At 45.4% G+C, this 72,089-nt stretch overlaps 1 protein-coding gene across 2 annotated transcripts; it reads left to right on the top strand.

The window, feature by feature from the left end:
• The first annotated feature begins 20,164 nt into the window (after positions 1-20,164).
• Positions 20,165-28,579, top strand: LOC132592812 (uncharacterized). 2 transcript variants are annotated; one of them, XM_060280381.1, is made up of 2 exons: positions 20,165-20,429; positions 22,403-28,579. In XM_060280381.1, the coding sequence occupies exon 2, from the start codon at positions 22,459-22,461 to the stop codon at positions 23,773-23,775; it is 1,317 nt and encodes a 438-aa protein (XP_060136364.1). In that variant the 5' UTR covers positions 20,165-20,429; positions 22,403-22,458; the 3' UTR covers positions 23,776-28,579. The 2 variants fall into 2 exon arrangements, with proteins under 2 accessions (XP_060136364.1, XP_060136363.1); XM_060280380.1 differs by having other exon boundaries at positions 20,165-22,903; positions 26,303-28,579.
• The last annotated feature ends 43,510 nt before the right edge of the window (positions 28,580-72,089 follow it).

Raw genomic sequence — 72,089 nt, 5'->3', positions numbered from 1 at the left:
TTTTTGACAGAATTACAAGCCTGGTAGATGAAGGGAACGCTGTGGATGTAGCCTATCTTGATTTCAGCAAGGCCTTTGACAAGGTGCCCCATGATATTCTTGTAAAGAAGCTGGTAAAATGTGGGCTAGACAATGCTACCATTCAGTGGATTTGTAGCTGGCTTACTGACCGAACCCAAAGGGTGCTCATCAATGGCTCCTCCTCATCCTGGAGAGTAGTGACTAGTGGGGTGCCACAGGGTTCTGTCTTGGGCCCAGTCTTGTTCAACATCTTTATCAATGACTTGGATGATGGGCTTGAGGGAATCCTGAGCAAGTTTGCAGATGACACCAAATTGGGAGGGGTGGCTAACACCCCAGAGGACAGGATCACACTTCAGAATGACCTTAACAGATTAGACAACTGGGCCAAAGCAAACAAGATGAATTTTAACCAGGAGAAATGTAAAGTACTACACTTGGGCAAAAAAAATGAAAGGCACAAATACAGGATGGGAGACACCTGGCTTGAGAGCAGTACATGTGAAAAGGATCTAGGAGTTTTGGTTGACCACAAACTTGACATGAGTCAGCAGTGTGATGCAGCAGCTAAAAAAGCCAATGCAATTCTGGGCTGCATCAATAGGAGTATAGCATCTAGATCAAGGGAAGTAATAGTACCACTGTATTCTGCTCTGGTCAGACCTCACCTGGAGTATTGTGTCCAGTTCTGGGCACCACAGTTCAAGAAGGATACTGATAAGCTGGAACGTGTCCAGAAGAGGGCAACCAAAATGGTCAAAGGCCTGGAAACGATGCCTTATGAGGAACGGCTTAGGGAGCTGGGTATGTTTAGCCTGGAGAAGAGAAGGTTAAGGGGTGATATGATAACCATGTTCAAATATATAAAAGGATGTCATATAGAGGAGGGAGAAAGGTTGTTTTCTGCTGCTCCAGAGAAGCGGACACGGAGCAACGGATTCAAACTACAAGAAAGAAAATTCCACCTAAACATTAGGAAGAACTTCCTGACAGTAAGAGCTGTTCGGCAGTGGAATTTGCTGCCAAGGAGTGTGGTGGAGTCTCCTTCTTTGGAGGTCTTTAAGCAGAGGCTTGACAGCCATCTGTCAGGAATGCTTTGATGGTGTTTCCTGCTTGGCAGGGGGTTGGACTGGATGGCCCTTGTGGTCTCTTCCAACTCTATGATTCTATGATTCTATGAACTCTGTAGTTTAAAAACGAGAGCGGAGGTCACGTTTAGCTACCATACCACAGGATACGAGCCCAAGAGCACTCTCTTCTGCTGTGGTTTCCAGCAACTGTCATTCAGAAGCATTACTGCCCCCAGCTGTGAAGGCAGAACACAGACCCTTCAAGTGCCCCTATTGTTCAGGGACAGCCCCCAATTTACAGAAGCCGCCCCAGTTTCTGATTTGATCCTGGAATGTCCCGCTTTTCCTTAGGATGTCCCTAGATTCATCGGAGAAATTTTGGATGGTATGGAATTATGCGACCCCCCCGAGCCAAGGTGATAAGTAACTATGCAACACTTAGAAGACATCTGAAGGCAGCCCTGGATAGAGTTTATTTTTATTTTTATTTTAAAGTTCAACCACCATCCCTCTCCCCTCCCTATTCCTCCAACTACATAATGCATATGATAACAATGAAAACAAACTGTGAAATGGACTATAGATTGAAAGTGGAGACAATATATGTACTTTTCTTTCTTTGTTTGTTTGTTAGTCTGTTACGCAAGAAAATCTTTAATAAAAACTATTTTTTAAAAAAAAATCCATGAATTTGTCCAATACTCTTTTAAAGCCATCCAAGTTTGCGGCCATCACTGCCTACTTGGGGAAAGAGTTCCATAGTTTAACTCTGTTTCGTGTGAATAATTATTTTATTTCATCTGTCCCGAATCTCCCAATGTTCAGCTTTATGGGAAGTCCACGAGTCCTAGTGGTATGGAGAGGGGAAGAAAAATGTTTCTCCATCCAGTTTCTCTCTGCCAGGCACGATTTTATAAACTTCTATCATGTCACATCTTACGTTTTCTCTAAACTTAAAAATCCCAAACATTGCAATTTTTCTCCAAGACATATTGCTGCATGGGCATTTGAGGGTAAGGGTAAGAAATAACCAACTTTGAGGAATGTTAAGGGTTGTTGTGGGTTTCCCCCCACAACCCTTGAAATGTGTGTCCCTCCATCCCTGGAATGTGAGATGGGAGGTCAACCCCCCCCCTTATTTCACTCTCAAACCCTTTCTCACCCCCAATGTTACTTTACTTTTCTATCTAGTGGATGTTTCATTTTTTGTATCTCTGTATGGTAGTTACCTAGTAGCAGGAATCGCTATAGTGGTTTATACACCTGATGAATATAGCTGTTCAAAACCTGCCCCCAAGGAAGAATTGTTCTGAAATGTGTTGGGTCTGAAATAAATCTTCCTTCAAGCACTTAGATTGTTCCTCCTCTCCCTCCTTGCCTCCCTCCACCACCATTGGTGTTTCTGTAGTTAGTTTTCCGACCGCTGGCTATAAGCAGTAAAATGTGTATAAGAAACTCAGGCCAAAAGTTCCCAGTTGAGAACTATTGACCCAGTGCTATGCCATTTTGCCTTCGGGGGAATTGCAAATTGGCCAACCCACAGATATGGCTACCTGATGGGTCTCTGAAGCCACTCTGATACCACTGAGGTTGAAAAATGCTGCCTCACAATCAGATTCTTAATGACAAAATAATTCCTGCAATGAAATGTATTCATCTTTTAAGGTGTTCCACAATTGCACCATGTTTCCTCTGTCTTCTGTGCCTGTAAGGTAAAGGTAATGGGACCCCTGACCGTTAAGTCCATTCGCGGACAACTCTGGGGTTGTGGCGCTCATCTCACTTAACTAGCCGAGGGAGCCGGTGTTTCTCCGCAGACAGCTTCCAGGTCATGTGGCCAGCATGACTAATCTGCTTCTGGCGAACCAGAGCAGTGCATGGAAATGCTGTTTACCTTCCCGCCGGAGCAGTACCTATTCATCTACTTGCATTTTGACGTGCTTTCGAACTGCTAGGTTGGCAGGAGCTGGGACCGAGCAACGGGAACTCACCCCGTCTTAGGGATTTGAACAGCTGACTTTCTGATTGGCAAGCCCTAGGCTCTGTGGTTTAGACCACAGCACCACCTGCGTCCCTCTGTGCCTGTAGTTGTGTCCAAAGTTGGTTCCAAAGTCTAGACAATTGCGAGGGGTTAACTAGGCCCACAACAACTTTAAACCTGAGTATTCTTATAGACTCATAGAACTGCAGAGTTGGAAGTGATCTCAAGGTTCATCTACTCCAACCCTCTGCAATGCAGAGATTTCAACTGAAGCATCTATGATAGATGGCCATCCAACCTCTGCTTAAAAACCTCTGATGAAGGAGAGTCCACCACCTTCTGAAGGAGTCCATTTCACTGTCAAACAGATTTTACAAGCAGAAATTTCCTCCTAATGTTTAGTCGGAATCTCCTTGCTTATAACTTGAAGCCATTGGTTCAAGTCCTCTACTCCAGAGCATGGGCGTACCCAGGATCAAAACTAGGGGGGGGCAAGGGGAGGGGCCAAGGCACGGAAGGGGAGGGGCCACAAAGTGGGTGGGAACGGCGAACTCGCGCTCCGCCGGGCTGTGCCCCTCCCTAGCAGCAGGGCTGGTGGGCGGAGGCGGAGCCCAGCCCAGCGGAGCGCGCGTTCGGCATTCCCGCCCACCGCGCCGCGCTCCCTGGTTCCCCGCCGCGCTTGGCCTTGCCTGAGGGCGCGCCGGGGAGCTGGAGGGAGGGTGCGGCGCGGTGCGGCGGGAATGGCGAACTCGCGCTCCGCCGGGCTGTGCTCCGCCTCTGCCCACCAGCCCTGCTTCTAGAGTAGGGCAGCTGCCCTAACTTGCCGCATGGTGGGTACGCCCTTGCTCCAGAGCAAACCAGCGTAACTCCAATCCCATGTGCTTCCTGATTTGTATACAAAATAAAGTCATACTGTTTGGCAAAGGGTTTATCCTTTGTAGTTTGTCCTCGAGAAACTTTTAATTCACAGGAGATTGTTTTCTGGGAGGGACCCAGGTGGCGCTGTGGGTTAAACTACTGAGCCTAGGGCTTGCCGATCAGAAGGTCGGCGGTTCGAATCCCCGCAACGGGGTGAGCTCCCGTTGCTTAGTCCCAACTCCTGCCAACCTAGCAGTTCGAAAGCACATCAAAATGCAAGTAGATAAATAGGAACCGCTACAGCGGGAAGGTAAACGGCGTTTCCATGTGCTGCTCTGGTTTGCCAGAAGTGGCTTTGTCATGCTGGCCACATGACCTGGAAGCTATACGCCGGCTCCCTCGGCCAATAATGCGAGATGAGTGTGCAACCCCAGAGTCGGTCACGACTGGACCTAATGGTCAGGGGTCCCTTTACCTTTACCTTTATTCTACACTGACCTAGTCAATCGTCTTCTGAATTTTTGGCTACAGATACCCCAGTCACTGTTAGAAAATGTGCAATACATTTCTAGAGCTGCATCTTCCTCTGTTTATAGATTCAACAAAGCCAAATAAGGAGAAGAGGCAACAGTTGGATTTATTATTAAAGAAATCTCATTGAAGCATCTTACGGCAGTGTTTCTCAGAGGGTGTGGCAGGAGGGAATGGCAAGTGTGGTGTGAAGATTCAAGGACAATCAAATAAACCTTTAAACAATTCAATGTAATATAGTATAGTACAGTTTTTCTTTTAAAAAGCTCAACAACTTCCCAGGTGTCCTGGTTTTTCCTTTTTGAAATATGGCAGCCTTAATATAGTATTTTATTTATTTATTTTGCAGAATATGGATAAAGATTAAAGAAAATTGGCGATTCCGCTACAGTTATAAAAGGCATATTGTTGTGAACAGGGATTTTCAACTCTGACTGATTATATGCAAAATTATATGTACACTTTCTTTCTTTTTTTACTTTTTATCGATGGATAGATAGATAAGTCCTGTGGTGCACTCCATTTTTGCAAGGTAATTTGATAAGTATATTAAATCATAACTGTATGGTTTTATATATATATATATATATATATATATATATATATATATATATATATATATACCGTTAGGTGCACTGTTGAATGTGTTTCTTTATGTGCTGGTTCCTTTAGGAAACCTGGAATGTATTTTCTGTGCACAGCCCATCCATAATAATAATAATAATAATAATAATAATAATAATAATAATAATACCGGTAATAATAACAATTTATTATTTATTATTTATACCCCACCCATCTGGCTGGGTCTCCCCCGTCACTCTGGGCGGCTTCCAACACACATCAAATACATCCAATCTATGGTCTGAAACGGATTCACACGTGCAGGGCTACACTCGATACTGCCCCCCCCCACTGCCTGAACACATCTAGTTCAGGTGGTTAACACCCATAAAGCACCACTCACTTCATCCTGTTCCCGCCACACACACATGGGGCTTGTTCCCAAACAAAGTGCTCTGAGAAGCCCCTTCTATGGGGCTGCTGCGAGAACTTCTTTTTTTCCTCCTGCTACTTGCATTAGCCATAAATGTTGCCCTTTCTTGATGTAGCCATGAGTTCAAAAGCTTGAGAATTTGATGTGGGTTGTTAAACAAGGTAGTGTCGAAGATGGCAGAGCACGCCACGAGCGCATTGAGTATTTCTTTGGCGGCAGACTGATAACAAAATGACTCTATAAATCTCTCATCCGAAACAGCAGTTTTGGAACCTCCCAGGAACCACAATGCCATAGACGGAATGTTTAATCTCTCCCTCTCGTCGCCTGCAGCAAACTCTCCACTATAGGTGGTGCTGTGGGAAGTGTCTCTTGGCAGCAGGGTATCCAGAGGGGGAAACGAGTGACAGAAAATTGCTGTGATTTCTTCAAAGTATCTCCTGGAGTTTCTGAACTGTACCAAATAAAAATTGTATTTCTGCCCCAGAGAAAGAGATCTATAATGGGCCAGTTTGGTTCCCAGCATACATTTTGAATCTGTATTTTTTGGGGAGATAAGTGGAGAGAGAAAAAGAAGTCAGGGGAACTTTCAGCAAAGGAGAAAGAGAAATTGTATGGGGGCCTCCCCCAAAGAGGAGAAGCTATCAAAACACAAGGGTTGGAGAGGTCTTTCAGAAGTCCTCAGGTGGTCCACATGTGGTTTATAGCACTGTGGTCTACATAAGGATGCAGGTGGCACCCGGCACAGTTTGGGGGTGCACGTCACGCGTCAAGGGTGGCGGCTGTGGTGGTGCCCCCCTCCCTGATGGTACCGGTGGCGGTGCGCTCCCCCTGCCCCCCAATTCCTCCGCCAGTGGCTGCCACCCCTGATACCCATCAGTATGCGGATGACACCCAACTCTATCTCTCTTTTAAATCAGAACCAGTGAAGGCAGTGAATGTCCTGTGTGAGTGTCTGGAGGCAGTTGGAGGATGGATGGTGGCTAACAGATTGAGGTTGAATCCTGACAAGGCAGAAGTACTGTTTTTTGGGGACTCCCTAGTCCTGAATGGGATAACTGTGCCCCTGAAGGACCAGGTGTGCAGCCTGGGAGTCATTTTGGACTCGCAGCTGTCCATGGAGGCACAGGTTGATTCTGTGTCCAGGGCGGCTGTCTACCAGCTCCATCTGGTACACAGGCTGAGATCCTATCTGCCTGCAAACTGTCTCACCAGAGTGGTGCATGCTCTAGTTATCTCCCGCTTGGACTACTGCAATGCGCTCTACATGGGGCTACCTTTGAAGGTGACCCGGAAACTGCAATTAATCCAGAATGTGGCAGCAAGACTGGTGACTGGGAGCGGCCGCTGAGACCACATAACACCGGTCCTAAGAGACCTACATTGGCTCCCAGTATACGTTTCCGAGCACAATTCAAAGTGTTGGTGCTGACCTTTAAAGCCCTAAACGGCCTCGGTCCTATATACCTGAAGGAGTATCTCCACCCCCCATTGTTCAGCCCGGACACTGAGGTCCAGCGCCGAGGGCCTTCTGGCGTTTCCCTCACTGTGAGAAGCAAAGCTGCAGGGAACCAGGCAGAGGGCCTTCTCGATAGTGGCGCCCGCCCTGTGGAACGCCCTCCCATCGGAGGTCAAGGAGAAAAACAACTACCTGACATTTAGAAAACACCTAAAGGCAGCCCTGTTTAGGGAAGTTTTTAATCTGTGATATTTTAATGTATTTTGGTATTTGTTGGAAGCCGCCCAGAGTGGCGGGGGAAACCCAGCCAGATGGGTGGGGTATAATAATAATAATAATAATAATAATAATAATAATAATAATAATAATAATAATGGCTGTGTTCTTTCTGCACTGTTGGAAGCAATGTACCTCTGAATTCCAGTTGCCTGGAGCTTGAGTAGGAAGAACACTCAGGTTCTGTAGTGGACTGTTCCAAGACATCTGTTTAGCTGCTGTCAGAACAGAATGCTGAACAGGCCTAATTTGGCACAGCTCTTCTTACATTCCTAACACCAGATTTCAGAAGAGTCCCGAATAACCGTGCACCCTGTTCGGAAACAGAGAATTTGTTTTGCTCTTCTGACGAACCCATGGAAAGTGCCTCCGTCACATACGACCCGCTCAAAAGTGGCATCTTTCTTCTTTCAAACCTACTATAACACTCGGTGAGTGGTTTTAAAGGGCCTCTTGATGGATCTCTGGGGTTCAGCTTCTTTACGCAATGAATCCCCTGGTATTTGTGTTAATTAATCTACTCAGTGAAGGACCAGAGGTCAGAGGGAATCAGCAGCAGGATTGCGGTTTCCATCTCCCTGTGCAGAGTGAGCAAAAACACTGACCTTCCAAGGCTCAGAAGTTCCTCTGCCAATCCCAGGTCTGTTGTAAACACTTAAATGAAGTGGAAGGCCACAGTTGTGCTTTGGATACTGTCCTAGTTTTAAGGTAATAATTTTTAATGTTGATGGGACAACAGAGATTAGGAGAGAGGGAGAGGGGAAAATGAGAGCACATATTAGGCCCTTGGAGTGATTTCATTGAGTGGAACATATTTGCGTGTTTGGAATCAAGATGGCTCACTGAAGGGCTCACATAACTATTTGATCTTGGACTTACCTCTTTGGTTAAGGGGGGAATCCTGAACTACTTCTCCACCCGGCTCTCAAAACTCTCCCCAGCCTCCATTTCCTCCCCAGACACCCCATCTCTTCTCAGACCTCACCCCACATTGACCCGTCTTCACAAACTACTTGAGGGTTTGGGGGTTGGCAGGAAGCTGTCTCTGAACTCTTACAAAGCCTCTCGCTCATCTGGGCGGCACATAGAGAGGGTGTGCACAGTGTGGAACTGGCACTGCTATAGGTGCCACAAAATACCCGTTCCACATCTTTTGGTGTAGCAGCACTGTGGAACTCCCTGCCTCATGATATCAGGCAGGTGCCTTCACAGTACTTTTTTGGCCTACTAACATCATTTTTGTTTAGACAAGCCTACCCAGATACCTAGAATGCTGGTGTGTTTTTAGTTTATTTTTCCATTTTTAAAAAATAAATAATAATAATTGCTTTAGTAATAATTTTATTGTTTTATTCTGCTTGCAAACAACTCTCTGTCGATATATCAAGTGGTATATACATTTTACAAAATAAAAAAGTAGAAGTGCGAATTAGTGGGATAGGGCAGCTGAAAAAATTCATACCTCGATTCTGACCAAACTAAGCATCCTAATGAATACAGTATTGAGTTCTCAGGGGCTTAGTTGGTCAGAATCGATTATACACTTCCAAAGTTAACACTAAATATATTACTTCTGGTAAAGGAGCCAGCATAGCTGCTAGAGGGCCTTGAAAATTGCCCCAGGCTTTTTTAGACTCGTCTACCCATGTACTATCTCTGGAACCAAAGGGGTGCATTGGTTGTCAGATGTGAAATATATTGGCAATATTTTCAGCTCTCCTACCCCACTAAATTGCAGATAGTTGCTCCATCTGCTTCTGCCTCTGTCCCCTCCCACCACTATCATGTGACACACGGACTGTGTCCCAGAAAAAAAGGGTCCCTTGACCTGAAATATGTTATCCACCACTGGTTTAATGTTTGCATGAGGAAGGCCTAGAAAAGCATTTCACTCCATACATAAATGGGTTAAATTGGCACAGTTGTCTTTTTTTGACAGTGTTACAGATTTGTTCTTCTGATCCCCGGCGCCTTTGCTGAACTACCATTCCCAATTAAACCCATCTCTGTTTGCATTAATGGTGCACAAAATGCGAGCACTGTTTCGTATTCAAATCCCTCTTTTGCAGAGGTCAGTTTTGAGGGCAAACATTCTGCGTTCTTTTGTCGAAAATCAGCTTCCATGTCAAAAACCGTTGCTCTGCTTGATTTAAATTGCTGATGTTCTTTTCGTCTCGGCAGACCTCTACCGGATTGGACCTTCTCCTCTTCCCCGTTGAGTCTGGAATGTGGTTGGAAGAGAGTAACTAACAAACTAAGCAGAAACCAATTCATTAACTTTTCATTAACTTGCTCCTTGCCAGTTGCTTGACCTAACACATCCCACCCAACCCAACCCTAGGCTCCTAGGCTTCGAGATAAGTGAAGTTGCCGTCCAAATGAATGCAGCAGGGGTGTTTTTGTTTTTGTTTTTGGGTTTTTTCCACGATGCAAATTCTGTTTTCTGTGCAAACTAATGACTCCGAGGTGGTGATACAGAGCACAGCAAGCTACCCCCAAACTAGAAAATAGAACTGCAATAAAAATGCCAAGGAATGATAAGGTAGCGATTATGTGTGTGAGATTTTATGTTTTGCTTGGAGGTGTGTGTGTGTGTGTGTGTGTGTGTGTGTGTGTGTGCGCGTGTGCATTTGGGGGGGGGGCAAGCAGCCCAGCACCCCATTCTCACTGCAAGCGAAAGGGTTGTTTTACCAGTACAGGATTCCTATTCCTGTTTTGTTTTTTGTTTTTTAATTCCTTGCTGCCTTTTGTGTTTTCTCGCTTGACTGCTGAACTGAAACATGTCTGCAAAAAATGATGGATTAATTAGTAGGAATCTGAAGCAATTTCTTCTTCTTCTTCTTCTTCTTCTTCTTCTTCTTCTTCTTCTTCCTCTTCCTCTTCCTCTTCCTCTTCCTCTTCCTCTTCCTCTTCCTCTTCCTCTTTTTCTCCTCCTCCTCCTCCTCCCCCCCCCGCTTTAAAGGTGGAGGAGGGAAACGAAAGAGTTTCATCTCCACAAGATCCTTTCCAAAGTCTTCATTATTACCCCATGGTGGGTTTTGAAAGTAATTTACATAATAGCTAACAAAAATGTACTCAGCGAAACTCCGGGCCCACTAAACATGGGAGATAATTATGCCAGGAGAATGATATCCCTCTGCCAGCTCCATTTTCGAGATACATTTATTTGCCCTGTACCCAGCTCCCAACAAGTAAACAGGAATTAACATATTGCGTAGGTGTGCATATTACAATCTCAACAGTGGGGGGAAGGGGGAGATATGGCATCCTATTCTCGGCATATACGTACCACCTGAATGGTATTTTTCATTATCTCCTGCCCTGGGAACATTGTATTATTCCACTGGGGAAACCGAGGAGAGGATATAATTATCAGCAAAGTAATGGGGAACCTCCCGTTAATGGCCAGCTATTCAAATATCTCCATATAATCGTCGATCCCAATCTCTCCCCGTTGCATACTCTTCTGGAAAAACTCATCACTTTTTTTCCACTTACTCTAGCATAATGAATTCATTTTGCATTTTCTTTTGTGAGAAATTAAGAGGGAGAGCAAGGTAATGTGTTGACATTTGAAATGCGGCAGAGAAAAGTTTAGAGAGGCAATTTGACTTAATCGCCCACCAGCAAAGCAGCCCTGCTTATTAAATTAGCTCGCAGCGCACGGGACACATGTTACTACTTTTGCAAGAAACTTTCTCTGCTAATTTGGAAGGAGTGGAATTCACAGGGAGGAGAAAACGGATTCTGGGTGCAATCATCTTGCTCATGTGTCCTGTGAAGAGGTCAATGGGAGATGGTACATGGGTGTTTGTGTGTGTCATATTCTACTATGTAGACTAGGCTATGCATGAGGGGAACAGAACTTGCCCTGCCCATAAGAACATAAAAAGAGGCCTTCAAGCGGATCACTCCACAATCAGTGATTCCCAGTGATTCTCAGAAGCATCCTTCCTCCAACTGTGGAAGCAGAACCGAGACATCACGGTTAGTCACCACAGATAGCCTTATCCTCCATGAATATATCTAATCCTTTATTAGAGCTGTTAGGTTGGTGGCCATAACCATCTCATTCAAGTGAATTCTTCTGTTTAATGAAGTAATGCCTCATTTTGTATTTTGTGCATCTCCCACCTTTCATCTTCATTGGATGACCTTGGATTCTCATATTATGGGGGACTCTTTCCACTTTCTCCATGCCATGCATCTTTTTTTTTTTTAAATGAGAACATAAGAAGAGCCTGCTAGATCAGGGCAATGGCCCATCTGGCCCAGCCAGATGCCCCAAAGGGAAACCCGCAAGAAAGACCCAAGCACAAGGGAAACCTAAGACTGCAAAGAGGACCATAGAATTCTAGAATCATAGAGTTGGAAGAGACTGCAAGGGCCATCCAGTCCAACCCATTGCCAAGCAGGAAACACCATCAAAGCATTCCTGACAGATGGCTGTCAAGCCTCTGCTTAAAGACCTCCAAAGAAGGAGACTCCACCACACTCCTTGGCAGCAAATTCCACTGCCGAACAGCTCTTACTGTCAGGAAGTTCTTCCTAATCTTTAGGTGGAATCTCCTTTCTTGTAGTTTGAATCCATTGCTCCGTGTCCGCTTCTCTGGAGCAGCAGAAAACAACCTTTCTCCCTCCTCTATATGACATCCTTTTATATATTTGAACATGGCTATCATAACACCCCTTAACATTCTCTTCTCCAAGCTAAACATACCCAGCTCCCTAAGCCGTTCCTCATAAGGCATCGTTTCCAGGCCTTTGAGCATTTTGGTTGCCCTCCTCTGGACACGTTCCAGCTCGTCAGTATCCTTCTTGAACTGTGGTGCCCAGAACTGGACACAGTACTCCAGGTGAGGTCTGGCCAGAGCAGAATACAGTGGTACTATTACTTCCCTTGATCTAGATGCTATACTCCTATTGATGCAGCCCAGAATTGCATTGGCTTTTTTAGCTGCTGCATCACACTGTTGACTCATGTCAAGTTTGTGATCTACCAAGACTCCTAGATCCTTTTCACATGTACTGCTCTCAAGCCAGGTGTCAGCCATCCTGTATTTGTGCCTTTCATTCTTTTTTGCCTGAGCATCCCACATGCTATCTCCCTGGGCTCCAACACTACTCACTCTTTTCTTCAGTATTTGGCCTGAAGAAAGTTGTCATGGGAAAAATATGCTAGGGAGACAGAATGCAGGAAAACAAGAGTGGTTGAAGCTGAAGAACATACGAAGAGCCTTGGATGATCAAGCCAAAGGCCTATCTAGTCCAGCACGCTGTTCTCACAGGGTCAACCAGATGTTCACAGACAGGACCCGAGAGCAACAGCTCTCTCCTTATTGTGATTGCCATCAACTGTGGGGGTAGAACATAGCCCCATGATCGCCCGGGCGGTTCACCGGTGATTTCCAACAACTGCATATCAGATGAATATTGTCCCTGCTGCTGGAGGGAGGTCACAGCCACCACAGGTAGGAGCCATTGATCTCTTTGACTACCATGAATTTAGCTCAGTTATTGTCTACGCTGTCTAGCTTCAGACAGTGGCCATTCCCAGCCTTACCTGGAGACGGAGGAGAGGGTTATCAATGGCTACTGACCAGGATGGCTATGCTCTGCCTCCACAGTTGCTTGGAGGAAGCAATTCTTCTGAAACCACAGGTGGCAAGAACGCTCTTGTGCTCAAATCCTGCTTTCTAGTTTCCTATCATCATCTGGCTGGCCAATGTAAGAACAGGATGCTGGACTAGGTGGACCATTGGCCTGATCCAGCAGGCTCTTCTTGTGTCCTTATGGTAGGGATTGAACCCAGTGGTCAGGTGGCACCTGGTGCGGGAAATTTCTTGTCACCCCCATTGACTTTTTTTTTGCCTGCAAAATGGTTTTCCTTTATTTCATACCAGAGTTTTTGAGATTTTTCGGGGGGGGGGGAGGAGCTCATTGAGGTTTTTTTTTTTTTTTGCGGAGATTGTGTGCCTTGCGACGAGTGCCTACAGCTGAGGGGGAGCCGGCGGGTGGACAGTTTCTGCAGCAGAAAGCCTGCATGTGCCAAAGCCGCAGCTTCTCTCACTGATGTTGAGTGCCACAAAGCATTTTGTCACACTCCCCCCCCCCTTGGAGGCATAGCTGCCAAGTCTCCCATTTTCCCCAGGAAATCCCCATTTTTCCAGCTGTTCCTAGCTGAAAAAACGGATTTTTTTGTTTTTCCCCAGTTTATTCTGGTGTGGCGGCCATTTTGGAACTGGGCGGGGCATGCTCAGAAGCGACTTTTGATGCTGCTCTGCCCAGTTCCAAAATGGCTGCAGTGCGACTCCTGGCGTGGTGGCCATTTTGGAACTGGGCAAAGCAGCATCAAAAGTCGCTTCTGAGCATGCTCCGCCCAGTTCCAAAATGGCGGCAGTGCTACTTCCGGTCTGCTATTTCCGGCCCGGTCCCTTATTTCTCTGACAGCAACTTGGCAGGTATGCTCGGAGGTGGCACCTGGGGTGTACCACACCCACCGCAACCCACCTTGCGACACGCCTGATTGAACCTGATACATTCTGCATGGAAAGCAGATACTGTACCATGAACCTATGGATCTTCTCTTTACTTTCCACACTAAGTGTGACCAGTGGCATCTCAGTTTGAGAGCCCGCTGTCCCCAGCAACTAGTATGGCACCTGCTTGAAGCGTGTAACTCAGATGAGATATCAGCAGAGAGCTGATAGCAGCAATGCTAATTTAATTCCTTTCCTTTCTCCTGCTCTGAATCTCTGAATGATCTTCAGAGTCATGATCTTCCACTCTGTTCTGTTCCAGCCTACGGTATTTAGCCTGTGTTAGGGTGAAACACTAATTTTCTCTTCAGAGGCTGACAGTTTGTAAACTTGTTCTATGCCATTAATTCCGGGAGCCTTCCTGTGTCTTTCAATAGGAAATTAGCAGTCAAATGTGTTTAGCTTATGGGATCGGCAGCCACGACAAGTCACAGAACCGTAAACTAGTTAAGAGTAGACTTCCTTGGGTTGGTAATGCACACACAGAAATAGCTGAGGGGAGGGGAGCTGGTATGCAGTATAGAATACTGCAGTGAGCATCTGCAGAGGGCTTTCAGCAATAAAGTAGAATTTTCCAGTGTTCAGTGCATGCTGAATCGCAAAATAGCAATTTTAAATGCTGTTAGGAATGGAAAGTATAGAACCAGGGGCTGAAATCCATCTTAGATTTCTTAATGGTACATGGATCTTACACATGTGGTATATGAAGAACTTGTTGTTTGTGGAATTTGGGGAAAACTAATCCTGACCCATTTAAGGTCTCACTGGCAAATAATACTAAGGCTGTGCCTTATTGCATGGTGTTCCGTCCAGCTACGTCTTGCTGAATAATAATAATAATAATAATAATAATAATAATAATAATAATAATAATAAATATTTTTTATACCCCGCCCTTCCCAGTTCAGAAACCCAGGCTCAGGCTGGCTAACAACAAATCTTAATTGTAATACAACATAAAAGCAGCATAAAATACAGTATAAAACCATGAATAACAATAAAATTCAAAGTTCAAAAATCAATTTTGGGGGAAATCCATCCAATAAACATTAGATAGTCACCAAGGCTAGCTGACTAAATTAGTCCTACTTGGGCCAGCAAGGAGGCCAGGGGATAATTAGTTGTGAGGTCCCAGAGCGGGTAATCTTCATAAAAAGGGGAGGGGGAGAGAAGGGAAATAAAAGATCAGGCTGAGTTCAAATTAAAGGCCATGTGGAATAGCTCTGTCTTACAGGCCCAGCGGAAGGAGGTAAAGTCCTATAGGGCCCTAGTCTCATGGGACAGAGCATTCCACCAGGTCGGAGCCATCACTGAAAAGGCCCTGGCGCTGGTGGAGGATAGTCTGACTTCTTTAGGGCCCAGGACCTTTAAGCTATTATTATTCATGGACCTTAGGGTCCTCTGCGGGGCATACTAGGAGAGGCAGTCCTGTAAATCCGAGGGCCCTAAGCCACAAAGGGCTTTAAAGGTCAAAACCAGCATCTTGAACCTGACTCTATACTCCACCGGGAGCCAGTGCAACTGGTAAAGCACTGGGTGAATATGCTCCCATAGCAAAGACCCCATGAGGAGCCCCACTGCAGTATTCTGCACCCGCTGGAGTTTCTGGGGCAGTTTCAAGGGCAGCCCCGCATAGATCGAATTACAGTAGTCAAGCCTGGAGGTGGCCGTCACATTGATCACTGTGGCCAGATCGGGGCGGGAGAGGTAAGGGACCAACTGCTTAATGCGGCAAAGATGGAGAAATGTCACCTTAGCTGTTGCTGTAACCTGTGCCTCAATGGAAAGGGAGGCGTCAAGGATTACACCCAAACTCTTAACGGAAGGCAATGGTACTAATTGGGGCCCCGCAAGAGAAGGGAGTTGGTCCCTCATCCCCATGCCATCCCGACCCAGCCAGAAGACCTCTGTCTTTGAAGGATTTAGTTTCAATCCGCTCCCACGAAACCATCCAGCCACAGCCTCCAAGCACCTGGTCACTGTGTCCGGGGCCGTGTTGGTGTGGCCATCCATCAACAGATAGAGCTGAGTGACAACCCAGCCCAAAGCTCCAGACAATCTGGGCAAGGGGGGCACATAAACATGTTAAAAAGCATCAGGGAGAGGATTGTGCCCTGCGGTACTCCACACACCAAGGAATAGTGTGGCGACATCTCCCTCCCTAGCGCCACCCTCTGTCCCCGACCAGAGATAAAACAGCACAGCCATTGTCGAGCCGTGCCCTGTATCCCCACGTCGGCGAGGTGGTGGTCCAGAAGATCATGATCTACCATATCAAAGGCTACTGACAAATCTAATGGATGCATTTTGTAAACGTATGGGACAAATTTTTGCTGTTTTCAGCAAATATTTCAATGTCAGGAATGCTTTGATGGTGTTTCCTGCTTGGCAGGGGTGTGGACTGAATGGCCCTTGTGGTCTCTTCCAACTCTATAATTCTATGATTTTTTTCCCCCTTCCAATTTATTCATCAATAAAGCTAATGGATATTCCATATGCATCTTTTATGTAAGGTATAAAAGGTAAAGGTAAAGGGACCCCTGACCATTAGGTCCAGTCGTGACCGACTCTGGGGTTGCGGCGCTCATCTCGCGTTATTGTCCGAGGGAGCCGGTGTACAGCTTTCAGGTCATGTGGCCAGCATGACAAAGCTGCTTCTGGCAAACCAGGGCAGCACACAGAAATGCCGTTTACCTTCCCGCTGTTTATCTACTTGCACTTTGATGTGCTTTCGAACTGCTAGGTTGGCAGGAGCTGGGACCGAGCAACGGGAGCTCACCCCGTCGCGGGGATTTGAACCACCGATCTTCTGATCGGCAAGCCCTAGGCTCTGTGGTTTAAACCACAGCACCACCCGCATCCCTAAAAAGTATGTATACTTGTGTACAATTTTTAGGTACCAAGAATGCACTGTGAAATCTAGGGAAGTACATAATATTACAAGGAGTTGTATTCTGATCTGTAAGCAAGGTTGGGAGTGCCTGGTAGTCTGCTGTGGAAATAAATTCCCCCCTCATCACAAGTTGGGGACCAGGGCAACTTGATTCACCCTTCTCTCTGATGCTATTGAGGCAAATAATCTGATTCCTTAGAGAAGCATATATGAATGGTCCTCCTAAATCATCCTAAAGGTCCATCATTCTGTCACAAAAACTAAATAAATGGGCATTAGTGGAGTTGGTCATCACCTGTTGTCTGTCTTTCATACCCTAGTAATCAGATGTTTCATTTAGTTTCCAGACCCTGGTACAGAATGATGAGATAATCATCTCTCCATGCCCAAAACCTTGGAGCTCCCCCTCTTCCCAAGAAAGTTATCCAATCTAGAGAAGCCCAGATTGCTATTGCAAAGGGCACCTAGAAATTAACCTCTTTATTCTAGAAAGATTCTGCATCAGATTAGATCTGCCCACTCCTCATCTGTAAAATATATGCCTCTGAAAAACAAAAAATGAAAATTCAAAGCGGCCTCAAGAGGGAACCGAGTGGAATTGAATATATGCCTCTCTCTTTTTTAAGAGTTGCCAAAATCTCGCCTCCATTTCCAAGTGACTATTTTTAAAATACAGTGAACTCTATTGTTCTTCTGGCAGAAGAGAGGGAGGGGAAAAAAAGGAAATGAGACCTGAACTTTTAAAAGGCTATTTTTAAAGAAATGTATTTCATGTTTTGGCATAGCTGGGAACCTAATTATTATATGCCATTTCCCTAAATGGAATCAGGAAAGTAGTTAAAGTGGAAGGAGGAAGAAGCCTGACATTTTACAAGTTTTGACGAAACTGCTGCATTCTGTGGCCATGATCTTTCCTCGGAGGGTGCAGATTCCATGCACATGGGACCAACCACTAACCCGTGGAGTCAAAACAGGAGGAAAAAGAGAAACCCAAGCTGGAGTGAAAAGACACCATTCTGGAGTGGTCAGACCTCACCTGGAATACTGTGTCCAGTTCTGGGCACCACAGTTCAAGAAGGAGACTGACAAGCTGGAACGTGTCCAGAAGAGGGCAACCAAAATGGTCAAAGGCCTGGAAACGATGCCTTATGAGGAACGGCTTAGGGAGCTGGGTATGTTTAGCCTGGAGAAGAGAAGGTTAAGGGGTGATATGATAGCCATGTTTAAATATATAAAAGGATGTCATCTAGAGGAGGGAGAAAGGTTGTTTTCTGCTGCTCCAGAGAAGCGGACACAGAGCAATGGATTCAAGCTACAAGAAAGAAGATTCCACCTAAACATTAGGAAGAACTTCCTGACAATAAGAGCTGTTCGACAGGTCTTTAAGCGGAGGCTTGACAGCCATCTGTCAGGAATGCTTTGATGGTGTTTCCTGCTTGGCAAGGAGTTGGACTGGATGGCCCTTGTGGTCTCTTCCAACTCTATGATTCTATGACAAATCCCATATTGTTTCAATTTTGCTGGCACTCAATCACAGTTCCATTCCATCCATCCTATTTGGTGTAGATCCTTAGAAATAACACATATTTGAATTAAAATAAAATAAAAATCCTTCCAGTGTCACCTTAGAGACCAACTAAGTTTGTCATTGGTATGAGCTTTCGTGTGCATGCACACTTCTTCAGATACACTGAAACAGAAGTCACCAGACCCTTATATATAGTGAGAGGGTAGGGAGGGATTTACTCAGAAGGGGGGTGGGAATGTCACATGGGATGGAGCATTCAACCAGGTCAGAGTGATCACTGAAAAGGCCTTGGCTGACCTGATGAAACTATGGCTGCACTGAGCTGCCAGACCTCCACACTGGAGGGCAGAATCATTACTCAGATTATTTAATTTATTTTCATCTCTAAGTATCTCCCTATGTTTACACTGTGTCTGCGACCATGCCAGAGAGCAGTTTGAAGTTTTTTTTAAAAATGTTCTTTTTTTCCCCTTTAAAAGGAAAATATTTTCCTTTTAACTTTTTTTGCATGTCCAGGAGGCATTTTCTCTTGGAAGAAGGAGGAGGAGGAGGAGGAGGAGGAGGAGGAGGAGGAGGAGGAGGAGGAGAGGAGGAGGAGGAGGAGAAGAAGAAGAAGAAGAAGAAGAAGAAGAAGAAGAAGAAGAAGAAGAAGAAGAAGAAGAAGAAGAAGAAGAAGAAGAAGAAATGTCAATAAGGCTGCAAAACCACAGAGCTCTGTAAGACTATTTTTAAATGAAAAAAAAAAACTCCTCATCTTGCTAGTTGGTTAATTTATTTTGCAGGTGCTTTGCATAAAGGTTGCTAATTACACATAGCAAACTAATTGGGAGATGGTTTGCTGGTTCAACCCTATTCCAATTCACCTTGCTCAGATTCCTGGATTTTTAGGCGTCTCCTCTTCTACCTCACTCTGCAAACAGTGGCCTGTCCACTCTTCCAAGCTGGCCAATGACTTGACCTCCCACCTTTCAGTGGGAGATGTGCAGCAGACAAATATTAAGAGGCTCAGCCACACACTTTTTGCTAGTAGCCTTTCCTTAAACATAGCAACTCTTTTATTAAGGCATGAACACCTCACTAAGGCATCAGGTTCAAGAATGTGTACAACTTGTGTGTGTTTGTGTTTTAATGAAACTTTGCATAAGTTCAGAAGTACAGAATCCAGTAAGACATTCAAGAGAGACTTTGGAAGTGCATCTCATTTTAAATTGGATTGTAATTGTTGTCAATGGCCTTGAGATAGATAGATAGATGATAGATAGATAGACAGATAGATTGATAGAGATAGATATAGATGAGAGAGAGAGAGAGAGAGATACATTAGATAGATGATAGATAGAATAGTGATGCAGGTGGCACTGTGATCTAAGCCACTGAGCCTCTTGGGCTTGCCGATCAGAAGGTTGGAGGTTCGAATCTGCACAACAGGGTGAGCTCCTGTTGCTCTGTCCCAGCTCCTGTCAACCTAGCAATTCAAAAGCATACCAGTGCAAGTAGATAAATAGATACTGCTGTGGCGGGAAGGTAAATGGTGTTTCCGTGCACTCTGGCTTCCATCACGGTGTTCCATTGCACCAGAAGCAGTTTAGTCATGCTGGCCACATGACCCAGAAAGTTGTTTGTGCGCAAACGCTGGCTCCCTCAGCCTGAAAGCAAAATGAGTGCCGCAACCCCATAGTCGCCTTTGCCTGGACTTAACCATCCAGATAGATAGATGGGTGGATAGATAGATAGATAGATAGATGATAGATAGATAGATAGATGATAGATAGATTAGATAGATTAGTTAGATGATAGAGATAGATAGATAGATAGATAGATAGATAGATAGATAGATAGATAGATGATAGATAGATGGGTAGAGAAGCAGTGGTAGGAATAAAAAGGAAGAGGAGGAGAATCAGGAGCACCCAGTGTGCATGGTGTTAGACTGACTGTGGAAAATCATCAATGGCTTTTCAATACCCAGAGCTGGTGCTGCGCTTACCTGCTAATTTCTATAATGCATAAAGCGCTTTATATCATCTAATATAAAGCGGATTGTGGTAGGGCTGTTAAGAAATTTAGCTTAGGGTTTGGTTTGTGTAAGGCCACAGCTCATGCTGAGTAATGGGGGGCGTGTGTATGCAAATTCCTTGGATCTGATTGGTTGTTGGGGCCCCTCTTAAAGCTGCGTCCACCATTTTCTGGTCACATTTTTGCCTGGCGTTTGAACTGTGTGTTTCTATCGGTTCCTGTCTGGCAAGAGAGCGTTCCTGGATTCCTGGAGTCTGGTTGTATCTGGCTTATTTAATTTGCTGATTTATTCAGCTTATTGCTTGCTTTTGATTTTTAGCTTTCATTTACTGCCTTATTTAGCTCCGTTTTGATTCTCCCCCTCCCCTCCCTCCCCACTCCCTTCCCCTACGGCTCGGCCTCGGCTGGGGGCGTTGGGAGTCCCCCCCCCCCCCCGCACAGGCATCCCACTTTATTTAAAGGGCGCACCCCCCTTTAGATTCCTTTAAATTCTTTAAATTCCCCCCCCCCCGCTTGCCTTGGCTAGCCTGCTGTGGCTCTTGGTGGGCAAGGGGGCCTTGGTACCCTGAGGGAGCCTTGGCTCCTGGCTCCTTGCCTGGCCGTTTTCCTGCTGGGGCTGGGCTGGGCTGGGCTGGAGCCACGTGGGTGGTTAATAGGGCTGTTGCCGGCTGAGGAGCATTGAGGCTGCTTGCGCTCTGCTGGGGGCCTCTAATTTGGCTTATTGGGGGCTGTGGCGTTTGCCGCCCCCCCTGGGGTGCCTGCGGGGTGGGGGTGCATCATTGGGAGGGCGCCAGGCCGTTATTGTGCCTGGTTTGCACGTTGCGTCCGCCATTTTAATGCTTGCAACCCCCTTTGCTATTAAGCAGAGAGCTGCTGCTTGTGCATTGGGGGGAGCGGTTTGAGGGGGGTTGCTGGGTCTTTAGGACCTTGGGAGGGGGTCCCCTCACTTGATTCACCTGGGGGGCCTCTAGTTTTGGTGTCCTGTATAGCGTTTGTTTTCTGTTTGCATCTGTTTTAGCTGAGGAAAAAATTTTTCCTGGCTGCAGTTTATTTCGAGGCTTGAGTGCTTGCAGCCAGTTTCTGGGCGTTTGGCGCCATCTACTGGCCACGAGTTGTTACTACACCTACAAATTTAATTGCCTTTTCCCTCAGCCTATATTGAAGTCCCTTGAACAGGCTTTGACTTTATTGTGTTGCCTGACTAGCTTATTGGGTCATTTTAACTTATTGGTTTCCTTTAATTACTTGATTTAATTTATATCCTTTTATTTAGGAATCTTAATTGATTCAATTGGATTATAATTGGCTTTGACCTGCGTGGGCTTGCTTTGGTTAAGTGAAAGGAAAAAACTTTTACTCCTTGCCTTTAATTGGAGGCCTGAGTACTGCAGCCTACTTTAGGTTCTCTATGCCATCGGCTGGCCTCAAGGGGGTTATCGCACCTTGTTAGTTTTGATACTGTTCCTTCCCAATAGATAGGGAATACATTGCTTGGCCTGCGTTTTGGGTTTCTTGCATTGTTTAATTGGCTTAATTGATGTCCATTGTTTAATTCAATTTAATTTTAATTCACGTTAATTTAGTTTTCACGTATTCTGGTTAAGGATTCTATTTGGTTGCGTGGGTGGGAGTTTGGCTTTGGCCTGCGCATTTCCCTCTCCCTCCCTTTTAGGGGGGGGGGGCCGGGGCGTGTGCCGGGGTCCGGCCTACACCAGCCTGCAATACAAGTCTAACTGATTTCCCTGGGGCCTTTCAGAGGCCTGGGTGTCCCCAAATATTTTGCAGTTAGTTTTGCAGATTGGTTGGGAAGGCTCCAATATTTGAGGGGTGGGGTGACGCCGCCTAGTGGTTAAAGTGGTAATACGCACCCCTGTGTGATTCCACGTGTGTTTGCTTGTTATTCCAAGTAGTTAATAGTTCAGGATGGCGGCCCACCCATCCACTTCAGGGAAATCTAAGAGGGTCATTAAGGGCGCTTCGCAGAAGCTGCGTTCGCCAGCCTCGCAGGCAGCGGGTCGCGTGGAAGCATTCATCGCTAGCATTGCTGGTGACCCACAGGCCCTGGCCCAGCTTGGATCTGGGCTTGATGCCTTATTACAGAACCCGGCCTCTCATCCTGCCGCCTCGACCTCTGCTGGTTTACCTCTGGAAGCAGGGCGGGAGGCGGCGACTACGGCCATGCCTCCAGACCGGCAAGGCCCAGACCCTCTTTCTGCCCCCTCTACCTCTGCAGGTGTATCCCTGGACCCTGGGCAAGCTACGGTGGCGGCGTCGCAGCCTCTGTCCCCCATGGCGACCATTCTGGAACTGCCTGAGACCACCACGTCTGGGCCAGCTGACTCGTCGGATGACGACTTCGTGGGGCCTTCTGGTGTTCTGATGCCGAATGCCTCTTCCACTCCTATGGTGGTGCCGGCGCCCCCTCCCGTCAAACGACGAAGTGAGGGGAAGCAGCCTCGGCGCACCAGGAGGGCGAGGCAGGCTAAGGGCAGAGTAAGTGGGCAAGGGCAGGGGGGGCGGACGGGGGCCTCCTCTAATGTTGTTGTTTCGCCCGTTGCTCCATCCCAGACTCTTGCCGTCGCCTCGCGGCGCGAGGGGCTTTCGTCGGCATCCGGCGAGGAAGCCCTCCCAGTGCCGGCTAGAGCGTCGAGTGGCGGAAAACGTCGTCACAAAAGTCGTTCCAGGAGGCGGGCAAAGAGGCGCAAGGACGATACCTCGGCTTCGACCACCTCAGGTTCGTCCTCTAGCTCCGAGGGTTCTGATCACTCTATGGGGTTGTACTGGGCTTACGGGGAAGTGGATTCTGGCCTTCCTCGTTGGGCCTGGGCTCGTCGAGCGAATTCGCATCGTGCTCGTTATGGAGCTGTTCAAGAATGTCTCGACGGAGAGTTGGTCCCGGAAACCACGGTTTCCACCAACAGTACTAGGGATATTATTCCGGGCAGTCACTTGTCCTCTAAATTGAGGTCTAGGATATTGGATGGTAAATATGTAGACATTTTTGATTTAGCTCCACCAGAGGAGGTGGTCCCTGAGCAAGGAAACGCCCTCGTTGGTACTAAGAAGAAAGGCAGGGGGAGAAAGGTGGAGCGGACTTTCGAGCGTTGGCTCGATTGTTATCAAGTTTTTTCCGGGGTAGTAGTAGCGGCATATCCCCGCAGGGCTCTACACCTTATCGTGTACCAGTCCATCGTAAGGTCAGCATATAACATGGCAGGGGAAGCGGCCGCAATTGCTTATGATGAAAGATTTCGCAGGCGGGCGTCAAAAATTGACACCGCCCGCTTTGACAGGAAAGACTTGGACCTTTGGACCACGTATGTGGCTCCGTCGGTTTCACGGAAACCCGCCGAGCAGCAAAGGGCTAAGACCCAGCCTTTTAAGGCGGCACCTAAATTGCGCTGCTGGGATTTCAATAAAGGACTGTGTCAGCGCCCGCGGTGTATTTATGCGCACACTTGTGACCGGTGTGGCGGTAGCCACCCGGCTGTTAACTGCTATGCGGGCCGGCGGCCCTTTCGTGGGGGTCGGGGAGGATTCAGGCAGGCGCCAAGGGGTTCCGCCCCTGCCCTCCCCGCTCCCCCCGCAGCTTCCACATCAAAGTGAATTGCTTCAGTTAGCTTTTTCTCCCATTAAGTTACCGGCCCTTAAACATTGGTTAGCCTCCTATCCCAATATTGAGGCGGCTGCATATCTTCGGGATGGTTTCTCCTTCGGGTTCCGGATTCCGATAGCTTCGGTTCCCCTGGCTAGGAATCCTAGGAGCCAGAAGTCGGTGAGAGAGATGCACGAGGTCGCAAGGCGGAAGGTTAATAAAGAAATAGCCCTCCAGCGCATGGCTGGTCCTTTTGCGTCTCCGCCTTTTCCCAATCTGCACCTCTCTCCCTTGGGAATCGTCCCCAAGAAGGCTCCGGGTGAGTTTCGGCTCATTCATAATTTGTCTCACCCTAGGGACACGTCCGTGAACGACGTGATCCCTCCGGAGCTTTGTACGGTCAAATACGCTTCTCTCGACCAGGCAATTAAAATGATCAGAAAGTTTGGGCCGGGGGCCTTGTTGGCAAAATGTGATATCGAATCGGCTTTCCGATTATTACCAATTCATCCGCATGATTTTTGGTTGCTGGGCTTTCAGTTTGAAGGCGCCTATTATTTTGATAAGGCCATGCCAATGGGCTGCTCCGTAGCCTGTGCGGCCTTCGAGTGCTTTAGTACGTTTTTGGAATGGGCCCTTCGCACGAAGACCGGATTAACGGGGGTCACTCATTATTTGGATGATTTTTTAATGGTTTCTGCGGCCGATACGGGTGACTGCGTCACCCTGCTACAGGCCTTTAACGACCTTACCAATGAGCTGGGCGTGCCCCTCGCAGCGGATAAGACTGAAGGCCCAGCTACCAGGCTCACGTACCTGGGTATCCTTCTGGATACCGTTAATCAGACTTCCAGCTTACCTATGGAGAAGATCACCACGCTTCGACGGGTGATAGAGGAAATGCTGGTGCCGGAAAAAGTGACGCTTCGCCAGCTGCAATCGTTGCTGGGTCACTTTAATTTTGCCTGTAAAGTTGTGTCACCCGGTCGCCCCTTTTGTGCGCGTTTGAACAAACGCACCGTTGGCCTGCGTCAGCCTCATCACCGGGTGCGCTTATCGCAGGGTGAGAAGGCTGACATGAGGATGTGGCTGGTATTCCTGGAGGAATACAATGGGGTATCCTTGTGGCAGGATGTTTTAAACCTGCACAACGATTTCCAAGTGCACTCCGATGCGGCGGGTTCCCTGGGATTTGGTTTGTTTTGGAATGGCAGGTGGTGCGCACAAAGATGGCCCCCTGCTTGGCGGGACACTGAAATCACGCGGGATTTAACTTTTCTTGAGTTCTTTCCTATAGCAGTTGCAGTCCATATTTGGGTTGACGACTTCAAGGACCGCCGCGTATGCTTTTGGTCAGATAACCAGGCTGTGGTGACTGTCCTTGCGAAACAATCTTCTAAGTCAACTCGGGTATCGGCTCTGCTGCGGGCATTCGTGCTGCAGTGCCTGCGTTTTAACATTATTTTCTCTGCGCGTTTTGTCCCGGGCGTGGCCAACGATATAGCTGACGCTTTGTCACGATTTCAGATGGAGCGCTTCAGGTCCCTGGTTCCAGACGCACAACATCAGCCGGAGATTTTCCCGGATCGTCTTTGGAACCTTGGCAGCTGCTAGTCTTGCAGGGAGTAGCTGCTTCTGTTTCCCCCTCTACCCTGCGGGCTTATCAAAAAGCTTGGACTGACTTTTTAACTTTTCGCAGTCAGTCGCTCGCGGTGGAGGGAGCGGCCCGCCCCTCTTCTTCCCAGGTGCTTCAATATTTGGCACACCTGTTTCACCTGGGAAGGGCTGCCAGGACCATAAAGCTCCAGTCTGCGGCCATTTCATTTTTCTCGAAATTGTTTTTTAATAGGGACCCTTGCGCCAAATTTGTGGTGCGTAAGGCCATGGAGGGATGGGGTAGGCTTTGTCCTCCCCGTTCCCCTACCAGGAACCCGATTTCTTTTGATCTTCTCACTAAAATGAGATTGAAGCTTAGGGTGGTGTGTTGGTCTAAATATGAGGCCCGTTTGTTTTCGGCCGCCTTCTCAGTGGCCTTTTTTGGCGCTTTGAGAATTGGTGAAATTGTAGGGGGTCAGATGCGTCAGGGGGTGCCAGGGGGTTTGCTACTCCAGGACATACGTCTGTCACCAACGGAATTGTTAATCACGATTCGGAGTTCCAAGACCGACCAGGCTGGTAAAGGAGCAGTAATGCGACTGCCTGCTACGGGGCAGACGGGCCCCTGCCCGGTTAAGGACGTAGCCAAATTCTTGGCGGAAAGGCCAGCTGGGGAGGGCCCCTTGTTTGTGCATCAGGATGGTAACCCGATGACTAGGCTGCAATTTACTAGAGTTATGAGGAAGGTGATAGCGGCATGCGGTTGCGTGGCCGCTAATTACGCTCCTCATTCCTTTCGCATTGGGGCCGCCACTACGGCGGCCCACTGGGGTCTTTCGGTTGATGCTATTAAGGATTTGGGCAGGTGGAAATCTGCAGCGTATAGATCTTATGTTCGGAAGCGCTCCTAACTTTGTCGTTTGTTTTCCAATGTTTTCCCAGGGCTCGCGGACGTGCACATATGGATGGTGGGACATTCCATAGTCCATTGGGCAGGCCTTCGCGCTGGCCAAACGCCATTGGGTCCTCGACTTGGCCTTCCATCCAACATCCAAGTGACCTGGATGGGCAAGAGGGGCATGCGCTGGGGGGAGCTTCTCCCTTTGCTGCGGCGCAAAGCCCTCTTGCTCGGGTGCCCGTCCGCCCTGGTGATCCAGCTGGGAGAAAATGACATCCCCGCTGTGGACCCGTTATCTCTTCGCCTGGCTATCCTACGAGATTTGTTGGAGATAAGGACTTGGTTCCCTGATACCGTCGTTTTTTGGTCCCAAATGTTGCAGAGGATGCAATGGCGGGGTGATATTCCTCCTCTGGCTGGGGAAAGAGCTAGGAAGAGGGTTAACAGCGCAGCATCCAAACGGGTGTACGAAATCGGGGGGAGTTTGATTCGTCATCCCGAAATTAATGTTAGAGCCCCGCTTTTATATCGGGATGATGGGGTTCACTTATCCCCTGATGGGTATGATATTTGGCTGCGTGATGTGTCTGAGGGTTTAAAAAGTTGGTTAGGTCTCTGAGTGTTGGCGGCAAGCCAGGGCTGGCTTGATTGGCGGTTAGGCTTTTGGTTGGTTAATCGGTTGGTAGAGGGGGTGGCACACGGATGCCTACCCTCACCTCCGTTTGCTCCATATAGAAGTATTCCGTTAAAGGAATCTCAGGGCTTACACTCTTGTCCTTACCATCCCGCCATTGGCGGGAATGGTGGGCCCAATTTTAAGAGCAAGAGCCTTGAGGAACATTCTTGGTGAAGGTGAGGAGGGAATGACTGGGCGCAGCCACCTCCTCACTCCCAGGTATGTTTACTTGACTTCCATGCGGAAGTCGGAGCAGGAACTGTCCAAGCGGACAGTGGTGAGTCCTGTCCTATGGTGACAGCTGATGTGAGTCCTGCCACGTGGGCAGATGAGGTGAGTCCTGTCCAATGGTGACAGCTGATGTGAGTCCTGCCACGTGGGGCAGATGAGGTGAGTCCTGTCCTAAGGGGACAGCTGATTGAGTCCTGTCCTGGATGGACAGATGGGGATAGTCCTTCTTTAGGAAGGACGAGTGAATAACCAAAAGCCTAAGCCAACACTCGGATTAAAATTGTGTATTTAATAAAGTTGTGGCCCTAAATTATTTGCCAAAAACCAAACCATAATTCTGTTGTCAGTTGTGAGTTATTTAAGGTAATTTTCTGGGAAGCCTCGACACACAAAGCGCTTTATATCATCTAATATAAAGCGGATTGTGGTAGGGCTGTTAAGAAATTTAGCTTAGGGTTTGGTTTGTGTAAGGCCACAGCTCATGCTGAGTAATGGGGGGCGTGTGTATGCAAATTCCTTGGATCTGATTGGTTGTTGGGGCCCCTCTTAAAGCTGCGTCCACCATTTTCTGGTCACATTTTTGCCTGGCGTTTGAACCCCTCCCACCCGCCCTTTCTTTCTTGCAGGTTAGCACGACATTGCTATTGCCTTCGGGGCCGCCTGTATTCAGGGGTCAGTAGGAATTTTTCCAATTGGCTGATTGGCTGTGCCTCTTGGTTTTCGCCTACTGCGCTAGCAAATTGTCACAACTTGTTAGGTTGGCGGTTAGGCTTTTGGTTGGTTAATCGGTTGGTAGAGGGGGTGGCACACGGATGCCTACCCTCACCTCCGTTTGCTCCATATAGAAGTATTCCGTTAAAGGAATCTCAGGGCTTACACTCTTGTCCTTACCATCCCGCCATTGGCGGGAATGGTGGGCCCAATTTTAAGAGCAAGAGCCTTGAGGAACATTCTTGGTGAAGGTGAGGAGGGAATGACTGGGCGCAGCCACCTCCTCACTCCCAGGTATGTTTACTTGACTTCCATGCGGAAGTCGGAGCAGGAACTGTCCAAGCGGACAGTGGTGAGTCCTGTCCTATGGTGACAGCTGATGTGAGTCCTGCCACGTGGGCAGATGAGGTGAGTCCTGTCCAATGGTGACAGCTGATGTGAGTCCTGCCACGTGGGGCAGATGAGGTGAGTCCTGTCCTAAGGGGACAGCTGATTGAGTCCTGTCCTGGATGGACAGATGGGGATAGTCCTTCTTTAGGAAGGACGAGTGAATAACCAAAAGCCTAAGCCAACACTCGGATTAAAATTGTGTATTTAATAAAGTTGTGGCCCTAAATTATTTGCCAAAAACCAAACCATAATTCTGTTGTCAGTTGTGAGTTATTTAAGGTAATTTTCTGGGAAGCCTCGACACACAATCACATGTGGAGATGAGTCCTTTATGAAGGTTTCAAGTGTCCTAATGCCCTCACACAGTAATGATTTTCCCAACTCTTCCTTTTTGACAATAAAGGATGCCTCCCCTCCTCTCTGACTTAATAGCTGCAGCTGCATTCCATTCTCACAAGGACAAATACCACTTAGATCCCAGGCTAACTGCAGCAAGGGACAAAGCAGAGAAAATATAAAACAAATGGCCGAGGACACATCCACAGGCACCAGGAAAAGAAGAGGGAAGACCGAAGAGACGGGATCAGGGGAGGAAGCCAAATGCATTTGCGAACAATGACCTCCTGTTTCTGAAGTCTAACACTTGAGAAGGTCAAGGAGCTCTCGCCAAGCCTCCAGAGATAAGACACATGGGAGATAGTGACCTAAAAGCTTGTCAAGATTCATGAAGACATTGCCAAAATCCGGAAAGAAAGACTAAAAATGGAACTAAAGAGTGTTTTTATTCCCTTCTTTTGCCCCATGTGATGCAATCTTTTCTCTGAGTGTGTTATCCTTGTGATCTATGGAGGATACCAGATGGGGATGAAGTTTTAAAATAGAATCAGCAGGTTAAGTACGGGGGATATAGAGCAGGGGCTGGTGGTGGTGGTAAAAGCTACTCAGAGCTTAAAGGGGTTCAAAGCTCTCAGCTATGATGGGTGGAAGAATAAGTTACATGAGTGCCAAAGGATGCATTTTGATGATCTGATGTAGAGAAGAGTTGAAACTTCTGAAGGATTTTCAAGTGTCCTGCTTGCCAATTTAATGGGGAAAGCTGCATTTGAAATTGCGGGGTACTCTCTAGTGGACCAGACATGAATCAGATGCAATCTGGGTTTCAGTTTATTGTCTGCAAAATGAAGCAAATGACTTATTCATCTCTGTTAGGTTTTCTTTGCTTTTGTCAATTATTACTATTTATTTCATTTATGAACCACTTCCCATGTGGCATTTTAAAGTGAATTACAATATAATAACATATACAAGCAGTTTAAAACAATGCCATATAAAAACAACTTAAAAACAACAACTATAAATAAAAGAAGAGGGGGAAACAACAACACATGCAAAAAATCAATATAAGTCCAGGAATAATAAAAACAGTTACCTTTTTAAACACTCGATTTCAAAATGTGAAGCCATGTTCACCAAAAAATGTCCCAATAAATGTACAGTACATGAGAAAATAAGAGCATAAGATGAGTCTGCTGGATCAGGCCAATGGCGCATCTAGTCCAGCAGCCTGATCTTACATTGGCCAGCCAGATGAGAACTCAAGCCCTCTCCCCTCCTGTGGTTTCCAGCAACTGGTATTCAGAAGCATTACTCCCTCCAACTGTGGAGGCAGAGCCTAGCCATCCTGGTTAGTAGCCATCAATAGCCGTGTCAATGAATATGTCCAATAGCCATTTAAAGTCATCTAAGTTGGTGGCCATCACTGCCTCCTGTGGGAGCAGTTTCCACAGTTTAACCATGAACTGTATGAGGAAGTGCTTTCTTTTATCTCTTCACATGAACCAGCAAGAAGAACCTGTGTGGAACAGCGCATTGCACACTGGTGTTCAGAGTCATGCTGCCTTTGATAATTGAAGCAGACCAAAGTCATCATGGTAAGTAGCCATGAATAGTAGGAGTCGTCATGGATTTGTCTACTCCTCCTTTAAAGCCATCAACATTTCTGGCTGCCACTACCTCTTGTGATAGCAAATTCCATAGCTTGAATTTTCCAGCATTCAACTTCGTTGAATTTTCTGGTGCTATAAGCCCACTGAATCCTTGGTAGACTTAAGGGGCCACCTTGTCCTCTAAGCCCAACAGAATTATCCGAGATGCTGATCGCCGAAGAATTGATGCTTTTGAATTATGGTGCTGGAGGGGACTCTTGAGAGTCCCATGGACTGCAAGAAGATCAAACCTATCCATTCTGAAGGAAATCAGCCCTGAGTGCTCACTGGAAGGACAGATCCTGAAACTGAGGCTCCAAAACTTTGGCCACCTCATGAGAAGAAAGGACTCCCTGGAAAAGACCCTGATGCTGGGAAAGGTGGAGGGCACAAAGAGAAGGGGACAACAGAGGATGAGATGGTTGGACAGTGTTCTTGAAGCTACCAACATGAGTCTGACCAAACTGCTAGAGGCAGTGCAAGACAGGAGTGCCTGACATGCTCTGGTCCATGGGGTCACGAAGAGTCGGACACGACTAAACGACTAAACAACAACAGCAACAAATTCGTTGGAACTGGCAAGCAGTTGGTACAGATTAAAAAGTGAGCAGCCGTCTTTTGCACCAATTGCACCAAGCAAACAATTGTGAAAGGCAGCTCTATCTGGACTTCCTTGTAAAATTCTACTATACTATTGTAGTCCACTATTATTACAAATACATTGGTGCTGGAGCAAGAGAAATTCCCATGCAGGGATGCTCCAGGAAGCAGTGCTAACCCTTGCAAAGAAAAGCAATTAGCTAATGAGGCTTTCTTGCCTAATAAGAACAGGCTGCATGCTTAAAGAGAGAAAGGGAGGGAGAGAGGGGGGGGGAAGAAACCAGGATTAGATCATGCTCTTCTGCCTGCAAAGCCTCCTGTCAGCCCTGCTGGGCTCCTTGAGTCTCTCCATGCTGCGGGAAGAGCAATCAGAGAACTTCACTCGCATAGCAACGGAAAGAGCAGTGAGGAAAAGAGAGCGAGAGAAGAAGTGCATCTGAAGAAATCACTCAAATGAGGACTGCCTGATGTTTTGGCTCATCAGCATTCATCTTTAATTTGACCCAGGAAGAAATGCCCATTGGGGGGAAACATTTACAGCAGCAGGGATACTTAAAGGAAGGCAGGAAGGAAGGGGAGGAAGTGTTTTGCTACAGTAGACTGTAGCTATCTCCTTACTTCTATCGTCCGTTTCCGGATGCAGTGTGGTTTCAGAGTATGGCTATGCCAAATAACTTTCTTTCTTTCTTTCTTTCTTAAAAAAAACAACAACAACACATTTTATTAATTTTCAATGCAGCGACAAATTCAAAGAGTGTGTCCCCACACCCACTACCTTGATGCAACATAAATGTAAAGAAATGCATTTTGCCATAATTGTAGGTGTGAATCCAGAGGAAGCCAAACACTGGGGTTCTTAATGGAAAGGGTGCCAAATTTCCACAAAGTAATCAGCATTTTGTTCACTTTCTAAAGCCTTCCCTTCCTTAGTCAGTCCCCCCCCCCCCCGATAATGGTATTGCCCATACTTTTTGTCGTCACACAAAGGAGTGAAAATGTTTCATTTCTGAACTATCAGTTGATGTGCTGCTGCCAAAAGAAAAGTATTCAATTTATTTTCAAGCAAATCAAGGTTTGTTTGTTATTTCCAGAAGACTGCCAACAAATCTAAACTTGGTACACATGGTACCTTATGTGCTTATTTCTTCAAAGATTATTTGCCAGAACGGTTGTACTGTATGGGATTGCATGTCCACCACGTGTGGAATGAAGTACCCATGCGCAACAGCATGCTCCCTTTCTGTGGTTCCCCAAAACTGGAAGAATAGTTCTTCCAACCATGGAGACAGAGCCATCATGACTAGCAGTGTCTGTTACACTTATCCACCATGGATTTGTACATTGTAGCCATTCATGTTGGTGACCATGTCTGCTCCTGAGGGGAGGACCCAAACCAATGACTTCAAGTTACAAGAAAGGAACTAAACATCATGAACAACTTTCAGACAGCAAGAGCAGTTTGACAGCAGAAGGGACTCACGTGGAAAGTGGTGGACTCTCCTTCATTGGATTCCCCGACTGTATCTTTCAGTCTGCCCAGCTACTTATCGCTGATAAGCGATGGAGCAGTATTAGGGACATCAGATTTGGCATGAAGGCCCTTCCTCAGAGTCCCAAGGTTGGCATGAGGAGGACTCTATTTCAGTCAGCCCCATTTTTTGGAGAGGGAATCATTAGCACCCTCTTCAATGCTTTCTCAGGCCAGAAGACACCCTGTCTGAAGATGATCCCACCATCCTTAGAGTATAAGGATGGCTGCCCTGCAGCTTATCCTGCTCCACAGCCACACAGGATCATGTGACTGCAGAACCCACTTTGGGTTCCTAAGGATACTACAGTGGTACCTCTACTTACGAATAACTCTACTTACGAATGTTTCTACTTACGAATGGAGCTCTGTCCGCCATATTGGATGTGGTTTAGATAGGATTTTTTCTACTTACGAATTTTTAGATATGGTTGCTTCGACTTACGATTCCCCCCCCCCAATGCATTCCTATGGGATTCGACCTACATTTTTTTTCGACTTACAAATATGTGTTTGGAACGCATTAAATTCGTAAGTAGAGGTACCACTGGAGATGGATCTCCACCTGCCAGCCTTCTTAAGCTGACAGGCATTGATGAGATCATCACTGATGAGATGAGATGAGATGATGAGATCATCATTGATGACGTCTCCCATCACTTGGGAGTAAGAAAGTCCCTGCCCTATCCTGTTTCTTGCCACCTGATTTGGACCTGATGAAACTATGGTTCATCACTATCATATCTCCTGTGGGTCCAAGCCCCGCCAGAACAGGATGAGAACAGGATCTTAACCTTTCTCTTCCTGGAACATTTGGGTAGTGTCCCTGCCATGCATCAGGATCTAGAGGCTTCATAGCAGCATTGTAGATGCCCAGGTAACCTTACCTGGACCTAATCTAGAGTCAAGATTGATCTGTGCACTCTAGAATATTTCTCAGTCAGATTTTGGGAGACCTCTTACCATACTTCCCAAAGCTTCCAGGAATCATTCTCAGTACAGGGAGGAAAGTGAGGTCGGGTGTGCGAGGGAGATCCACATCATTTATTCCAGCCACGGGATGCTAGTCTTCTCCTTTTGCACTTTGCTCTCCAGTTTTTGCACAGCAGTACCTTGGTCCACTTATAATGCAAACACTTGCTGGTGCTAATGATATATTTGCATTCAGAGTGTAGTATCAGACAATGAAGATGCAGCTCCCAATTCTTTAAGCTCAAGCAATGTTTAGTTGCTAGGCATCCGAGTGATGACTGCCCAGTTCAGATCTCACCTCAGCTACAAATTCAATAGGTCAGGTTTAATTATGCCAACATTCTCTCAATCTCTTACCTGTCAGAAGGTGGTGGTGGGGGTATGTGTGTTGTAAATATAATGTGTTGCATTGATTACAGTTGTGTTGTAAATATAATGTGTTGCATTGATTACTTCGTGTAATTACCTGAAGCTCTTCTGAACGTTCTCAGGTGCTGCAGAAATGCTTGATTTATTAATAATATTCTTTGCTTGAAAGCAAGTCCCACTGACATCAAAAGGAGGTTCAAGATGCAAGTTTTGTTTTGGCAGCTGATGAAATGATAGACATTGGAGGAGATAAACCGGTGACTTGTATGTAGCCCAATCTTTCTACAAATTTCCCCTCAAACAAATTGATTGTACACTTTCTTTAAATCAAATCTCCCTCTTTGCTGTTGACATACCTGTCTTCCGCTGATAACAACGGGGCTATGCAAACTGATGTTATCCTAATTGGGGACAGAGGCATCAGTCATGGCTCTCTACAGCTCTCTTTGCTGGGGATTGTGGAAGGCATTTGCAAAGATCCTTTGTGAAATATCCACACGCCAAGAGAGTCCTGCCTTACTTGCCCATGCACTTCTCAAAAACACTTCTTCAGGGTTTTGGAGCTGATCATTATTTCCCCTCCCTATAACTGGGTGGTGGTGGTGGAAAGACCAGGAAAAATAAATTGTTATGATTAGTTGTCTGATATTCTGCCTTTCCTCCAGAAGGAGGCCAGAGTGGCAGGGAAAAAAAAATAGTAGTGTAATGAAATGTTTTAATTAACTTCAGTGACAAATCCTCTCCCTGCCCCCCCACGGTACCCAAGGCTGAGCAAGTTGTTTTGGCTCCAGAAGAACATCCCACTAAGCAGGTTCTACCCTTAAAGTAGAACATGGGTTGCAGACGGGTAAACAAGATATCCCAGGGTTGGAGAGGCGGGTCAGTTTGGATGGCCACATGTGTGATTGGTGGGTTGAGCTGTTGCTGGGGAATTTAGCATTTAGCAAATGATTGATTGACAGCTTCTGCATTTAAATAGGTTGTGCAAGCAGCTTTTCCCCACTTTTGCTGCTTGCATCGAATCTCCCTCCCGCCCTCCTCTTATTTTAGGTGTGCTCGCTTGTCCTTGCTGCGCCTGTCAGGGGCCTTGTAGGAATTTTGCCACTTGGCTGATTGGCTTGTGCCAGGTGGTTTTTGCCTACTACGCTGCAATAAGTCACAACTTGTAAGGTTAGCGGTTAGGCATTGGTTCAAATTAAATGGTGGAGGGGTACGGATTTTGGCTGGGCCTGCCCCTCATGGTTGCTGCTGCCTTTAGGGGTGTTCCTTTAAAGGAATCCTGGGGCTTTACATGTTTGTCCGTTTATCCGTTAGGGGACAGGGCCTCGGAGAGCATCTGAGGGATGAGGTCAAGGGCGTGGGCCCCTGCCCCGATCTCTCCCAGAGGGTGCTCACCTACTGGCTCCCCTACTAGGCTAGCGGGAGTCAGATCTGTCCCAGGCGGGGGACAGATGGCAAGAACCAATGCCTAAGCAACCACTCACATTCAGTTGTATTTAAATAAAGTTGTGGCCAAAATTAATGCCAAAAACCTCAAACTTAATTATCGTGTGATGTGTGAGTTATTGGGGGGGATATCTTGGTACCTCGGCACGCAGGTCCCTGTCCTCAGTGGGGGTGGTAAAATATTATAATAATAAATGGACATGGAGCAACTAGCCAGGCTCACTCTGCCTAATAGTAGGGCAGGCCCTGGATCACTGAGATCCAGACTATAGGAAACAGATGCGTCATCTGGAACATGTGTCTGTTTTGCATAATGCTTTTTAATTTCTGTGTTACGCATTATTCTCTCTCCTGTTTGGTTTTAGGTTGTTAAATTAGAATAATAGAATTATGGAACTGTGGAGCTGGAAGGAATACAGAGGGTCATCTAGTCCAACCCCCCTGCAATGCAGGAATCAGAACTAAAGCATCAGTGACAGGTGGCCATCTACCCTCTGCTTAAAAACCTCCAGTGAAGGAGAGTCCACTACCCCGCCATCTTTCAGGGGAGTTTGTTCCACTGCTGAACAGCTGAGAGAGTAATGTAAGATCTTAAGGGTAGATTGCAGAACAGACATGAAATGGAAGACTGGAAAAAGAAAATTGTGAAGTATGAACCCCACCTGGGAATAAGTAAAGATATTAAAGAAGAACATTACATATACAAAAACTACAAAAAGCAAAATTCTGTTCCAAGTTGTTTATGACTCAAAGCTTCAGGCCCAAAAGATTGGCTTAGAGGAGATCACTTAGTTTGTATTGTTTTATACAAACTTGTATGTATTGGTTTATTTATTTATTTATATATTGATACTATTATATCTAAATTATTATACAGTGATACCTTGACATTCGGACAGCTTGGCTCCTGAACAAATCGGTTTCCCAGCACCGCAAACCCACAAGTGAGTGTTCTGGTTTGCAATTTTTTTCGGAAGCCGAACGTCTGATGTGGCTTCTGCTTGAGTCCAGGAAGCTCCTGCAACCAATTGGAAGCCACACCTTGGTTTTTGAACCATTTCAGAAGTCAAACAGACTCCTGGAATGGATTCAGTTCGAGAACCAAGGTACAGTCATCCCTCGGCTTAAGTATGCCTTGGTTGAGTATTTTCAGTTTAAGTATTCTGTGGACCTGTCTGGAACGGATTAATCCACTTTCCATTACTTTCAATGGGAAAGTTCGCTTCAGGTTAAGTATGCTTCAGGTTAAGTACAGAATTCTGGAACCAATTGTGTACTTAAACCGAGGTACTACTGTACCACTGTACTTATTTACCTGATATGATGTAGCCACTTTGGGGGCATTGGGGGGGGGAAGTGGTTTGCAAATCAACAGATGGTGATAAGTGGGGAGAGCACTGTTTGCAGCTGGTTGTGGGTTTCACACACACATCTGGTCAGCAGATGTGAGGAGGCCCCACTAGATGGGCTTCTGGCTGGATCCAGCAGGCTCTACTTATCTTTCTGTGTAAGAGTCATAGCTGCCAAGTCTCCCATTTTCCCCGGGAAATCCCCGTTTTTCCAGCTGTTCCTAGCTGAAAAAACAGATTTTTTTGTTTTTCCCCGGTTTATTTTGGCGCGGAGGCCATTTTGAAACTGGGCGGAGCATGCTCAGAAGCGACTTTTGATGCTGCTCTGCCCAGTTCCAAAATGGCGGCAGCGCTACTTCCGGTCTGCTATTTCCGGCTGGTCCCTTATTTCTCTGACAGCAACTTGGCAGGTATGGTAAGAGTAGACTTCACATTAATGCTCCCATCCTAAACATACTTTCTTTGAAGTGGATCCTATTGATTTTGATTAGAATTAACTTTCAAGTAGGCGTGCTTCGGACTGCAGATTTAGTTTATGTATCAGATTATGATTCAGTCATGATTTGTATGTGCAAGATGGCTTTCCTTCCAGAAAGCGTAGGAGTCTGGCGATCTGTGTGTGTTTGGGGTGGTGATGAAGTTTTTGACAGGGGTGATTCCCCCATCCCAATGCTGTATGTGAGACAGGAAGCAGAATATCATTTATCACATTCTTATATCTGTTGGAAGCTGTGTAGAATGACTGAAGCAAAGCCGTCAGATGAATGAGGTATAAATAAGAAAATGCCAGATACCCAGAGTGTCATCTCTTTGCCTTATCGACAGCCTTAAAACAAAATAAATAGTCTCCTTCAGAAGGTGACAGGAAACTACACAGGAACTGAGCCAGAACTTCAGTCTTACCTACCTGAGCATTCTCAGGGCTCTTTTTCAGCTGGAACTCACCAAAACTTAGTTCCAGCAATTCTATGAGAACAAGGGAGTTCTGGCACCTCTTTTTCTAGAAAAATAGCACTGAGCATTCTCTACACTGGCAGTGGATCTCCACAAGTTTAAGGCAGGAACAGCTTCCAGCCGTTCCTCGAGATTGTGGGAATGGAACCGGAGACCTTCTTCATGCAAATCAGATGCTCTACCTTTGAGCTACAAACTTCATAAAGATCCAGCATTTTTCAAACAGGGGTTTGCTGCTTTTTACTTTTCTAGCTGCGCAAGCCTAACATACCAAACAAACTATGCAGTTTCACTCCATGGAATGGATGCCCCCCCCCATTCCTGGGCAAACCATGCAACTCCCCCATGCAGTCAGAATTGTAGACTGAGACCCTCATTTAGCATCCAGAATCACTGTTCCATTCCATGTACACCTCTGTGCATTCTGAGGAAACATGCGAAACTCTTGAGGCTTAATGGCCCCACTCCCTTTGTTTCCTCAGGTGCCTCTACCCTCTAGGAAGAATTATGCATACCTGTCAAAAAACTGTCAGATTTCCATCACTCTCTGTCTTTTGATTTCTCCCCCTCCTGTTTCAAAGCCACTCCTTGCTCTTTAGCAACCTGTTTTCCATAAATACACAAAGAACATCTAGCCATTCTCTCCTGCCTCTCTGCACCCCTGCAAAAACAAAACGAAACAAAACAAAAACCATCTCGGCACTTCTGAATGCAAATCCGATCAGTCAAAATCACAAGAGGAATACACTTCGACAAGAATAGAGATTGCTGGTGTTCAATGTTGTGGTTGACCAGGTTGCAAATATATATTGTATGCACATACCACCACCGACACACACACACACACTTTTCTGAAGTGTGTAGATTTCCAGGGTTCTATCTGGGTTTGGGTTTGTTTGAAGGAGAGACTGGAGGCATTTTGTAATATTTTGAGTAAACTTACAGGGGTACTGGTTCAATGTAAGTGGAGGCAGACAGCCGAAACATGCTGACAGAACAACCCCGTATCAGATCTCATAAGAACACAAGAAGAGCCTGCTGGATCAGGCCAAAGGCCCATCTAGCTCAGCATCCTGTCTCACAGTGGCCAACCAGATGCCTTTGGGCAACCAGCAAGCAGTATTTGAGCACAGGAACCCTCTCTCTTCCTGTGGTTTCTAGCAACTGCTATTCAGAACCATTGTGTCCTCCAATTGTGGAGGCAGATCATAGTCTTCATGGCATGGAAAAGGGAATAGAAGAAAACATTTCCCCCTCTCTCACAATACTACAACCCACAGGCATCCATGGAAGCTGAATGTTGGAAGATTCAGGAGAAATAATAAAATAGCACTTCTTCACACAGATCATGGTTAAACTCTGGAACTTTCTCCCACAGGAGGCAGGGATGCCCACCAACCTATATGCATTTGTAGGTTGAGGCAAATCCATGGAGAATTTGACTATCCAAGACTAGCCACAATGGCTATATCCTATTTCTGCTTCATAAGCATATTCGCCTTTCCCAAAGACATCCGGTTGGCCACCGTAAGAAGAGAGTTTTGGACTAGACGGCACATTCGCTTGAAGCAAGCTATTATCGTGCTCTTCTGTCATTTCAGAAACATTTTCTGTGCTTTTGTTCCTCCTCATAGACACTTCCCTTGCCCCCTCCCTCTGGCTGAAGTCATTGTGGGGGTGGAACAAGGATGAGTCATCTTCTCCAACTATCTTCTAGTCTTCGTGGCCGTTCACCTGTAGTTTCCCTAACAAAAGGCAGCCCGGTGAACTCTTTTCTGTTCGACCTCCAGGCTCTTTTGCAGCAATTAGAGAGCAATCTCCTAACAATGTGTATGGGTTTTTATAGAAGTTACAGAAATGCAGGAAATAACCAGTGCTTCACGTGATCTCACCCCCCCCCCAGTGAAGTTCTGAGTCTTGCTATGAAATTGGCCATTTCAGGGGCCTGTGTGCTCATTTGGAAGTTTTAGAAGGTGTTGAGGGTACCATCACAAAATGGACAACAGCTGTGAAAAGGTGTGAAAACCACAAAACAGGAACACCCTCCTTTGAACGCAGCTGTAGGTTCCATCGCAAAAAGCCTTTCGCAAGAACCCAAATTCACAGAAGGCAGATTCTTTCTCTGCTATCCTTTCTCACCCTGTCTCTGTAATTCACCCCCCCCCTCCGGATCCTCATCACCCAAGCACACATGGGTGCTCCTTCTCTCTTGTCACCCAAGCAGGCATTTCACCATCACTGTGTGGCTTGTGACTCTTTCTTTTGACTCCATCTCTCTCATCATGGTTCCTCTGTTGTTGTTGTTGTTGTTGTTGTTGTTGTTGTTGTTGTTGTTGTTGCTTCTTTTGTCACTACCATGTCTCTGTTCACAGCAGAGATTCCTCCCCCCACACCAAATAACTTGGGTCCTAAATATCTGAAAGACCATGTTCATCCCCAGTCACCTTCTCAGATGCTCAGATCAGCAGGGGTGGTCCTCTTCGTAGCTCCAGCATCTTTGGAAATGTGGGGCAGCCCCTAAATTATGGAACTCCAGCCCTACAGAGGGGTGACTAGCTTTTGGCATGTATCTCTTTACTTTTTCATTTAACAGTTAAGGGTGTTTTTTTTAATTTAGGGGAGGGGGTTCAATTGCTGATTCTAAACCACCCTGTTCCACTTGTAACCATTTTATGGGCCAGAAACAACTAAGGGGTAGAACCTGAACCACTGGGTTCAAATTACAAGAAAGGAGATTCCGACTAAACATTAGGAAGAAGTTTCTGATGGTTAGAAGACAACTGAAGGCGGCCCTGTTTAGGGAAGTTTTTAATGTTTGATGCTGTACTGTTTTTAATATTCGGTTGGAAGCTGCCCAGAGTGGCTTGGGAAACCCAGCCAGATGGGCGGGGTATAAATAATAAATTATTATTATTATTATTATTATTATTATTATTATTATTATTGAGCTATTTTTGCAGTGAAACAAACTACCTCAGAAGGTTGTGGACTCTTGGTCCCTGGAGGTTTCCAAACAGAGGTTGGCTGGCCATCGGTCAAGGATTCTAGCTCATCCTACCAATGGAAGCCCATGTAAGGATTTCCTCAAGCACCACAGCCTTTCCCTTGCTCTCCTTCTCCGCACTCCCTCTAAATTCCCTTTGGGGGATCAGGAGAACCCTCAGAATTGCAAGTGGGGTGAGGAGAGGACATAGCATTACACCAGGGAAGCATAAATGCTCGTTGTGAAGGAGGGGACTGCTTAGTGCTATGTTATTTTGGCCTTGTAATGGCTGTGCTGGTTTGTTATAATTGTATATTCCCTTGTTGTAACCCACCCTAGGACCTTACTGAGAAGGTCAGGTAAGAGGTCTTATAAATAAATGCATACAGGAGGGGGAGGAGGGATCAACTGCCCTCTCCCCGTGCTGCTCTGAGAAGCCGTCTAGGATAACCTACTGATAAGGTTGCCTGTTGCCCACATGCCCTTGAGCCCTGCATGTTCCGATCATCAAGAAGAACATGGTTGATTGATGTTCTGAGCGAGAGTTTTGTCACTGTCTTTGTGCTGGGAGATTGAATTGGACTGGATTCAGATTGCCAGGCCTTTTTGACAAGAAAGAATGCTTTGGGGGTTGCAGTAGATGGAACAATAAAGCAAAATATATCCTCTCTCTGCCTCCTCCCTTTGCTCTGCCATCCCTCAGTCCTCAGCCGAAGCACACTTCAGATGTAACTGTGTGTGTGTGTGTGTGTGTGTGTGTGTGTGTGTGTGTGGTTGTTGTTTCTCCCGCAACTTACTTTGGTGTTCTCCACTGGCAGAACATCAGTCGCTTCAACTTGTACCAAACACACTCTCTCTCTCCCTGCTATCCAAAGCTCTTCAGATAACGCCGCTAACATGCCCATTCTGAGCGCAAAATGTTTGTTCAGAAAACAGACTTAACATGCCCCAGAGCATTGTTTGGAAGGCTAAACAGATCAGATTGGATAGGAACAGCTAAAAACAATCACTTAAAAGGAAGCTTTGAAACTCTCAGCATGTCCAGCTGTCAAATGTAGGCCTTCGAAGGCAACATGGCCGAGCACTGCTTTTCATAACAACATTTGGAAAACAGCCCGATTCTGATTAAGTCTATCTCACACAATATAAATGAGTGTAATTTGTTGTGCTCAGGGATGTATTACACATCCCCTGGGAGTGAATCCACCAGCCCTATAATTCATTCATTTATTTTTAGCTTTATTTTTTATAGTTTTGAATTGTAAACTGCTTTGGGGGCTTTCTGGGGGGCTGAATAATGTGCTATAACACATAATTTGTTTTATAAGTAAATAATAAAAAGGAAACTATTAAAAAGCCCCTTGTATCCTTCAAAATGTCACCCAAGTGGGGAAATTCTCCTCCAATTTTGCTTTAGGCGTTACAGAATTGGGAAACGGTTATGTGTGAGACTAGAAACTTCAATATGTGTCTCCACTTTCACTTTCTGGGGTGGAATATCTGATTGATGTTGATAGTCCTCATGAGAAATCAGTTAACCTCTCATAAGTTCTCACTGAGGTGGTCAACTTGTGTGTCTGAGCTGTATCCAGGTGATCACATGAGTGAATGGTATGTGATATTAAAAACATATCATTGACTAGATAATAAGCCCGCCAGGGAGAAAGCTGGGCTAGGAATAGGGGATTTGGGATTTTTCCCCCGCTTCGCATTAAAAGGCAAACCTACCTGATCCACCCTTTCGGGGGGGGGGGGGAGTGAATTGAAACACACAAATCTCTCAAAATTCACACTTCTCTGAATTTTGCAATACAATTCTCCAGTTTAGGAATGTGCATACATTAGGAAACAAATAACATACAGAAATGTGTTATGCTCAGGGAAATTTGCTTTCCAAAAAATGTGCATGTTAGTCAAATTTGCATGCAAACATGTGGATATTAAGATAAATTAACACTAAAATGCTGGTGAATTTCAATGAAGACTTTTCTTGAAAAAAATACTGATACAAAAAAAAATGGATGACTGAACCAAAGAATGGAAAAAAGAGAAACTCGGAGAAATTGAAATTTACAGATTTGCATATCCCCAGGTTGTGCTTTTTTGTAGTTGTTTTTTACCATGCTAGTTTTCTCTCTGCAAGCAACTATTTCGTATGGAGGTACCCTTCTGCCATATGAGTCGTCACCTGCAATTGAAAAGGAGACAGCTCGTTGGTAAGAAGGGATGAAGGAGAAATGTGACTTACATTCACATTTTCTCACGAGGCTGCTAATTAGCAATACATGGACCAAAGCACAGTTACCTTTCAAAATATCTATTTCTTTGAATTTTCTGGCACAGTTCTCCAATCAAATCAGTTATACATATACAAGTATATTGGCAGAAAGGGTGCATAAACTGTTAAATAATATTGAAAACAGCATCCTAAAATACATTCTAATGGAGGGGAATCCTTTGCAAGAAAAGTAGAGGATATTATATGGGTTAATGTTCACATTTGGAGAAATGCTGATGGATTTGCATGAGGACACTTAAACACACACACACACACACACACACACACACACACACACACACACAAATGGATGCAGAAATCTGGAGTGTTCCACTGTTTGCTCCCTGTGGATATCCCACCATGAGGTTGACAGACAAAAGTGGGTGGATTTTTGTGTGAACGGGTTGGTTGGCTTGTTTGTTTTTAAGCAAATTGATGCAGAAGTCTGAGGCATTCCCACCAGTTGCCCCCAGTGGGTATCTCATTGTGTGGTTGGCAGATACAAGGGGGAGGCTCACTGATAGAAAGTGGGTTTAGCTGGCAAAACTGGGTACAGGGATAATGTCAATGATGTTCTGGTGTTTTTTGTGTGTCTAAAGCTGTATTCACGTGTATTAAAGGAACTGATGTAAAATGAGAAAATGGTATGTAGAATAGTAGATTTAAGGTAATGTTCACTAGGAAGGAGAAGTGAGTGAGTTTGGAATTCCGCAGTGGATGATCATTGAATCATAGAATTGTAGAGCTGAAAGGGACTCCAAAAGCCATCTAGTCCAACCCCTTCCAATGCAGGAATCACAGCTAAAGAATACATGGCAGGTGGCCTCTGATTGAAAACCTCCAATGAAGAAGAGTCCATCACCTTCTGAGCTAGTCCGTTCCATTGTCAAAGAAGATCTTAGTACCGTCATTTGTCCCTTGGTCCTACATACATGGTGACACCGCACTCTCAAACACCCCTCCCCACTAACCTCCCTTGCAGATGACCCTGGTTACAAGCCCTGATATTTGGCTGAGATCGTGAAAGGTTTGAATGGGAGTGATAAGGGAGTTCAGAGTCGGTTGGGCTTTGGAGTTCAGTGACTCTGTATTTAGAGTTTGGAGATCAAAGTAGAAGGTGGCCTTTGAAGTGAAGAGTTCTGGAGCGGGACGGCAGTGGAGGATGCGCAACAGGTTGGCTAAACTGGTAGTCTAGGAATTGCAGTATAATAGCCATTGTTAAATGTTCAAATAAAGAAAGAAGATACAGGAACGTTTGAAACCATACACTTAGTAAGATGTACACAAAGTGAGCTTGAATCCCTTGTTCAGTGCTTTTTAAAACAACAACAACAACAACAACAACAACAACAACAACAACAACAACAACAACCAGCTTCATTACACCACATGCCTCATTCTTGACTATGTTGGGGGTGAAGTGTTCAGATAACAGTTATATGTGGTCACAAGAGTAATGAAGTGGGTGTTTATTGAAATACCCACCCAGAAAAGACCCAGCTCATAACTGTACATCTTGAACAAACTGGAGCCGTAGGGTGGAGGAAGGTGGGGATTACCAGAGCATTTTAGAGCAAAGGGGATTTCGGCAAACACCTCGACCAATCCATATGCCCCTAGGACACCACATGAGGAGGATGGATTGCTCTTCCCATGTTGCGAAACAGTTGTGGATTTGCACAATGGATAGTATTCAGAGACACTAATTTTTCTTGGGAAACAATTATTCCGGCAATTTTCTGATTTTAATTTCTTAATTTTTTTTTAAAAAAGTGCAGAGTAAATAAAGCTCAGAGCTGGTTTCACACAGCAAAGGACCAAAATATTTCATCTGGACTGGAGAATGAACAAGTTGAAATGCTGGTGTCTCATCCTGAGGCGGCTTTCTCAGACATCCTTCTGTCAACACGCCTGCCTGGAAGCAGGCACCGAACCTTAAAGCCATATTTCTGCCAAACCCCCCAAGCAGATTCCTAAGAAATACAGATGTGGAATGGAGGCAAAACAGCTGCTGAAAGTGCCGTGTCAATATCCTAGAGGAACCCATTCCTTATCGGAAAGAAACTTAATTTCAGCTATAAAGAATTTGATTATCTATTGTTATACCAAATGTGATTAATGTTTTGTGGTGATTAATCAACTGCAAAATATATAATTATGCCATCTGTATTTTTCCATCTTCTTGTCACTTAAGAATTCCTCTGGGTGGTAGGAGGTGGGGAAATGGGAACAAGGAGCACTTAGAGAGCTTTTAAACACAGAGACACATGCCAAAAGCCTGGGCTATCTGAAAATGCACAGGGAACTGGCATCGACTTTAATGGGGCAGCGCTTATGACAGCAAAATTATGTCCGCACCAGCTGATTCTGACACGTTCCCATCCATATGATCGCTGTAGAAGAAGGACATCTAAGATTCTGTATATTGTTGTTCACAAAACAGACTTCCACTTTGCAAGAGAACTTCCTCCTCCTATCCTCTGCAGCCCCTCACACGTTCAAAATCTTCACGTTCATAAGCAGATTTTGTGGATTCTCAGAGAAAAGAGAGGAAGCAGAAGTCTTGTTGCATGAGCAGAACTGCATGTTTATTTTTATTATTCATTTATTGCCCTTATCTCCAAGGATCTCAAGGTGGTGTACTTGGTTCTCCACGTCCTTATTGTTCGTTTTCTGATAATTGGTTCTCATGGGAAACTTACAGATTCTTGCTTCACACAATTAACTCAAGGCAGTGTCAATTTACTCTTGGCAGAAAGCCAAGGTCTGCCTGGCCTGGCAACAACTCTCTCATTTGTTAATGACCAGCACTGAACTCTGTTATCTAGGAATACTAGCACAGTTGTTCCTTGTGGGTGTTAGGAGTAGGAGTGCTGTGTATGATTGGAGAGAGAGAGAGAGAGAGAGAGAGAGAGAGAGAGAGAGAGAGAGAGAGAGAGAGAGAGGATTTATTTTTGCTTTGCTTTGTATGCAGAAACTCTGCTGGTTTTATTTTCTTTTAATAAATCCTGTAAATAGTTATTCTGCGTCTAGCCGACTAGTCATTTCCACCTCAACTAGCTTCTGTGCTGTGCAGGAAAACTCTGCCACGTTTGTGCTAAAGCCACTAGAGCTATGCCTGACACTTCAAAATTCTAAGACTTATGTAAAGCACCCTGTTAAGGTAGGTTGTCTGAGAGGCAGTGACTGGCCCAAGGTCACACAATGAGCTTCATGGCTGAGTGGGGATTTGAACTCTGGTCTCCCATTTCCTAGTCCAATACTTTAACCACTACACTTTAACCACTGGCTCTGTTTCGGTAGTATTTGAAACAGCCAACAGACTTAAATTTGGTTTAGCATCCATTCCTTCATCCCAGAGACTAGCAGGAGGTACGGCATATGTGAGCAGGGGGGGAAAGTTTAGTGTCCTCATCAAACTATGGTTTCCATGACCTTTGGGGAGAAACCACAACAGTTAAGCTAATGTAGAATTGGCTAATATTTTGCAACTGATGGTTTGGATCCCGGCACCACAAATTAAATGTGCATTAAAGTGTTCTGCTAAGTCTAACTCAGTTCTTCCTCTCTTCCCTGGCCATGGGATAAAGTCCATACCCTCCAACACGACGTGGGGGAAAACCAGGATGCCATTTTCTGGGGCAGCACTCCTGCACGAGTCACGTGACCTGCATTAGATCATGGCCCCGGAAACGCCATCGATCTGATTCAGCAGGCTTTTCTTATGTTCTTATGTTATGCTCTTATAGATGACCACTTGGGGACGACTTGTGTGCCACCTTGTGTTCCATGAACGTAGAAAATGTGGCTTACAAATGTAACAAAATAAATTGGTAAAATAGAGGGGTTAGCTTGGTTACCCATGCTTCTATATAGGTTCTCCTTGCCATTCCCAGTCTGAATGATACAAAATAGTGTATGTATATATATATATATATATATATATATATATATATATATATATATATATATATATATATATATATAGGAAAGGAGGACAATTTTTTGTAGGGAATGATAGAGGGCTCTCAGCTAGACGGTTTTGCAGTGTTAAGATGTGGTGGACAAGTCAAATCTGCCAAGTCTGTTCTCACTTTCAGTCTTTGTTGGCATCCGTCTGTTTCGGGAGGCAATGGAAGAGTGTGCCTTTGGGGGTGAAGTCAAACTGTTCGAAGGTTGCAGAGCTTGCTGTGGTTGTAGAGACTGATATGGGAAAGGCATATTTTGTTGGACCAGGGAAGATGAAGGCACCCAGTTTTGCTGCTGCAGGTACATAATAGCATTTCTTCTCTCTGGTCATTCCTCCTCTGGTCACTGTGGATACAAGATACATGTGGATCCATGCATGTGGATACACTGTGGATACATGACCTGACTGTCTGTCTCCAGGCACTGTGGTCATCTGCAAAGGATTCCCACATGGCAAGATTCATGTCAGACTTTACTCTGAGATTAAATATAGGGAGAGGGGAATTGTTGTTCATGCATAAGTCCAATCATTTTAGTTACAGGTAGGTAGCCGTGTTGGTCTGAGTCGAAAGTTGGTCTTTCGTGCATGCAAACGAAAGCTCATACCAAAATAAAAACTTAGTTGGTCTTTAAGGTGCTACTGAAGGAATTTTTTTTTTATTTTGTTTCCAATCATTTTAGATAGTGCTTCAAATGGAAGTTGCTACTTCTGCTTTGTTAAAGACAAGCAGTGTTCAAAAGATGTTGAGTCTTCATGTCCCAATTAGGATGAATCATCAAGGAAATACATTGCAATTAAATTTACACCCAGTGGATGGAAGTAGTTCCTAGATAACAGATTTTTTGTGGGCTTCTGCCCCCCTTTCCATATTTGGCCTACCATGATTAATATCACAGTATGAGTTCATTACTTCAGATACGAGATAGTGAAACTTTGTTGAATGTAGGGAGGAGGGGTGTGAGATATTTTAAGCCCTCTGAATAAGTGTACATTCATTGTTTCATTTGAAGTAACTCTATCTAGAGATGTCCGAAATAATTCACTCCTGTCAAGGGTTCTAACTCTTTCCAGAATTCTTGTGAGTACCTTCAGAATTCCTCCTGATGGGAACTGTCAGCTTGTTGGAACATTGTTCATGGAGGTTCAATCCACAACACCACCAACTACTTTTTTTGTTTGTTTATTTAAATATTCATGATCTGTGCTTCCAAAAAGCATATCAAGGCAGCCTGCAACATACAATAAAATCACTAAAAACAAAGCCTAATAAAAACAACAGTAAAACAACAGATACTTGTTTGTTAAAAAGAGAAACATATATTGTGAAGGTGTGTAAAACAGTACAATTTTCAGAAGTTATCTAAAATAAGACAGAGCTCTGTGTAATCTCTCCCGGTCGGGAGTTCCACAGGCTGCAGCCCACCACACTGAAGGCTCAGAACCCAGAGAAGCCCACTGCACTGGGGGAGGGAGGGTTGAGCTCTGCTCTGCCAGTCAGTGGGGACCAGAGATGGGAAATCCAGATATTGTTGGCCTCCCATCAGCTCCAGCCTGCATGGCCAATGGTCAGGGGTAATGGAATCTGGATTCCAGCAACATCTGGAAGACCACACAGGTCCCTCAGCTCCTGATGTAGACAACACTGAGCTAAACAGGCCAGTAATCTTACTTGGTATAAGGCAGTTTCCTTTGTTCCTACATGCCTTGCATCAATAGGCATCATGGAGACTCTGGGCTGCTGACTTTGGTGGCCGCTGTTCATCCTCCATAACAGGGCTGCCATATATTCGAAGCCAGCCCCTCAAATACTTTACTGGAAGGGCTGATGACCCATCTGCTCCTAGGAGTTGGCTCCTAAGCTCCATAATGGTTGCTCTGCCCACAAACATGTTGTTGTTGTTGTTTAGTCGTTTAGTCATGTCCGACTCTTCGTGACCCCATGGACCATAGCATGCCAGGCACTCCTGTCTTGCACTGCCTCCCGCAGTTTGGTCAAACTCATGTTCGTAGCTTCAAGAACACTGTCCAACCATCTTGTCCTCTGTCGTCCCCTTCTCCTAGTGCCCTCAATCTTTCCCAACATCAGGGTCTTTTCCAAGGATTCTTCTCTTCTCATGAGGTGGCCAAAGTATTGGAGCCTCAGCTTCACGATCTGTCCTTCCAGGGAGCACTCAGAGCTGATTTCCTTAAGAATGGATAGGTTTGATCTTCTAGCAGTCCATGGGACTCTCAAGAGTCTCCTCCAGCACCATGGTGCCCACAAACATGGAATGAGGCAAATATAATGGAAATGCAGTGGGGGAGGTAAGAGATACTTGATGTTAGAAGAAGTGCAAGACTGAGGAACAGGTGCATGCCACGGCAAAGGACAATCCAGATGTTGTATGCTGCTATCTTTTTTGTGTTGGGGGATTTTCTTGTTTCACCGGGGACTGTAGTCACATCTATTTGTTATCTTTTTGCAAACCACTTAGAAAACCATCTACTACGCAGTGGTATATCAATATATCAATGATATACCAGGCAGCGCTTCACTCTCCAGAACATCTAGCCTGAGTCATAGCTCAGTTGTAGATCATCTGCCTTGCATGTGGAAGGTCCCAGGTTCAATTCCTGACATGTCCAGGTGAGGATGAGAATGTTTTCCTGTCGGAAGTCATGAGGAGAGGAGCCACTATCTGTCAGTGTAGACCAGGGACCACCCCAAACTCGGCCCTCCAGCTGTTTTGGGACTACACTTCCCATAATCCCTGACCACTGGTCCTGTTAGCTAGGGATGATGGGAGTTGTAGTCCCAAAACAGCTGGAGGACCACGTTTGGGGGTGCCTGGTGTAGACAGTAAAGAGCTAGCTGGACCTTTGGTCTGACTTGGCAACATCTTATGTTTCTATTCCTGCAGCCCAGACACTAGGCAAGGGAAAAAAGCCTGCCTCAGCCATCACTTTTCAACATGCCACTAAAGGGCAGGAGATTGCCCATTAATTAGTTCATTATTTGATTGATTTGATAGATTGATCCCAAGTACTAAAATATCTTTGAAGGACCAGATTTCAGTTCAATAGAAGCCTACCTGTGTGCGGTGCCATGTTCCAGATACATTTGTAACATATACAGCAACCACCACTTCTTTGCTGCAGAGTTTATAAAATAAGAATTCTAGAGCAAGCGAGTGAGAGAAAATCTACAGCAGACATGAAAAGCATTTTCCTGCCTCTCTCTTGCTTTGATCTCACCTCCTTCATATGTTTCTACATTTTTATTCTTCTTCTTTTTTTCTCTGCTTTCAAGCTCAGGCGTCAGATATGAATACAGATGAGAATGAGGTTGGCCAAGCCAGGTCCCTGATATTTAGGAAATAATCACTCTGTGGTGGAGAACAGGTTTGTATTTTGAGTCTCTCTCTTTCTCTCCCTCTCTCTCTCCCTCTCCCTCCCCCTACCCTCTCTCAGGGGTAGATTGGAGTTCTTGGGTCGGGGGTGGAACTTGGCTGTCTGAAGGGATCTGCTGTAGTTCTTGATCAATTCCTCCATCAATATTTGCTAGACAGACTCTGAAAAATCTAGATGGTCCCAAACAGATGTGAAATGCATGATTCATTGCATATTTTCAGATTAGCTTCATTTGATTTCCAGCTGCAGAAGCCATTTTATGCTCAGTAAATAAAAGTTGCTTAAACCCAATCAAAGAGCTGGGGGAAAGCCCTGTTCCAGTCACCACCTAACTTGTGGGTTGGTTGACTGTACTGACAGAGCCATTACTAAGAGTCAGGGCAGGTGTGAGACATGCCTTCTACGCTCCCACTACTAATGCAGTTCCTATCAGTATATAATATTTATGCAAGGAGCAAGGGGGAAGAATATATACGAAGAATTGATTATCATTTATTAAATACATATACCACCCTTTGTAAAAGGATCATACGACAGCTTACAGCATGGAACACAAATGCCAATGCATAACATATCTATACAATATAAAAAGCAAAACAGATATAGAAATGCAATTACAATAATAGGAAATCTAGAATCTATTTCTCACGCTGCCTGCCTCTCCTTCCTGCATACTGCCCAGTTCATTCTGGGCCAGTTGAAACTGACTCAAAGTGATATGTGTCTGTGCAAACATAACCTGTCTGAGGTCTGAGCCCCTCTGAATATGCCTGATTTGGCTTGGGCCTTGGGCCTCAGCTGAATCTGGTGTGTAGCTCTATGCCTCCGCCAGAAGTTCTGCACAGTTGTAGTAAAGCCGGTTTCCTTTGCATGTTTAAATAAGTCACAGCCCTAGTTAGGAATGGAGGAGCATAGGAAGCTGCAGAGTCAGGAAATTATTTCATCTAGTTAATCTAGGTTCATCTAAGGTAGGCATGGGCAAACTTGGCCCTCCAGTTGTTTTGGGACTACAATTCCCATCATCCCTGACCACTGGTCCTGTTAGCTAGAGATGATGGGAATTGTAGTCCCAAAACAGCTGGAGGGCCAAGTTTGGCCATGCCTGATCTAAGGTATCTCTAAATGCCAGATTATTGAAGCTACCAACATGAGTTCGACCAAACTGCGGGAGGCAGTGGAAGACAGGAGTGCCTGGCATGCTCTGGTCCATGGGGTCACGAAGAGTCGGATGCGACTGAATGACTAAACGACAACAAAAAATACCAGATATGAAGAGGACGAATGACTGTGGAAGGAAACCACTTCTGTGTCTTGCCTGTGAGCCTCATCCAGAGGCATCTGCATGGATTGCGTGTTGAGGTACCAAGATACCCCCCCCCCCAATAACTCACACATCACTGAGAATTTAAGTTTAAGGGTTTTGGCATTAATTTGGCCACAACTTTATTCAAACACAACTAATGAGAGTGGTAGCTTAGGCATTGGTTCCCGCCATCTGTCCCCCGCCTGAGACAGATCTGACTCCCACTAGCGAACTAGGGAAGCCAGTATAGGTGAGCACCGTCTGAGAGAGGATGGGGCAGGGAGTCACGCCCTTCACCTCTCCCTCAGATGCTCCCTGAGGCTCATGCACGGTCCTAGCCCCTACCCCGGGCACGGACAAACATGTGGAGCCCCAGGATTCCTTTAACGGAATACCCCTAAAGGCAGCAGCAATTTTGAGGGGCAGGCCCAGCCAAATCCTTACCCCTCCACCATCCGATTTGAACCAATGCCTAACCGCAACCTTACAAGTTGTGACAATTTGCTACGCATTGGCGAAAACCACAGGGCACCAGCCAATCAGCCAAGTGGACAAAATTCCTACCAGGCCCCTGCTCCAAAACAGGTGACCCCATGACAGGCATAGCAATGTCAAGCGCAAAGAACCCCTAAATAAAGGGAGGGAGGGAGGGAGGGAGATCCGTTGTAAGCAGCAAAAGTGAAACGCGAACTGCTTCCTAATAATATATACTGCTATGGCTGTCAATCAAAACACTTGCAACATAACACTTTCCCCAGCAACAGCAAAACCACCAATCACTCATGTGGCCATCCAAACTGACCCCCTGCCCCAATAACCCGGGGATGTCTTGTCAACCCTTCTGCAACCCGTGCTCTCCTTAAGGGGAGAACTCGCTTTATGGGAAGGAGAATGCTGGACCAGTTGGGCCCTTGATCTGTTCCAGTTGTGTTTTTCAGAGATGCATTGCCCCAATGGCCTCTCCTTCATTAGGCTGCCTCTAGTTTGAGAAGATAAAGAGAACCTGCTGGATCGGGCCAATGGCCCATCTGGTCCAGCATCCTCTCCACACAGAGGCCAGCCAGATGCCTGTGAGAAACCAGCAATCAGGATCCGAGGACAAGAGCCCTCACCCCTCCTGTGGTTTCTTGTATTCAGAAGCACTGCTGAGTCCAGCTGTGGCGGCAGAACATAGCAAACATGACTAGTAGCCATTGATAGTCTTAAGATCTTCATAGGGTTACCTTCAGATGTTAGGGAACTGCAACTTATTGAGTCACATTGTGTTTTTATGGTGGGGGAAGAAGCCTCCTCTGATCTCAGCAGGAGAAACTCCATTCAACTTTGAGACAATTGGAATGTCACACATGGTGAATCATAATTGTGAACTCTGCAGCCTACCCCCTACCCCCCAAAAAAAGAATTAATTAGCTGAAAATTTACAGCAAGCGGGGAATGAGAGGATGCCTGGCGAGAGTCCTAAAGTATTCTCAAGGCCCTTGCAGGCTCTCTGTGTGATGTTGATTCTCAGAAGCTCGCCTTAGCCCAATGTCTTGGCTGTTTCCAACCGGGCCATGATACAAAACCTGACAGGGGACCTAGACCCCCAATGACAAAATCATAATTGAATTCCACACGCATTAAGTCGATTCTTTCAGTACAGAATTAGCTTCAGCGGAGGGTCACCACCATTGCTGCTTTGAAATTATTTATTCGTTTACTTATTTATTATTAAAAAGGTTTGCATACCACCTCTGATTAAGATGGTGTGCATTAAAACAATTCAATACGAAAGAACAATTTGAAGAAAAGTAAGTATATGCCAAGATCTATCCGGGAGAAGCAGCATGTCACCGTTACAGTACAGTAACTAGGAATCTTTCAATAGGGAAATCTTGAGTAAATAGTGGGGGTATCATGGGCTCTGTATGGGGGAGAATCAAGTTGAAGTCTTCCCCAACTTCCCAAACAAAGCATCATATCAATAGCACCCACCCTGTTGCAGATCAGGACCCCTGCAAAGCTTTCTCTCACTCTTCTTTTCTATCATGCATAGATCTATCTTTTCATAGTCTTTATGTTTTTTTTTCTAGATTCATGGGATTTGCAATAATGGAGACTGTCCAAAATGTTGCCTGTGCATCACTGACGATCTCTGGATCCTTTTGTTGTTGTTGCTGCTGCTGAAGCACAGCAGTGGGGTTTTGCTTGATTTTGAGGTTTTTTAAAGTTGAAATTTTTTTTTAAAGAAACACACCTATATTGCTCTGCTTTTACAAAAACAGAGCTCCTCAGAACTGTGCAGACAGCATTCTTGACAGCCCTGTGCTATCAAGCCTATCAGAAGCCAGAGGTCTGAAGACTTATCTCAGAGGACGCAACCACCAGAGAAGATACCTCTTAATTCTTTTAAGGGAAGACAAGAGCCAAAATCCTGATCCCCGCCCCCTGCCACCACAGTGAAAATATAAGAAAAATGTGGGTTTGGGGTTTTTAATGGTCCCCAATCAAAGCACTGTCCTAATACAGGGTGAGTCTTTTAAAAGAGGTGTGTACTCTGTATCCACAGGGCCTCTTTTAAAGGACTCACCCTGTATGTATTATGGAAGAAAGTTTCCCCACAAAAGCCCCTGAACCCATTTGTCTTTAATTTGACAGGATTAACCCACTGTGGTGATTAATTGCAGGGTTATAAGCAATTTAAATTAGACCCATTGCAGTATTGATACCTGACTTACAAGAATACCTAAACTACAATAAGGATATAACTTAGATGTGTTCATTATTATTTTTTTCTGAGTCTACTCTGAGCATCGCTAACTTTGCATATAACTCTTAGCATGTAACCATTAAGTTGTGTTGTTATGGGACCCACTTCAGAGGTCATTTATGGTATGGTTTAGCATGATGGGAATGAGGCTACTGAATCATTAAACTCCCATCTGTTTTTCCTCTGAGCACATCCTTTTCAATGTTTTTCAAGGCACTCTAGCTTGCAGAACACGGCAATCTCCGAACGGTGCAAGATTCCAGGGGTTCCAGACGCTTACCTAGGGTTCGGTTTCTTTGGACTAAGGGACGGCAGAGAATGTGGTGTCTTCATGGAGGGGCTCACAGCACAAACACTTCCAAAGGGCTTCCTTCTCTCACAGCCTTGGATTCAAGTAGAAATCAGGCATTGCTCCCACTCTTTGGCTTCTGCTTCTAGCCCAGTTCAGGAATAATAATAATAATAATAATAATAATAATAATAATAATAATAATATAAATTTATTACTTATACCCTGCCCATCTGGTCAGGCCTCCCCAACCACTCTCGGCGGCTTCCAACAGAATATCAAAAGCACAAGAAAACATCAGACATTAAGAGCTCTCCAAAACAGGGCTGCCTTCAGATGTCTTCTACAAGTCAGACAGTTGTTTATTTCCTTGACATCTGATGTGAGAGTGTTCCACAGGGCAGGCACCACTACCGAGAAGGCCCTCTGCCTGGTTCCCTGTAACCTTGCAGTGAGGGAACTGCCAGAAGACCCCCCGGAAGTGAACCTTAGTGTCCGGGCTGAATGATGGGGTGGAGACACTCCTTCAGGTATACTGGACCAAGGCCGTTTAGGGCTTTAAAGGTCAGCACCAACACTTTCAATTGTGCTTAGAAACGTACTATCTGGTGATTGTCCTTCTTACAACTAGCCAGATGGAAATTTACCCTCTGACACACTAAGGACCCATTCTCAGGACCACTATCAAGAAGCTGGTCTGGCTACTTCACCAATGGGATCCCCCAAACTCACAATGGTATTTCTTTTCCCTGCACACATTTGCACAGTGAAACTCGATAACAAAATCCAGAAAAGCATATAATATAACGGTGCTGCCATCTGATTGGCGGGCAGCCTCAGGAACATCGAGTCAGGCCACTATGAACAGCAGACCAAAGTAAATAAACTCTTCCTTGCTATACTAGACTCCGTGGCTTTTTATCATTTAGAATGCAAAGTTGTTATGGCACAATGCAATTTATGTGTGCAGGTCCATTTAAGCGTCCTTGTCTTCCCTAAATTCTCCCGTAAGGTGCTAAGGGGCTTTTTTTCTATGGCACAGCATTCCTTTTTAATAAGCCATTTAACACATCTAATGGATCATTTTATGACAAGTTTACAGGGCATTTTCTTTTCTTAAGGTGAAGGTGCTTATCCCCTGAATACATAACTAATGATTTTGCTTCTTAATCTTCGGATTTTTAGTGGAGTCATATTAAAATGGAAGCTGTAAAAATTATGGAATTTGCAGTGGATGGGGTTTGGGTGATTTTGTTAGGTCAGGTGCCAGAATGGAAGCAAGGAAGGAAGGCTACACGTTGTATGGTATGGTAGGGCAAACAAGAACTGGCACAAATCTGAAAAGGAAGTTAGGTTTTCTTCCAGAATTTGGAAATTGATCCCCCACTCCACCTTCAAAAATATCAATTTCTCTGGCTCTGGAAAATGACTTTCCAGGTGGAGCTTGTCCTGAGGGTTTCATACCACTCCGGGCAGGTGTTTTTAAGAGCTGCTGTCATATTTGCATACTATATGTATGAATGCTTATGATGTTCTTAGTGGGGGGTTTTTAATGGTAAGTCTGAACTTTTCTGCTTCTTGAAAATATAGATGCAACACAGCCCACTTAGCCACTAGTCTCTGAATTTGAACAGCCCCCTCAAAAACAACAAAACTGTAGTACTTTTTTTTTTTGCTTTTATCCTAAAACAGACTGTTTTTACCAAGGAAAAAAAAGTTCTAATTGCACTGTTTAGTATTCCTGCATTCTGGAAAGAGTGGAAAGAGTGTTGTGATGCAACTATTGGTTTCTCAGGGATTCAAAATTGCCTTTTTTTAACAGGCTGCGAGCTGTAAAGACCATTTAAGGTCACTGCTTCCAACTCCGAGTAGGTAAACATTTAAGGGCTAAATACATCCATGCGATCTTGGCTGCGAGCAAAGAAACAGACCGTGAAGACTCAGGAAAGCCATCCCAATGTTTTCACTCTGTAACTTTTTCAACCCGGCTTCAGAGCCCAGCTAAGCCCAAAGTACATTGATGAAAGCCGGTTTAAGGCAGTCTTAATGCTAGTGGGCCAAATGAGCCTGCAGCCCGAAATGTTCTGCTATAACCGTGCGAGAGACCGTGCATTAGGACAGTAGAATATCTCCTTTCCACTCTCACACTTGTCTTAATGTCAGAATTGCAGCAAGCAGTGATGTTTTCTGGTAATGCTTACGTCTGAGGGAGCTATGGGTGGGGGAGATATGTTATTTACCAGGAAAATTCTTCAAGTTTTGTTTTTATCACTTGGGGGCTGGTCCCAAGTGGTAGGATGGAAGGCAAGGAGACCAGCAGTAGGGGGCGCCAGAGGCAAAGAGAGGGAAAGACAACTAATTCTGGTTGTATCCCCCCCTCCTCATCTTTGCAGAGTTTTACAAGGGCAACACAGACACATAGCTGTCAACCTTCCCTTTTTTTGCTGTAAATTCCCTTATTCCAGCGCCGTTTCCTGCTGCTATCCTGGATTGTTAGATATACGGCGTAGACTGTCCCCGGGACAGGTGAGGCTGCTGATCCCCTATTTTCAAATCCGAAAGTTGACAGCTATGCAAGGGCACCTGACAGGAAATGCAACCCTCTGGACTGGTGGTAAGTAAGAAGGGCAGACTGAAATTAGTGGTGCAGCGCCCGATTAGCTCTAATGGACCAGCATTCATTTATTCATGTGCATTTCTTAGCATGTGTAAACAGGCCTCAGTTTGGTGGAATATCTGCAGAGCAAAGGCAGGAATGTGTTGCTTGGCAGGGGTTTTTCCTGCTGGGCAGGGGGTTGGACTGGATGGCCCTTGTGGTCTCTTCCAACTCTAGGATTCTATGAGTCTAGTGATATAGCAGACAATGGCTGCTAGTTTTGCTTCTGGGGTTCAGTTTAAGGCAGCAGCTATGATGTTTAAGGTCTTCACGGCAAGGGATAGTTGCAGCCCTGTTTAGGGAAGTTTTTAATATTTAATGTTGTATTGTTTTAATATTTGACTGGGAGCCACTCAGAGTGGTTGGGGAGACTCAGCCAGATGGGCGTGGTGCAAATTATTATTAATAATAATAATACAGTAATAATAATAATAATAATAATAATAATAATAATAATAATAATAATTGCCACTAAAATGTTTACCAATGTAAACAATAAATTAACTCAGGTCTGTTTATATAGTGTGTTTCTCCTCCCAGGACCCTACAAGTGTCCCTATTTTCCAGGGACAGTCCCAGATTTACAGAAGCCACCCCAGTTTCTGATTTGATCCCAGAATGTCCCACTTTTCCTTAGGACGTCTCTATCTCCATCGGAGAAATGTTGGAGGGTATGAGAGTGGGGTGGTAGTTGCTTTAATGAAACATCTGAAGAGTTTTGAGAAAATCAAAAGAATTTTGATACAGTTAACACTGTGCCTCCCTAAACTCATTCTGTGTAATAATCCCTCTCTAACCTGCTCAAATTAGACCATCCCAGGTTACTGGCCTCCTGGAAGATTAAATCTCCTCCTCCATAGCCACTTAAACAGGATTCTAGAAGAAATGTGTTTGTTGACCTCTCTTACAATGGACGGTGTTTTTTAATGGCTGAACATTATATTTGCATTTAAAAAAAAATGTAAGAAGAGTCCAGGTGGATCAGGCCAAAGACCTCCCATTGTCCAGCATTCTCTTCTCACGATCACCAACTATATGCCTCTCTGAGAAGCCCATTAGCAGAATCTGAGTGCAGCAGCACTCTCCCTATTTGATATTCAGAGCTATACTGCTTCTAACAGTAATGAGAGCCAGTGTGGTGTAGTGGTTAAGAGCCGTAGACCGGTAATCTGGGGTACCGGGTTCGCGTCTCCGCTCCTCCACATGCAGCTGCTGGGTGACCTTGGGCTAGTCACACTTCTCTGAAGTCTCTCAGCCCCACCCACCTCACAGGGTGTCTGTTGTGGGGGAGGAGGGGAAAGGAGATTGTTAGATGCTTTGAGACTCCTTCGGGTAGTGATAAAGCGGGATATAAAATCCAAACTCTTCTTCTTCTTCTTCTTCTTCTTCTTCTTCTTCTTCTTCTTCTTCTTCTTCTTCTTCTTCTTCTTCTTCTTCTTCTTCCAACAGAGGAGCCATTGAAGTCTTATCATGTAGGAATGTGTCTACTCCTCTTTTAAAGACCTCCAAGTTGGTGGTCATCGACAAAGTGGTTGCCAGTTCCTTAGGTTAAATATGTGCTTCTTAACCAACTTAAACTCCCATTTGTCTGATCTGCTCTTGGCTTTTTTATATTAAATACTCAGGGCACCTTTTCCAGCCCAAACACAACTTTTAAATGGTTCATTAATTAAGTAAACAAATAAACACAAGAGCCAAGTCTGCTAACAGGACAGAGAAAGTCCCACATTTGACCCTCCCCTAGCTCTACCAGATCAGGGGAATCCATCATTTTACCTACCAGTAGTTAGGGGAGACTATTGGAGAGACATCAGAGATGGGTTAAAACATCTGCTTTAGAGGAAGGGAGCCTTCTAGATAAATAATGCATTAAGCCTTGAATGACATGTAAGAGTTCTTGTTTCCGGGTGTGATTCAATCTGCTGGTTATTATCTATAGAGCCTGAAACAGTTTGGGACCAAACATGTTAGGGGGTTGGACTGGATGGTCCTTGCGGTCTCTTCCAACTCTATGATTCTATGTTGGAGGACAGTTTCCCCTTCTGTGAACTGCCCATCCTTTAAGGCCAACTTTTGCACACTTCTTGCCTGCTCCATTGCCTTCTTACTGCTGGCTGGGACTCTTGGGAGTTGGAGACCACAGGTCTGTGGCTCTTATGCCTATGGAAGGAAATGTTCACTCATACAAACCTGCCCAGGTTCTGAGATCTTTAGAGGAGATCCTTCTATCAGTCTCTCACCACCCTCACAGACACATGTGGCAGGGATGCATAGAATCATAGAATCATAGAGTTGGAAGAGACCACAAGGGCCATCCAGTCCAACCCCCTGCCAAGCAGGAAACACCATCAAAGCATTCTTGACATATGCCTGTCAAGCCTCTGCTTAAAGACCTCCAAAGAAGGAGACTCCACCACACTCCTTGGTAGCAAATGCCACTGCCGAACAGCTCTTCCTGTCAGGAAGTTCTTCCTAATGTTTAGATGGAATCTTCTTTCTTGTAGTTTGAATCCATTGCTCCATGTCCGCTTCTCTGGAGCAGCAGAAAACAACCTTTCACCCTCTTCTATATGATATCCTTTTATATATTTGAACATGGCTATCATATCACCCCTTAACCTTCTCTTCTCCAGGCTAAGCATACCCAGCTCCCTAAGCCGTTCCTCATAAGGCATCGTTTCCAGGCCTTTGACCATTTTGGTTGCCGTCTTCTGGACACGTTCCAGCTTGTCAGTATCCTTCTTGAACTGTGGTGCCCAGAACTGGACACAGTACTCCAGGTGAGGAATGACCAGAGCAGAATACAGTGGTACTATTACTTCCCTTGATCTAGATGTTCCACCTGGATGGAAGGTGGAGTATAAAAGGATGAAAGATGGATGTAGGAGAAAGTCATTTTGGGTGACTGCTCCCAGACTCCCAGACTTCCTAGAGAAGCTAGACCAGCTTCCTCCTTGCTGTCCTTCCATCCAGGTGGAGACTTTTTTGTTCCAACAGCCTTTTGGAATCTGAATGCTTTTAATGAAAAGGCTAGGGCTATGTTGCTTTTATTGCAATTATATCTTTGGTTTTAATAGATGTAATATATGTATATAGTTTTACTTCTAACAATGTATAATTGCCCCCCCCCCATCTTTTTAGTGGCTCTCATTTGTATATGCAAGCCACCTTGAGTCCCATAAAAAACAACAACGGCGGAGGAATAAGCATAAACATAAGAACAAGTCAAAACTTTGTAGAAGTGTTCATAGTTCTCTGTAAAATCACATTTCCATTCCAATATCCTAATTTTTCATCACTCTTCAGCAGCTGGAATAAGACTGTCTGAAGTGTACTTAAATGAACTCTGAAACTCTTAAAAACTATTTAAGGTGTCTGTTGGGGAGACAGTTTTCTCTACTGGAGGAATTTCCTGTTTCCTCCCATACCTACCCATGTTTTGCCCCTAAAATGCTTAAAATGTTAGTTATCAAATGAAGGGGCCCTCTTCAGGAAAGTTTTTAGGTCATTCTGATTAGCTTCCTACTGTTTCTGTTGCTATGTTGATGCTAATGAATATTTATAGATTGTTTATAGATTTAGCATGGTGTTGTTTTTTTAATATGACATATGATTTGTATTGGTTTTAATATGACTCATTTGCCTCCCTGGAGAAATTAGATCAAAATGTGTGTTTTGCAAATACTTTTAATCAATTGATTGATTAAAGTGGGGGTGGGGGTGGGGAAACTTCTGGATTCTCAGGCTTTCTGATGCTTTGATACTTAATGCTTTAAGATGAAATTAAATTCTCAAAAGGCTCATGTGATCATTTCCGCCACAAGACTCCCATTAATGTCAAAGGGAGACTTGAGATTAAAAAATCCCCAGGTGCTGCTTTCAAAATGCAGGGGTTAAAATGATGTATCATTACCCTATTAGAGAAGCCATCCTTCTCTCCAGTAGCCATGCCCTGTTTCCTCTCCTTTTTGATCAAGAAGCAATGCCCCCCCTTCCAATTTTGCTCATCTCGCAGAAAGCTGTTGTACAATCCCAGCTGAAGGTGAACATGAAGAAACTAGGGAGACGTTCCTGGCCATTAAAAAATTAAATACTCTACTTGTCCAGGGAGAGTGTAATTTAAAAGCTAATCAGTACTGTAAGTCCTGCACATTATCTAAGAAATTTGAAATTACTGGCTACTAAATCCATTTCCCAGTGACTCCAGGGGGGATTTCTGGAAGCCCTCTGATAACTTTTTTTTTATTTTTTGTAGTTTATGCCAGAATACAATTTTCACTTGTATCTTGAGATTCGTACATTCATGCTGAGTACATTTTGAAAGGCAGTGTGGTGCAGTGGTTAGGGCATAAGTCAAGGCTGAGCGAGTAAAAGGTAAAGGTAAAGGGACCCCTGACCATTAGGTCCAGCTGTGACTGAATTTGGGGTTGCGGTGCTTATCTCGCTCTGTTGGCAGAGGGTCATGTGCCCAACATGACTAAGCCACTTCTGGCGAACCAGAGCAGTGCACGGAAACGCCGTTTACCTTCCCGCCACAGCGGTACCTATTTATCCACTTGCACTTTGTGCTTTCGAACTGCTAGGTGGGCAGGAGCTGGGACCAAGCAATGGGAGCTCACCCCATAGCGGGGATTCGAACCGCCAACCTTCTGATTGGTAATCCCTAGGCTCTGTGGTTTAACCCACAGTGCCACCCGCGTCCCAAGGGAGGGAGACCCAGGTTCAAATCAGTTGCAAAGTTCACTGAAGACTGTCTCTCTCTTCTCTCTCAGCCCAATCTGCTTCTCAGGGTCATTGTGAACAGTAAATTAATTTTGGGGAGGCAGTGCGGGGAGAATGCTTTACATCCAAGTGTCTTGCAAACAATAAGTAATGAAAACAGCAAAAAACGTAAGAGGTCATCAGTTGCATAGCACAAAACAATTGTGAAGAAAAATGGTTAGACAATGTTATGTCACGACATAACAGACAGAATTCCCAGCGATCTGCATTTCCTTAGGTTAGACCAGGAATATCCAACACAGACTGTTGTTGGATTAGAACTCCCCTCAGTCCTGGTCAGCATGGCTAATGGTCAGGGATAATGAAAATAGTAGTTTGGAAACATCTGAAGGGCTCTCCTTTGGATATCACTGAATTACACCTTTCCCCAGCCCAGTGACTCTACAAAATGATACCACAGTCTGGCTTTTTGAGAATCGTCTGCTGCTTCCTTCCAAAGTCAGTTGATCTCCTGCTGCTGAAGTACGTAGAACATTAAGCACTGAATGGATTTACTAAATAGAAAGATTACCCAAAGAAACAGCTGAATCAATTCACTGTAGGTCCAGAGGGCACACATTCTAGAGGGAGTTGAACGGTGATTGGCGGGGGTGGGGGGAGGGGGGAGGAGGTGGAGAGAAAAGTAGGAAGAAAACAGGTCCTAATACCAAGACCATTAATGCAAGGAAACAATAACTTAAGTTATACTGACATTCTTCATTTAGTGGCGGAAAAGCTTTTCCCAGAAGATAGGATTGAGAAGGATATATTCATTACACTGTCAAGGTGAAAATCATTTGGCAGAAAATATAGGTAGCATGGCTGATGAACAAACAAACAAGAAAGTGGGTTCTTAATCTTCTTCCTCTCTCTTTCACACACACACTTTCTTTTACCTTATTCTTTCCCCCCTTTTGGCTTCTTTGTACTCACAGTGCCTAAATGTTACTAAGTCAGAATGAGATGTGATACTCAATGTGAGGCCACGCCCCAAAACCTCACCTCACAATTAAGGATGGGCAAATCCATCAATGTCCGTTTCTCTTCATTTCTCCACTCTTTAAGTTGGGCCCTCCCCATTGCAATTATTATTATTATTTAAAGTATGTATTTTCAAGTTTTAAGAGCTGGGAGTTTTGTTTTGTTTCTTAAACGCTGGGGCAGGAATTCCCTGACACGGCTCATATGACTACATCATGCCAAATGTAGACATTGCAGTTGGCCAGGGTGTGAAGGGGGCACTACCAGACTGGAAACTGAGCTGGAATGTGCTGAAGAGGTGCATACATGCAAGCCAGAGTTCAATGAGCTTCACCATCTATGTACACATTCAGGACTTTTACTTGGGCTCAGCTGCAAATCCACCTCAGTGTTACAGGATAACCACTCTTACCACCACTGGAGAATGGTGTCTTCCAAACAGAGGCAGAGGAAGCCTCTTGGGCACCTGGGGTGGTGCTCCCAGGGGCAGGACGAACCGCCCATAGGGCCACAGCATGCACGGCTTCCCACAGGGACACAGCACGTGTGATGCCCATGATGGCCCGTCCCATCTACTGTCTGCCCACTGCCCCCCCCACCAAGCTGTAGGGTGGCAGAGGCCCCACGGTGTGCCCCATCCTTATGGGCACCACATATCCTGCCCCATCCCTATGGGCATCCCTATCAGCATGGTGGCGATCCGCCCAGGGGGGATTTGACACCCAAGGCGGACTGTCCCCACTGCATCCCCCTTTCTCTGCCACTACTTCCAAGACACAGGAGGGCCTTATCTGAAAACAAAGCAAATGTGCTTCGTACTTGGGAACAATTTTTCCTAACCAACTTAAACTCATGTGATTTATCGATGTCTTTTAATTGCATCACTGGGTGTATTAGGTTTTTTTATTATTAAAACTAGGGGCTAGAAACCCAATACCTGATTGTTGTTGTTGTCGTTTAGTCATTTAGTCGTGTCCGACTCTTCGTGACCCCATGGACCATAGCACACCAAACACTCCTGTCTCCCACTGCCTCCCGCAGTTTGGTCAAACTCATGTTCATAGCTTTGAGAACACTGTCCAACCATCTTGTCCTCTGTCGTCCCCTTCTCCTAGTGCCCTCCATCTTTCCCAACATCAGGGTCTTTTCCAGGGAGTCTTCCAGGGAGGTGGCCAAAGTATTGGAGCCTCAGCTTCAGGATCTGTCCTTCCAGTGAGCAACACCTGATCTCTCTCTCTCTCTCTCTCTCTCTCTCTCCCTCCCTCCCTCCCTCCCTCCCCCCTCTCTCTCATATCTATCTATCTATCCTTTAAGTTGCTGGAAACCACAGGAGGGCTGAGTGCTCTTGGGCTTGGGTCCTGCTTGTGAGTTTTGCCACTGTGGGAAAAGGATGCTGGACTAGATAAGCCATTGGCCTGATCTTAGATTCTTAGAAGGTCACCTACTGGTTGGAGGACCAACTTCTGAAGCAGGGAGTGTTACTGGAAGGCGTATTCTGTTTTAATCCACTCTTTGCCCTAACCCATTGGCCTGATCTGGAAGGCTCATCTTATGTATTAAAGTGCTGTTTATGAGTGGGAAAGAGTTTTAAGTGTGGAGCGTTTTCAGCTTTTGGTATATTGCAGAACTCCCAGGGTTATGACTGAGATTAGATGAATTCAGTGGGCTTGAACTTTATTTGCAATTGGCATTCATTGTACAGGCTGAATAAAAACATTGTATTGTTCTTTACAAGGTTTGCCTCCGGTCACCTTTTAACATTCATAATATGTCTGGGTTCTCTTCCAGACATTGGAGGGGGGGGGGCTCAAGATAGTGGGACATGTTGGAAAGTGGGAGACTTGCGGGAATGTGCTAGTTTATATCCGGAGGCAGGAAGCTACCAAGGATGGAAAAGAGAGTGTGCTTCATCTCGTCGGTGGGCCGATAGAAGCCTTGTCACCTGCCGTTTTCCTTACAGGATTTCTTTTTCTTTTTCTTATTTTGGTGCATTTCATCTAAATCACCACACTTTGGGCAGTCCTGTGTGAATCATAATCTGCTCTGATACCGCTATCAGCGGAAATGGCGTTGTCAACATTTATGTCAATGCTGAGGTTGTAATTTCTTGACAGTAATGTTCCTTGCTTGATAAAACACTCTCTGTTCAACTCGTCAGAGGCTCCTGCTCAGCTTCTTCTTAGGCTCAGAGAGTCCCAGGCGAGGAGTGATTTCATACCTGCCAACTCCAAGAAGTTCAACGGAGGAAAGTGGAAGGCTCTGTCCCTACCCCCGTTCCAACTCTCTGGCCCACAATAAAAGCAAATCCAAGAAAACCGCAGGTTAAGTATTCTAGCACCATGCAGACCTGAAATGAGTTCCTAATTTATTTTAACTGCATGGCCTTCTTTCTACCACCAGGGCCCTAATTTAGTGGAAGAACATCAGAAGATCTCATGTTTAATCCACAACATTTCTAGTTGGGGCTGTGAGAGACCCTGGCTGAAATCAGTGTTGACAATTCTGAGTTACATGGACCAATGGTATAACACAGTAGCTTCCTAAGTTTCTCTTGGTTTGCTTGGAACCATAAGGACGAGAATCTTAATTTACATTCAAGGAGACAGGGGAAACTGTCTGATAGCCTCATAAGTAAGGTGCTGGGCTTTGGGGTGGAGGCATGAGGCTCTCACAGGGTGCTAGAGTTCTCCTCCCTCCTTCCCAAAGCTTAGCTAGCACTTTCCCAACTTTGGGAAGGAGGTGAAAGGGCTCAAGGATGTGCTTCCCCAAACTGTGTGCCTCCTTTCTTGCCTTTGGGAAGGCAGCACAAGAACTGGGGGGGCGGGTATCAAATTGTGGCCTAGCACAAGGTGCCATAGTACCCAAGTCTGCCACTGGATAGAACATGCTTGGCATGCAGAAGGTCCCAGGGTAAATGTCCCCTCCTTGAAACCCTCGAGAATTGCTGCCACTCAGTGTAGAAAATAGTAATTTAGGTGGTTCAATGAGTCTGACTCAACAGGAGCCAGCTTCCTATGTTCCAGTGTGGAAGCCACATGCTACGTCACCCACGGTATTTGGTCGGTATGCAGAGCCCTCGTTGTCCAAGATGATCATTATGAAGGATTCATCCCACACCTCTAGGCTGGCACCTGATGCTTGAGCCAAGAGGAGTCACTCCAGCAATAGATACATTATTCAGTGCAGAAGACACCATCAACTCTAATGGCCATTAGCAAGTGGATTTCATTCCTCTCTCTTCTGCTGTGTCTGCTTCCCTCCAGGGCACCTGCCCTTTTACCTGCCTGCCACTCCCTCCCATTTTCTAGCCTTTGAACTGTGTCCTTCATCCTCTTTAAAGCGTCTTTCCTCCTTTCTTTTGTTGTCTGCTCCAGGCCTCTCCGAGCTTCTCCTTGTACTTTCTCCTTGGAAGCTCCAACAGAGAGATGGCTTTCATGCCAAAAGCAGTGGGCTAGGCAGCCGGACCAGGAGCCATTGGTTTCTGCATGCAGAGATGATGCCGAAATCGAAACAGATGTCCTGAAAATCTGACGGAAGCAGAGAAAGCTCAGTTTTCTCTTCCCTTTATCTTTTGAAACCCTTTCCATCATATTTGAAGCCGTTTCTCTGCACAAGGCACTTGCAAATTGTGTGGTCATGATAGAGAAATAGAGAAATTTTCATCTTGGGCAGAGATTAACTCAGAATTAAGCATGGTATTCAACTAAATTATTGCACTGGTGCAATGGAACTTCCTACGGGTGTCTAGGCTATGGCCCGGGGAGTCTGCTAGGTTCCTCTGGGGGCTCCTGTCCACCCATCTCAGTAGCAGTGCTTCCCTGACCTCCAACAGTCAGCCCAGAAGCCTGATCTTGATCCAGCTTCACAAGAATTGCCTCTGTAGCCTCTGACTGTGTCTGGATGGCTGCTGTGTTCAGGTGACACGAAGGCTTTCTGGGAGATGCAATGATCCCTCCTTCCACTTTTGACTTTGGCCACCTTTGCTGCAGTACGAAAGGGAGTGTGAGAAACTTCTCCAGCTGCAATAGTGTGTGTGTGTGTGTGTGTGTGTTAATTTTTAAAAATACCCAAGGAAGGGAAACTGTCTGAACACGTACCGTACATCAGCCGTCTGGTGGTCTAAGACAGGTATATATGTCATGCCCTGGGGAAAACCATTCTGCAGGAGTCACTGTATTAATTGAGGAAATTAAATACATTAAAAGATTTTTCCCCATTCTCCCCTACTTTCTTTTTGACAATTTTTTTTGCACTTAAGAAAGGGAGGGAGGGAAAGAGGGAGATAGAGAGAGAGGAAGAAACCCTTCTCTTTGACTTTCCCAGGTTATAATTAAGCATGATGGGACTTAAAGGATCCTGAAGCAATGAAAAGGGCACAGAACACTGACAAGGTCAATTATCTGCTGATAAGTCCTTAACTGGCAAGTATTAATAATATGACTAATATTAATTGAATGTGAGTACATCGAGTTTTATTCCTTCTTTTAAAGTTCTTTTCGGCAGTGTCAAGTACCACATGGGAAGAGGAAGAGTGATTTATGGAAGGAAGAGAAGGGGTAATAGGTCCTCTCGGTTCAATGTCCACAGGTGGACATTCCGAGAGATCTCTTATGGAAAAGTGCCACCCTAAAACAATTTATGGTGACCTGGTGCGCTCTGGAGGTTTTGGACTACAAATACCATCAGCCCAAGTCAGCATTGCCTAGGACTGGTGGGAGATATAATCCAGAACACCTGGAGGATATTTGGGACTTTTCTTCATTCTAGGGATGGGGGAATTCTATCAGTTTCACTTCCATCTATCCGTAAGTCCCATTTCTGCATTCTGTGTCATCCTGAGTTTTGCATGTTTATTCATTTTATGTGTGTTTTTCAGTGAAAAATATATTGCACAGTTTTAAGATGCCCCAAATCTGTTCTTATCCATGTATTAGGATCATAAAATGAGTACTGAATTAAAGGCTCCTCCATCTCTTCTTCAACTCAAATTGACTTCTTTCTCATTCTTTATATGCAGATGTAAGTTCAGGCTTTGTTTTTCTATGACCACTCAATGTGTGGACATGATATGGCTCCCACACACATTCAGTGCCGAGATGGATGGAAGTTTGGGCAGCTAGACATATTTTGTGGTGAACCTCCTCCAACCAAGAAGCAAATGGTATAGCCATGAGTTCACACAGCCATGTTCATCACCTGATGAGTGCAACATCAAACAATGGTTTAAAGGTGTGTGATAGCCACCACAGCCACCACATGCCAGAACTTTTCTACAACTGCAACCACAACGCCACTGTCCAATGGGCACCATTTTTATCCTGAACAGATAAAAGGTAAAGGTACCCCTGACCACTAGGTCCAGGCGCAGACGACTCTGGGGTTGCATGCTCATCTCACTTTCAGGCTGAGGGATCTGGCGTTTGTCCGCAGACAGCTTCCAGGTCATGTGGCCAGCATGACTAAGCCACTTCTGGGGAACCAGAGCAGTGAACGGAAATGCCATTTGCCATCCTGCTGGAGTGATACGTATTTATCTACTTGAACTTTGAAGTGCTTTCAAACTGCTAGGTGGGCAGAAGCTGGGACCGAACAACAGGAGCTCACCCCATTGCGGGGATTCGAACCACCAACCTTCTGATCGGCAAGCCCTAGGCTCTGTGGTTTAGACCACAGCGTCACCTGCATCCTGAATAATAATAATAATAATAATAATAATAATAATAATAATAGTAATAGTAATAGTAATAATAATTTATTATTTATACCCCGCCCATCTGGCCGGGTTCCCCCGGCCACTCTGGGCGGCTTCCAACAAAATATTAAAATACAGAAATCCACCAAACATTAAAAGCTTCCCTAAACATGGCTGCCTTGAGATGCCTTCTAAAGGTCTGGTAATTGTTATTCTCTTTGACCTCTGGTGGGAGGGCATTCCACAGGGTGGGTGCCACTACCGAGAAGGCCCTCTGCCTGGTTCTCTGTAACTTGGCTTCTCGTAGCAAGGGAACCGCCAGAAGGCCCTCGCCGCTGGACCTCAGTGTTCGGGCAGAACGATGGGGAAGGAGACGCTCCTTCACGTATACTGAACCGAGGCCGTTTAGGGCTTTAAAGGTCAGCACCAACACTTTGAATTGTTCTCAGAAACATACTGGGAGCCAATGTAGGTCTTTCAGGACCGGTGTTATGTGGTCTTGGCGGCCGTTCCCAGTCACCAGTCTAGCTGCCGCATTCTGGGTTAGTTGTAGTTTCCGGGTCACCTTCAAAGGTAGCCCCACGTAAAGCGCATTGCAGTAGTCCAAGCGAGAGATAACTAGAGCATGCACCACTCTGCCGAGACAGTCCGCGGGCAGGTAGGGTCTCAGCCTGCGTACCAGATGGAGCTGATAAACAGCTGCCCTGGACACAGAATTGACCTGCGCCTCCATGGACAGCTGTGAGTCCAAAATGACTCCCAGGTTACATCTCGTCAAATAATGCAGGGGTCAACCATCTTTCGGGACCCATGGGGACTTTTGATAACCAGAGTAACTGTCAGAACCTCCATATTCACCTGAATGTTTCATTTTGGGTAAAATACATTACCAAATAGAAGAGCCAGGATGCCCCCAAGACTGAGGAGGCCTGGCACGTGTCATACACATGTGAGGTTACATGCATCTCTCAACACAGGGCAGGGCAGCCTTCTGCTACACTGTGGGTCCCCACAGCATCTCCTAATGCCAGTGCAACTTCACACCAGGCCATGCCAGTCCCCACATCATCTCCCAACTCCTTCCCCTAGGCTACGCCGGTCCCTGCAGTGTCTCCTGACAGTAAATGCACTAGTCCATGTAGCCTGGCGCTATCTCTTCCCTGGCAACAACTCTCATGTTTTTTTGACAGTGGCCTTCCCTGCCCTGCTAGCTGAGATCGTTTCAACATGAGATGCCTTCCATATGCTGAGGTGGCACCCGAATGCTGTTCACTGCTCAATGGTAGCCACAGCTGCAAGGTTGCTACCTTATCCTATTGAGTGTGCCAGCTGGGGAGAAAGTTAGAGGGTGGCAGACAGTTCACTGAACAAAAGCCACAAGCTGGTGGCATGATGATAAAATGCCATGATGTCAGTGAGATCCAATGGATCTCAGGACAGCTCCACATATCCCTGCACCTGGAATGCCCTGCATCATGTATTTTCACGGACATGTGGAATGGGAAGCTCTGCATCCATGGGGTGATGCTGGCAGGAGGAAGCTGGTAAGCCTAGGGCAGGGGTGTCAAACTCAAATTCATCGGGGGCCGCATCAGCAGTTTGGTCACCCTCAAAGGGCCGGTTGTATCTGTAGGACTATCTGTCCACTCTTTATTATCATAAATTATTGTCACTGCATTCAATTATTACTGTTTTTTGTAATAATGTAAGTAATAACTAGCTCTGAAAGCAGAAACATAGTCAGAATAATGGCAAGTAGATATTCAAATGTACAATTATTGTACAATTTATTGAAAAATGATTTTTGGTAACTGCACTGGGTGGTGGAGGCTCGCTAGGGTTTCATGCAGGACCTTTGCAGAGCTACTAGTACCTGGAGATGCTGGGGTCCTTCTGCATGCAGGACAGATGTTCTGCCAGTGAGCCACCACCCTTCACCAAAGGGACTGGCTGAGGTTGACTCACTGGAGCTGCTCACTGGAGACGGAAAGGGAGAAAGAAGGAAGGAAGTAGAGGGAAAGAAAGAATAATAATGAGGGAGAGGAAGAAAGTTGGGAAGGACAGAGGGAAGAAAGGAAGGAAGTAAGGAAGAAAGAAAGAAAGAAAAGAGGGAGCAGGAGGGAGGAAGGAAAGAGGTGAGAGAAAGAAGAGTAGGAAAGAAGGAATAAAGAAGGAAAGAAAAAGAAAGAGGGAGAGAAGACGGAAAGGGAGAAAGAAGGAAGGAAGGAAGGAGAGGGAAAGAAAGAATAAGAATGAGAGAGAAGAAGAAAGAAAGGGAAGGGGGGGGTCGCCGCCTTGATTCAGCGCCAGAAAAGAGCGCAAAGGGACCCAGGGGCAAAAAGCATTTCCCCGGCCCCAGCTGTTTGTCGGCGCTTCGTTGGCACGGCGCTTCAGCAGCAAGGTCCCACTGCTGGGTCCCGCTGGCTGGGGCGCTCGGCGGGCCACATGACGAGGTCTGACGGGCCGGATTTGGCCCCCGGGCCTTGTGTTTGACACCCGTGGCCTAGGGGGAAGGGGACTTCTTCCCATTCCATCCCAACCACCCCCAGCCTAGTGCACCGAAGGCTTGGATTGCAGTGGCAGCTCTAATACCTCTCCAAGTGTTGCAGGGATCTTAATGGAGTTTTCTAAGACTAATGGCATTTTTGGGGAAGTTTCTGTGCATCCAAACATTGATACGAATTTGCTTCCAAACATAATTTTTCGAAGATTTTTTTTTTAAAAAAAAAAGCTCTGTGTTTTTCTAGGCATGGGAATCAAACTGTTAAATGGGGGGAAGCTCAAATCTTTATTTACAAAAGAAAAAAGGACCAACATCATTTGCACATCTTTTTTTATTCATTTAAGTGAGAAAACGAAAAATGAAAAAGATGCTGTCAGGTTACATTTTGGAGAGATGTGCTTGATGAAACATTTCAGCTTGTTCAGTTGTGACCCCCAGGTTCTTCCTCCCCCCTCCCTTTATTTGTTTCTGAAACATCACCGAGGAGGAAAAAAAAATGTGTTGGAGAATTGTAAAGGTTCCATCTCCCTTGATGTATTTTTATTGAATGGCATCAAAGTTTAATATACTCTCCCCAGATGCCTGTCACTCACCGTGTGATTTTTTTTTTTCATGGTTCCAGATGCGGCAGGTTTGGATGTTAGGAGGGTTGCAGGAAATACAGTAGAAACATCATCATTTGGATGCATTGTTTAACAGAGAACTTTGACTATCGGGAGGTGAATGTATATTTTACAGCTCCCTTGGGGAATGAGAAAGATGGCATTTAAGAAGAGAAGAAAATACATAAACGAAAAAATTACCATTTCTGCTCGGCTTTATCAGAAAAAAAACCAGAATAGTTTCTGATTGTATTTCCCAAGCACTCACCTCTCTTATTTTTGAACTTTCCCATCAGTATTTCAGAATAATTTCATGCTTCCCTTTCCCACCCCCACCCCCCACCATAAGCCATCAAACGTGTAAATTTGCAGATGGCATGGCCCTTCACGCGCATCATTTTCATTGCTAGTAACTTCTGTGCCTCTGGAGGAGGCTGGCTTATGGCCCTCTTCTGCCACTAAT

Source organism: Zootoca vivipara, chromosome 11 (assembly GCF_963506605.1).
Source record: "Zootoca vivipara chromosome 11, rZooViv1.1, whole genome shotgun sequence".
Lineage (NCBI taxonomy): Eukaryota > Metazoa > Chordata > Lepidosauria > Squamata > Lacertidae > Zootoca > Zootoca vivipara.
This window is presented reverse-complemented; position numbering and strand designations above follow the sequence as displayed.

Coding starts and splice junctions, on each gene's coding strand:
- LOC132592812 (XM_060280380.1), top strand. CDS start 22,093: ATGGCGGCCCACCCATCCACTTCAGGGAAATCTAAGAGGGTCATTAAG. Junction 22,904..26,302: donor CTCGGCTTCGACCACCTCAG/GTTCGTCCTCTA, acceptor ATGTTTTCCCAG/GGCTCGCGGACGTGCACATA.